The sequence below is a fragment of the Suncus etruscus genome, chromosome X, assembly GCF_024139225.1.
Source record: "Suncus etruscus isolate mSunEtr1 chromosome X, mSunEtr1.pri.cur, whole genome shotgun sequence".
Classification (NCBI taxonomy): Eukaryota; Metazoa; Chordata; class Mammalia; order Eulipotyphla; family Soricidae; genus Suncus; species Suncus etruscus.
This window is the reverse complement of record NC_064868.1, coordinates 121512723-121573670: the sequence shown is the minus strand read 5'-3', so window position 1 is coordinate 121573670 and position 60948 is coordinate 121512723. Positions and strand designations below refer to the sequence as shown.

At 35.2% G+C, this 60948-nt stretch overlaps 1 non-coding gene and 1 pseudogene across 1 annotated transcript; one reads left to right on the top strand and one right to left on the bottom strand.

Annotated features, from left to right (window-relative positions):
* Positions 1-1417: 1417 nt before the first annotated feature.
* LOC125999920 (small nucleolar RNA U13) lies at positions 1418-1520 on the bottom strand. Its single transcript, XR_007492353.1, has one exon. It is a non-coding gene; the product is annotated as a small nucleolar RNA U13 (small nucleolar RNA).
* A 6538-nt stretch (positions 1521-8058) lies between these two features.
* On the top strand, positions 8059-9387 carry LOC125999034 (ubiquitin carboxyl-terminal hydrolase 8-like; annotated as a pseudogene).
* The last annotated feature ends 51561 nt before the right edge of the window (positions 9388-60948 follow it).

Here is a 60948-nt window from a genome sequence, read left to right as displayed (position 1 = left end):
CAACACCGTGAAATCTATCTATCTATCATCTATCTATCTATCTATCTATCTATCTATCTATCTATCTATCTATCTATCATCTATCTATTTATCTATCTATCTATCTATCTATCTATCTATCTCTCCATCCATCCATCCATCCACCCATCCATACATCCATACATCCATCCATCTGTCTGTCTGTCTTTCTGTCTGTCTGTCTGTCTGTCTGTCTGTCTGTCTGTCTGTCTGTCTGTCTGTCTGTCTATCAAGTAACAGACTATATAAATTACTTTGTGCCAGTGCAGTGATCAATCTCGGGTGGGGAAAACTGGGGAAATAGGGGAGGTCACACTGATTGTAGGTTTGAAAATTGGTGTTTGAAAATACCTGAAACAACTTTATTAATAACTTAGTAAATCATGATGTTTAATAAAAATTAAAAAACACAAAAGTAGAAAGCAATCATAAAAATAAAGTGGAAAATGTTAAATATTTGGTAATTAAATAACATACTGCTAAATAAAAATGGTCAAAGAAAAAATTAAATAATGAATCAGAAAATTTTGCAAAACAAACAAGAATGAAGACACCAACTACCAGAACCAATTAAATACACCAAATACAGTGTGAAGGGGAAAGTTCACCATAATTCAAGTACATACTGGGATGAAATAAGGGACTTTATTTAATAATCTAACCTCTACCTAAAGAAACTAGGAAAAAAAAGAACAAATGAATCCCAAAGCAAGTTTAAAAAATAAGAAGGTATAAAAGGCGGGAGCCCCTATATCCAAGCCAAAGTCAACAACAGTGGAATCAAGAGACCCAAACTCAAAATCTAAACTTTAAATGGGCCTGTTATACTGGCAGGCCAGGGGGCAAAGTATGGTGGTATTGGATCACTCTGGGAACATAGGTGGAGGAAGTTCGACATTGGAGGAGGGAGGGATTGCCCTGATTCATTGTATGCCTGAAATCCAACTATGAAGGACTTTATAAATCACAATGGTTTTAAAATATAAAATTTAAAAATATAGAAATGAGGGCCGGAGAGATAGCATGGAGGTAAGGCATTTGCCTTTCATGCAGGAGGTCATCGGTTCGAATCCCAGCGTCCCATATGGTCCACTGTGCCTGCCAGGAGCAATTTCTGAGCCTGGAGCCAGAAATAACCCCTGAGCACTGCCGGGTGTGACCCCAAAAATATATAGAAATGAAAACAGGACCACAAATTAGAGATAATTTCCATCATTTACAGTTAAATAAGCAATGTTTTGATAAGAAATGATTGTGCCATAAAATGTTTATAAGATTTATTTAAAAATTGAACTATGTGTGACTTGTTAATCATATATGTATGTATGTACGTATGTATATAAATGATCTCAAGTCAAATAGCCAAAATCAAATAAATTCCTTTACCCAATTTTTTTTATGACAGAGGGTCATGTGCCGACGTCGTAACAAGGTTGAAGCGAGGCACATATCACACAGATGTGTGAAAACTTGATCATCATGTTTATGAACTGGAAAAGGATCCTTCTACCCATTTTTATAAAAGGAGAAAGGTAATAAAAATTAGGTCAAAATCTATGATATAGAAAGATAATTATATAAAGAGTAAATGAAATTTGGGACTGGTTATGTGAAAGAGTAAATAAGATTGACCAACATTTATCTGAAATAAAAAATAAAATAAAAATTAAAACTAAATAATAAAACTAAGAATGAAAGATTATAGTGAAGTAACTAACATAGACTACTTAGAAACAAAAAATTCGTAAGAGGTTATTATGAAAAATTATGAATAACTTATATCACCTGTCTATAGGAGCTAAATGAATGAATTAATTCTTTTCTTTTCTTTTTTTTTTGTTTTTTGGAACACACCTAGTGACTCTCAGGAGTTACTCCTGGCTATGCACTCAGAAATAGCTCCTGGCTTGTGGGGACCATATGGGACACTGGGAGATTAAACCACGGTTCCTTCTAGGCTAGCGCCAGCAAGGCACCCACTTTACTGCTTGCATCATCGCCCTGGCCCCATGAATTAATTCTTTTAATCAGAAAACCTCCAAATATTGAACCAAGATAAAATGGAAAACCTGAATAGAGCAATCTAGGGTAAAGAAATTTAAAAAAGTGATTAAAAATCACCCTTGGTGACTCTCTAAACCTTTAAGAACCCACTAGTAAAACCACCTGGAACTGCACTTTTTTTTTTGTTTAGTTTTAATTTCCATTCTTGAATATGTCTGTTGGTGTTTTTTGCTATTTGTTCCATCAAGTCTCGAATGGCTGTGAGATTCTAAAACTATGTTTATTTCCTCTGGATGATTCAATTTAGTTATATAAAATTGTACATACTAATCTATTATGGTTATTATATCACTTGTACATTATCCCTTTTCATTTATGATCCAATTTATTAAATATTTCTCAATAATAAAATAAATGAAAAAATAAAACTTGCACTAGAATGAGCTAAAAAAAGTATATATAAAAATCACCCTTGGGATCAAAATTCCAGGTTCACATGGATTTACTAGTGTGTTCTTCTAAAACATAAAAGAAAATTTAGAATTCACACTCTGCAATCTGTTCCAGAATATTGAGAAAACAGAGTTCCATTCTTGTAGCTTCTGTGTAGTCAATATACTGATTAAAAAAAAAGTATAAAACTAGTGGCTGGAGCGGTGGCACAAGTGGTAGGGCATCTATCTTGCATATGCTAACCTATTACTGACCACTGTTTGATCCCCCGGAGACCCATATGGTCCTCTAAGTTAGAAGCCATTCCTGAGTACATAGCCAGGAGTAACCCCTGAGCATTACCAGCTGTGGCCGAAAAACCAAAAAAAAGTAAAAGTAGAAAACTAAAACCTAAAACTATAGACAAATACCAATGCAAATATCATCAACAAAATTCTAATGAACAGACCCTAACAATATACATATATATCCAATGAATTCAGAATCATCTAGGGATGCAAGAATGGCTCAATATAATTAAATCAATTAATGCAATACATAATATCAATACAAATGTAGATAAAATAATATTCTCATTCAATTGTGGCAGATAATTAATTTGGTAACTTTTAATACCTATTTATGTTTCAAGACAATACAAGAAATTTGATATGAATAGCACACATCAAGATCATAATGAACTTATATAGCAAACCTACAGCTATTATCTATTATACCCAGTAGTTAAAAACTGCAAGCCCTGCATCACAAACAAGAATTTCCACTTTCACAACTCTTAGTCTTCATAGTTTGGAAGTCCTCACTACAGTAATGAGACAAGAAAAATAGATCAAAAGGATTCAAACTGGTAACAAAACATATTTCCTGTCACTATTTGCAGATCACATGATACATTGAAAACCCTAAAGATTCCATCAGATGGGGCTGGAGGGATAGCACAGCTGTAGGGCATTTGCTTTGCACACAGCCAACCCGGGACAAACCTGGGTTTGATTCCTGGTAACCCATATGTTTCCCTGAACATGCGAGAAGCGATTTCTGAATGAAGAACCAGAAGTAACAACCCTGAGCACAGCCAGGTGTGCCCCCCAAAAAGATTCTATCAGAAAGTGCACAGAAATACTTAACTAAAACATCAATGTAGATTGCAAAAATGATACACAAAATCCATGTAAACCTTACAAAAAGAAACTAGGACATAAGTAAATACAAAATGGTATTATTTTCAAAATAATAACTCCAGATATCAAATATCTATGAATCAAGTTAACAAAGAGGTGAAAGACATAAACATTAAAAACTATAATTCTCTGATAAGAGGAGTAAAGACTACACCAGTACATTGAAATGCATTCTCTATTTATTGATTGGGAGATTTAATATTGCCAAAATAACTATGCTACACAAAGCACTATGCTAACTCAATATAATATCCTCTAATATTCCAACAATATTTTTAAAACTTGGAGCAAAATAGTAGAATCTTTATTGAATCATAAAACTCTCCAAATATAACAATAGTAATAAACAAAAGTAATAAGAGAGGCACTATTGGGCTTTACATCTTTGAAGTGCACTACAATGATATAATCATCAAAACTGCATGGGACTGGAATAAATATAGACCTGCAAACCAATGGAACAGAATGGCAACTACAGAGTTAAACAACAGGATTTATAGTTAATCTATGATAAAGCAGGTAAGTATATGGAGTGGAGCTAAAACTATCTCTTTAATCTCTAACAAATGGTGTGAACAATCCTGTAGTCACATGAAAAATATAAAAGTAGTACTGATTCCCACACCATTTACAAAAATAAAAGCTTTTGGCTTTTGGATGACCTGGTAGTACTCAGGGCTTATTACTGGCTCCACATCAGTTACTATATATATAGTAGGGCAATTACAGTGCAAGAAAGTAATCAGGGTTTGATTTATCACATGATATATATATATAATCAGGGTTTGATTTATCACATGATATATATATATATCATGTGATAAATCAAACCCTGATTACCTTCTTGCACTGTAATTGCCCTACCTACAATTTTAGCACTACAAAGGTAAATTTTAAGTCTAATAAAGTCCTCAAAACTATCCTAAAATCCAAAACACATTGAAAAAATTTGCAGATCTCTCCAGGAAATTTACTATAGTATGTTATCAGAGAGATGATTACAAAGGCAAAGACAAAAAATCCCCAAAACTAAAACTAACAAATAAGACCCATCAAAAAAATCTCCTTCACAACAAATAAAATTCAATGTATAATGAAATAGGGGTCCGAGCAGTGGCACAAGCGGTAAAGTTTCTGCCTTGTCCTTGCTAGTCTAGGATGGACCATGGTGCAAACCCCCGGAGTCCCATATGGTCTCCCAAGCCAGTAGCTACCCCTGAGCATCACCGGGTGTGGCCCCAAAACACAAATAATTGTATAACAGAATTATATCCTACTGATTGGGAGCAAAATCTGCATAAAGCAATGAAAGTACTAATATTAAAGATCTATAAAGCACTCACAAAAGGGATAAAATTGAATACTCCTTGTTGGATTAATTAGCATTCACCCTAAACTGTTTTGGTGTATCAGATTTCACCCTCAAACATTATGACTTTCTCTTTTACAATAATTGAACAAGAAGAACTTTTTTTTTGTTGTTTTTGTTTTGTTTTTGGGCCACACCCGGTAATACTCAGGGGTTACTCCTGGCTATGCGCTCAGAAGTTGCTCCTGGCTTGGGGGACCATATGGGACGCCGGGGGATCGAACTGTGGTTCGTCCAAAGCTAGCGCAGGCAAGGCAGGCACCTTACCTCTTGCGCCACCGCCTGGCCCCAAGAAGAACTTTTATATAGGTTCTTCACCCTAATCTATTCTCCGCTCATGAAGGTGGTCCTATCGTTCCTAACGAGGTCCTGGCCAATTTTTCCCTCTTGTCCATGTGGTGGAAAGTTCCACGGACCCATGTTTTATCTTTATTCAGCCTGGATTGGGTTGTTTTCTGTGGTAGCCCTCTCTAGACCAGGTTCCCCCTTTCCCTTGAGATTGCCATGTGAGGAGTTATTCACACCTGGCGCTTGAACAGAGCCCAAGAAAATCATAATAATAGTGGGTGAGATGACTTCTTGGTAGAACAGGTGGATGATTCTTTCTTGTATCAAATCTATCATTCCCTTTTGGATCACAGCTATGATAGTGTCCTGGCATTGGAAAATGGAAACTAGGCCTTTTTTCATGCCCATTACCATATCCTTTAAAGCAGTGGTGATTGTATACTAGGCGGTTTGGTGTTACTCTTAGTAGGCTTTATGCTATTCTGGTCCTTTTATTTACATTGTGCATTATGAGATGTACAGGCCAAACTTTCCAAAATGTCTTCCCAATAGGAAAGTAAAAGCACCTTCCCAGTGGTGATGTGTCCTCAAACTTGCAACCATCACAAGGCCAGTAATTCATCGCTTGCCACTGGCATTAATCCAGAAAAAGCACCGTCTTTTGCGACTAATATATTAGATTAAAAATATGCTGAAGATGAGCCTGAACTGCCATTTTGGACTCAGGGTCCCAAAGTGGCTCTGTAGAAAAGCCCCCCAATTCTTCCCACCATAACCTGGCATAGATTGCTCAAGATGCAGGGTAATCAATTCCCATTTTATGTGGGTAGGAATATGGCATCCCTCAGCAATTTTAGAAAAGCTTACATACTTTATGACAAAGCCTTAGTTCTGTATTGAGTTCCTGACTAACTCCAGTGTGGGTGGGCTTTGGACTTTTCAGGATTTTCATACAATTGTAAAACCTGCCTAAGCCTTTTGCAATATATGCAGTGGAGAATATGGCTTAGCAATGAGACTAAGACTAAACTCCACACCCTAATTTGTGCTGGAAAGCTTACTTTAGGGGTTCAATTGATTTATAAACTTTGGATCAGTCAAGAGCCTCTTGCAAATGTTCAGACACAGGCTGCCCTACCTCGTGCTATATTAGAGCACATCCATAAGGTGGCAGTGTGGTCTTGGGAAAAGATTGATGGTAATGCTGAAAGTTATACTAGGATTTTTTTTTCCCAGGGAGTTTTGGAGCCATATGCAGAATTTCTGGGGAAATTGATGGATGTGATCCAGAGACAAGTTGAAGGTAAGGGAAAAAAAGCATCACCTGATAAAAAATTTTTGCTTATCAAAATTTTTTCCTTTCAAAAATTCCAGTGAAGACTGCCAAGCAATCTTGCATCCTATCAGAGAAAAGGAAGATATTATGGAGTTTCTAAGAGCTCGTTGAAATGTTGGTCCCATTCAACATAAGTCTAGTGTCAATACCATACAGGCCCATTGTGTATAGAGACAGATTCTGGAGAATTGGGATCGATCAGGCTATTCTTCAAGAGAATGCAGTCTCTCCAAATATCTTCCTATAAGGGGACCACAAGACCTAGTCCAATACTTGGTAAAGGATACCACTAGGTAAGAGACTGCTGACCATTTAGTAATCCTGTCTCAAAAAATGCAGAATAAGCCAACTCCAGGCTTTACAAGTTATGGTCAGTTGATTTAACTGCGGTGAACTGGGGCATTAGGGTAAACACTGCAAAATTGCTCCTGGACTTGTCTTCTTGAGACTGAGATCTAATCTTCCTGTCTCAGTAAGCTGGCCAAATAGGCCAGCAAAGGGGATTACAGAATGAGGGGTCATTCTTCTCTGCACCCTCACCTGCCTGGGTCAACATAACTGCAATGAATAGATTCACTACAACCTTCTTCTGTAGGAAGTTGTGCCCCTACCCTGAGACAGTGACAATAGCAGCAGCCCAGCGCCCCTGTGAATTAAAATCTGCCAGAAATGGGCCAATACCACAAAGTGCTCTGGGACTGCTCATAGGAAAATCAGTCTTCTCTGTACACAAACACACACAAACTTTATGTGCATATTACATTTTATGGAGGCAATCCAGACAAGTTGTCAGGCATGTCTGGTTTGTGCGCCATTGAATTGTAGTCAGAGCTAAGCCCTAAATTATGAAGACAAATGAATTATGGCAAATGAATGTTATGCATGTTAACCTCTTTGCAAACAAACCCTTTCTTCATGTAGTGGTTGATACTTATTTTAATTTTATATGGGTTGTCTCTATGACTTCTGATAGAGATAAGGGTGTTGTTCCTTCTTAATACAATGTTTTTCATCATGGGCTTTCCCCATACCATCAAAACTGATAATAGTTGAGTCTATACTAGTAAAAGTTTCCAATAATTCTGCAAAGAATGGCAAATCAAACATGTCACTGGCATTACTTACAATCCTCAAAAACTATGCATCATTTAAATGTGCTCACAGAACTCTCAAAACTCACTATTAAAATAAAGGAAAGGAGGGGTACAACCTATTGATTTTTTGTCCTTGAATTTGTTTTCACAAAATTTTAATTTACACCCAAGGAGAACTCCACAAAGCTGAAAAAAAACACTTTGAAGAAGACATACAGGCTCAAAACACAGTTGATTAACTTATTTTGGGTAAAAATTGATAAAAAAAAATAGACAGACAGTAATCTCCTTATTTGAGGAAAAGTAGATGCTTATATGTGTTCAGATGGGAGTCCCACCAAGAAACTCAGGGTCCCACTACACATCGCCAGGTGCAGAACTCTTATAAAGGATGAAACCAAGCCAGATATTCCTGTAGAATGGCACAAGGAACCTTCCAAGCTGAATCATGCCTGCTCTACCCATTTGAACACAAACCATGCAGGAGAAAGAGAAAAGTAAACCAGCAGGATCTCCAACAGGTAATTGGGACAACAAGCCAATATATCACACTAAAGCAGAGATGACAGATATTAGGAATAATCAGATTCAAAATGTCAGTTATAATTTTTGAGAACTGGTCGAACTCTCAATGGACTTGGTAACGTAGGAAACACTTGTTACATTAACTCAATATTATAGTGTCTGTGTAATGATTTCATGTTTGGCTGATTATTTTAACTGAAGCAATTATGAGGATGATATTAAAATGTAAAATTCATAGGGGTATAAAGGTAAAGTGACAGAAGAATTTGGCCTAATTGTGCAAGCCATCTGGCCAGGACAGCACAGGCACATCAATCCAAAAGACTTTAAGGTATCCTAAAGACCAATTTGCAGGGCACAACACACAAGATTTACATGAACAAATTCTATTTGTCATGAATGGTTTCTATGAAGACCTGAATAAAGCTCACAAGCAGAAAACACATAAAGAGGAAACTAATGGTCATCTCTATGACTTGAAAGTTTTGGAACATACTTAGCAGAGATGCAGTCAGCTCAATGAATAGATTATTGTTACACTTGTTCAAGGCCAGTTCAAATCCACGTTGTAGTGCCTTACCTGTCACAAATAGTCTCAATATTTGAGACTATTATATGTATCTATCTTTGCCATTAGCATCAACGAGAAAATGTGCACTACAGGTTTAACTCAAGTTATTTTCCAAAGAAGAAAAATGAACAGACAGAAACAGGTTTCATAACAGTCATTGCAGTGTGTATCTGGATTCTCTAAAAAATATAGAAATTTGGAAATTATCACCTGTGATTTTAATACATTTGAAATGCTTTTTCTATGAGGGCAGGAAAAAACAAAAATTACAGACATTTTTGGGCTTCATTTACAAAAACTTGAGTTGTCATATATTATATTATTCTAAGAACAATGCAAAAATATTACTTGTTTTTTGTTTCAAATCATTATGATGAATTAGACAATGACCATTACACTGCCTACTATAAAAATTCAGTAAGACAGTGCTGGTTTAAATTCAGCGGTTATGAAGTTTTGGATATTTCTACCTCTTCTGTGAACTCTTCAGCGGAAAAATCCTTTTTTATACTTCAGTGGGACCTATGGCAATGAATTCAACTAGATAAATTAAAGGAGGTGATCAGTTAATAGCCTTTAAAAGGTATTTGCAATAATGTTTTAATGCTTTTGTCCACAGAAATCTCTGTAGAAGGAATTTGAATACCATGGGCTCCGATTACAGCGCTCATTATAAGAATGTTTTATTAACTTATTTTCTTTCTATTTTTTAAATATTTTATTTAAACATCTTGATTACAAACATGATTGTGGTTGGGTTTCTGATATATAAAGAACACCCCCAGTCACTAGTGCAGCATTCCCATCACCAATGTCCCAATTCTACCTCCTCTCCACCCCACCCCTGCCTGTAATCTACACAGGCTTTTTATTTCCCTCACATATTCTCATTGTTAGGATAGTTTTCAATGTAATTATTTCTCTAACTAAGCTCATCACTCTTTGTGGTGAGCTTCATGAAAAAAATGCTCTACATCACTAATCATCAGGGAGATGCAAATCAAAACAACTATGAGGTACCATTTCACACCACAGAGTGTGTCACACATCTCAAAAAATGAGAACAAACAGTGTTGACAGGGATGTGGAGAGAAAGGAACCCTTATCCACTGCTAGTGGGAATGCTGTCTAGTCCAACCTTTATAGAAAGCTATATGGAGATTCCTCCAAAAACTGGAAATTGAGCTTCCAAACGACCCAACAATACCACTCCTAGGAATATACCCTAGGAACACAAAAATACAATACCAAAATCCCTTCCTTACACCTATATTCATTGCAGCACTATTTACTATAGCAAGACTCTGGAAACAAGCAAGATGCCCCTCAACAGATGAATGGGTAAAGAAACTGTGGTATATATACACAATGCAATATTACGCAGCCGTCAGAAGAGATGAAGTCATGAATTTTTCTATGCATGGATGTTCATGGAATCTATTATGCTGAGTGAAATAAGTCAGAGAGAGAGAAAGATGCAGAATGGTCTCACTCATTTATGGGTTTTAAAGAAATGAAAGACATTATTAACTTATTTTCAAATTGATATGCCTGCAATAACATTCTCATGTTTTTGTTCACAGAAATCTATGGAAAAAAAAGATGGATGCCCCAAATGCAAATTACACTGCTCTATACTATAAATTCTCATTAGAATTATCATTATATGATTGTTTTGACAACTTATTTTCCATTTCAGCATGTCTGCAAGTATGTCCAAATGTTTTTGTCACAGAATTTTATGGGAAGGAAGCTGGATGCTCTAGGTTCATAATACAGTGCTCAGTTTTGTAGATTCTTGTTACAGTGCTCAGGATAATATTATTTTTTGCAACTTATGAAAAAAGCTTTTGTGATATGCTTAAAACATGCTAGAGAAAAACTGATTGGTTTGAAAATGATGTATCCACAATCTAACCTATGCCATTTTTACAATCAAGTCTACCATTACCAGCAGTGATATTTGGGATTGAGAATAACTGCATGAGAGAATGATATAGTTTAAATGGTGTTTTCCAGAACACTGTTGCCTTCAGAGTATAGTGAGAAGGAAAGAAATAGAGTATAGGAGGAGAATGACATATGTGAAATAAGACGAGAGAAAGTTCAAAGGCAAACATTACATTGGCGGTGTTAAGGAAGGACAGAACTAAACACACAAACTATAATGCAGCAGTACTAAAAAGTGAAACTCAAATTTTAACAACCATACTTATAAAGGTGCCTTATAATGTTATCATACTGATCAAGATGGCATATTTGGAGGGTGGAAGAGGAATGGGATGGATCCTGGGAACATTGGTTAGGGGGTTTGTTGATGAAACATTGTATTTTTAAATATATTTTTATTTAAGTAACATGATCATAGTTGGGTTACAGTCATAACAAGAACACCCCTCTTCACCAGTGTAACATTATCCCCTCCCCCCTTCTCATCCCCTGCCTGTATTCGAGACAGGCATTCTACTACAGTTATTTGTTTTTAAGTTCAGTAAATTGTATTTTTTTTCCTTAAAGGATAAGAGTAAAAAATATAGTAAAGGTGTGATAGTGGCAATCGCCATTGTTTGCATAGGTCCAGAAAAATGGGGAAAATGGAAAAAAATCCTTGACCTGATTACAAAAAGGCTTCACCCCAGAAGTTTATTGGCATAAGACCGACTCTGGGTTCCAGGCATACCAGTCTGTCCAACCCGAGAAACATTGTATTTCTAAAATTTAACTTTGAATAACTGTAAAACACCTTTTAAATAAAAAAATTAAGAAGTGTTTCAAGAGGCTGTAGAAGAATTTTAATTATTTTAAGCTCATATGCATATTACTAAATGATATTTGTTTAATGCAAATACGATGCACTACTTCTTGTACACAGAACTCAGAGAATTATCTCTGAGGACAAATTAATTACAAAGTGAAGTTGTGTTTGACATGATAAATACATGAAAATGTAGTTTTAAATGTAGTTATCATGAACAAATTAAAAATTATTGAGTGATTAAAAAGTGCCTGCTAAAAGCTAGAACTCATACAACTATACTTTCCAAGTCAGAAAACCTTCACTCTAGATGTTTTCTTTAAATGCTTTTAAATTTATAGATTTCACCCACCATTAATGAAATAGAGTATTTGTGAGGCTTTTTAGTATTCATATAGCAGTATATTGGTTTTGCTATATTGTGGATTATTCATATTTTTCATATGTGTTAATTAATTTTGGAAGAATGTCATTTCCCTTAGTTTTAGTATTTCAGATAAAGGAGGTTTATTTATTGCTATAACCTTTGTGATCTCTAGAGTAAAAATGATTTACCTAATGGTTAAACTTATAAAAGAGAAATGTGTGGTTCTGGTCCCAACATTTATCTTTGGCTTTTATTTGCTGGATCACTTAGCTCTGTACTCAGCCATGTGGAAAATCAAGTGATCCATGGCTGTACATACTTGTGGGGGTTAAGAATGTTTATATATGCCTGTGACCATTCTAGGATACAACAATAGGAAGTCAGTTGTTGCTAGAAATTTTAAGACATACTTTTTGTTATGTGATACTTTTTGGTCATCAAAATAGTGATGACCTTTTTTAAAAACTGTTTTATATGATATTATTGTCCAATATTAAAAACACTAAACGGTATATTCTTTGTTCTTATTCTTTGCATCTATCCCCAAATTTATATCCTTTTGTGCTAACTTTTTGAGATTTTGTGATTTTTCAGTACCACTAATGATCATTAAAATCATGAATCATTCTACTATCACACTCAAGACAAGAGTACCCACATACTTCTACCAATGTCCCAAAGACCCACCCACTATTGATAGTTACATTATGAGAGAGGTCATTCTATACTGTCCCTTTGCTTCTGACTGGCTTCACTCAACATAGTATGTTGTAGTTAAATACAGTGTAAGATGGCTCTATATTTGTCCCTTTTTCTCTCTGGATTATTTTACTCAATATGATACCTATCAATTCCACCAGTTGGAATTGATACCTATAAATTAATTGATTCGAATGGTAAGCTTGCATTTTTTTTCTTGCATACAAACACCATTTGTGAAGCGACTTCCCTTGCTCTATTTCACGTATTTAGTTCCTTAAATTTTATGGTTCATCTCAGAATCTCAAGACTCTCAAGTATGTCCCAATTATCTGCAAGTCTATATTTATTCCAGTACCACATAGTTTTATATTATTTTAGATTTGTAATATCTCTCATATTTTTCTTAGAATTTCTTTGATTTTTTAAAGGAGTATTAAGGTACCATATACATGTTAGTACAGTTTATTTTAAATCCTTAAAAACTGTTATTAGAAATTTAATAGGGATTTTATTGAATCCGTACAATGCTTTGGGTATAAAAGTCATAAAATTATATATTTTAATACATTTATTGGTATATTTGTACTCTGATAGTGTCTGTAGTGTCAGCATATATTTGATAAACTATAAAGGTGTATTCCTAAAACATATGAATTGCTATAAACCAATGTTACCACAATTTTACCAATGTTACCTGAGATATGTTCAGGAGACTTATTCTTGCTCTGCAATCCAAGATCATTCCTGGAAGCCAAAGGGAACCATATGTGTGCCAGGGATCACAACTGGTCAGCCAAGTTTATGACAAGCACTCTACTCCCTGTACTATCTTTATGACACAATATAATCTCAATTTTATTATTTTATTTTTAACCTTTATTTAATAATTGATTGATTGATTTTGGGACACACCCAGCAGCGTTCAGGGGTTACTCCTGGATCTGCACTCAGAAATCACCTCCAGTAGGCTGGGAGACCATATGGGATGCCAGGAATTGAACCAGGTCCCTCCTGGGTCAGCTGCATGCAAAGCAAAGGCCCGACAGCTGTGCTATCTCTCTGGCCCCTATAATATCAAATTTAAAAAGAAAAATACTTTGTTAACTATGCTAATCAGGAATGAAGTAAGAGTATGTATTTTTACTTAGCATATATTTCCAGGATAACTATGAAGGGTTATTATATTTGCATGGTAATAGTTCTATCTGACATAAATATTGTCATGGAAAAGCTATTCAAGATACAAATAAAATATTATACACAATTATAAATATTTATCTATCAGATACCATGAATATAATCACCTTAAAACAAGATTAAACATAATACACAAAACCATACATTAACCATGGCACAAGTAATTGACAAAAGACTTGGAAGTTGCCAGTAAGAGACATTTCTCTATAAAATGTGTGTTCACATGTGCAGAGCTGGCACTAACTTTTTATCTTTTACTAAAAATAATACAAAAACAAGAATTGCATTGACGAACAAAAGTGATTACTTATAGATAGATGAATATCTTAGCTTGCCTGACCTCATCTTTCTATGCTATAGATCAGTTGACCTGTAATTAATTTTTCTTATTTTCCTATAGCATAAAAATACATAACATGAATTGTTAATTCTATACACACTTTACACAAAAAGGAAAAATGAGACAGTGGTGTTCTATTTATAATTTACTATTCATATTATTATTTTTTAATTTTTTATTTAAAGAAACTTATTACATACATGATTGTGTTTGGGTTTCAGTCATGTAAAGAAAACCACCCATCACCAGTGCAACATTCCCATTACCAATGTCCCAAATCTCCCTCCTCCCCACCCAACCCCCACCTGTACTCTAGACAGGCTTTCTATTTCCCTCGTACATTCTCATTGTTAGGATAGTTCGGAACTTAGTTATTTCTCTAACTAAACTCATCCCTGTTTGTGGTGAGCTTCCTGAGGTGAGCTGTAACTTCCAGCTCTTTTCTCTTTTGTGTCTGAAAGTTATTATTGCAAGAATGTCTTTCATTTTTCTTAAAACCCATAGATGAGTGAGACCATTCTGCATGTTTCTTTCTCTATCTCTAGTACAGCACCAAAAACAAGATAACCTTTTATAAGCACATAAAATCATAATGTTTTCCTTTTATTAATGCATGATTATTTTACTTATAATATTTCTTAATTATGTATAGTCAAAACAAGAAATTAATTGTCCAAAAGAAGATAAAAACAGCATATTTTGTACACATTTTGAAATGTTTATTTCACATTCTCATGTTCATAATAAATACATATTCCTCTCTCAAAGTCAAGCACAGATATCTCTTTCCCTATGCAAGATTTTTCTTATCATTGAAATAATGTTAGTTTACAAGAGTGGAAATGCTTGTAAGTTTTAGAGGTACAATGTCTAAAACCACACCCCCAGCAAAGTGCTAATATCTCAACACCACTGTCTATAAAACACTTTCTCATCCAAAACTTGAAAGACTGCATCATCAGAGCCCAAGATATTTTTCCCATTATACATTTCCTATACCTTTGATTTTTTTGGCCTCTAACTTATCTTACCTCTTCTATGTTTTTACTATAAATTAGTTGTAGTCCATTACATATATACATATATGTATGTGTATATACACACACATATATAGGCAATACGATATCTAACTTTTGTTGGCCACTTGGATCGTTTTCAAAACTTAGTTATTGTAAATAACTTAGCCTTAATATCATCACTCTCCCCATCAATGAATTATTTTATCTGCCATATTGTCAAATAATACCCCTATATTATTTGTAATTTTATAGTCATATTCCATTAGGTTCTTATCAATTATTTATATGTGTGTTTTCCACACTAGACTGTGAGTTCTTTGATGGTAATTTCTTTTTTGTTGGTTTTATTGTTTTGCTATGTTATTATATTTTGTTTTGGGGTCACATTTGGTAATGAACAGGGGTTACTTAGGGCTCTGTTTGCAAAGTTACTCCTGGAAGGCTCAGGGGACCATACAGAGCGTTGGAGATTAAATCCAGGTCATCATGTGCAAGGCAAACACCTTATCAGCTGTTTTATTGCTCCCAAGGTAATCAGGTAATCATTTATTATTTGTTGAGTGACCCCTATACTTCTCAAGTTGTGAGTTTTATATATGGGAGCAACACATACGTATAATTATTCAAACTTCAAGACTTATATATATTTATTTTATTCACACGTGGGGTGTTTATGGCTCTTTGCACACCTGGCTCTTCACACAGAGGTCACTCTAGGGATGCTCAACTATCAAACCCAGATCAGTCATGTGCAAAGTAAGCACCTTACTTACCTACTATAGTATATCTCCAATTCTAATACCAACATTTTTACTCAAGTAAAAGCAAGACTTTATTTTAGCTTTAATTTAGTGGTTATTTGTTTTGGGGGCCATATATAGATGTTATGTTTGATAAATAAAAACAAAGTTCTTTAAACATGTATGAAGAGAAATCAAAGATTTGACAAATATAAAAACCCATTGTCAGTTCACATTTAACTTACAGATAGTTGTTAGTGCTCAAATCTCACTATTTTGTCTAGTCTCCCTAATAATTGATTGTTTATAGTGCAAGCTGTCATAAATAAATAACTGCAAGGGGAAATATGAATATAGTGTTACAAAGATATCAAATTCATGACCAAGATATGACTATTGCAAAGCTTGCACTCATGGGCTATTTAAGCAAATGATCAATGCTCATTATTACTATCAAATACTTTCTATTCTCATTTTGTAATTTAACCATATTAACCCCAACATTAAAAATCTTGTGAAGATTAAGTACATAAACGTACTTATATCATATGAGTAAAATTATCATTTGGGCCCAAATATAAGGAAATGGAGAGTTGGTCTACATAACTGAGCTCAATTGATTTAGTAGTGGTGAAGGTCCTTCAGGTTCTTTGGACATTGGTTAAAGAAAGTAGGAATTCTGGCATGCTGCTGAAATGATGTATGCATAAAATTATCATTAATGGTAGTACATATCACAGTACCACAGTAAAAATGGAGGAGCGCTAAGTAATATTTCATGCTGCTGGCAATGATACTGTATTCTTTAATAAGATATTTTAGTATTTTCATCACGGAGATAAACTCCAGAAATAGCTCTTACTCATCACCCTCTTCTCAAGGATTGTGTACCCTTAAATTACATTGCAATATAGTTCAGTATTCCACTTTGTAATCTCAATCACTTTAAATGCTGAGTTAGGTTCAGGTGATCTAATAAATCACTCTTCCAAAAATAACCAAACCAATTATTATGTGCTTTGCCTGAAGAAATTTAATGCTCAAAAGTGTCAGTAAAGGAGTCAGGTACACTGAATTGAGTTAAATGAGCTAATTACATTGAAAGAGATAAAACACTGAATTAATTTTATATTGGTTATATACAATTAAAAATTTATTGCGTGCATATCACAATAGAATTGGTAAGTCTTGGATGCATGCCAGTTGTACCTGATAAATGAGAATATGATGCTGTCATTTGAAATTGAAATATGAAATAGACATATCCCAAGATGAAATAACCTTTACCTATTTTAGGGATATAATGGATTTATATTTTAAAATATAAAATTGTAAATATATGTTTGGTGAAGCAAGATATTTTTGAGAGAAATTTACTTATAAAAATGTAAGAGGAAATAAAGTGAAGAACACATGTTCTATAAGATTCAATAGAGTGGAAAATCCTCAGAAAAAAATAGACACATATTCAAGAGAGAACATGGATTTGAAAGAACAAGAAAACCTGAGATTTTTTCTTAAACATAGACCTTTTTTTGTTGTTGTTCTTTTTTGTTGTTGTTTTGTTTTATGTTTGTGTCACACCAGGCGCTGCTCAGGGGTTATTCCTGGCTCTATTCTCAGAAATCCCAATAACTCAGGAGACGATGAGCTCAGGGGACCATATTGAATGCTGGAATTTGAACCACAGGGGACCATGTCTCAGGATGCCGGAATTTGAACCACAGTCATTCTGCATGCAAGGCAAACACCTTACATGCATGCTATCTCTCTGTCCCCACATTGTCCTTTTTTTAATGTCCATTTATTTTTTTTAATTTATTTAAACACCTTAATTACATACATGATTGTGTTTGGGTTTCAGTCATGTAAGGAACACCACCCATCACCAGTGCAACATTCCCATCACCAATGTCCCAAGTCTCCCTTCGCCCCACCCGACCCCCGCCTGTACTCTAGACAGGCTCTCCATTTTCCTCATACATTCTCATTATTAGGACAGTTCAAAATGTAGTTATTTCCCTAACTAAACTCATCACTCTTTGTGGTGAGCTTCCTGAGGTGAGCTGGAACTTCCAGCTATTTTCTCTTTTGTGTCAGAAAAATTTTTTTTTTTTTGGTTTTTGGGCCACACCCTGTGACGCTCAGGGGTTACTCCTGGCTATGCGCTCAGAAGTTGCTCCTGGCTTCTTGGGGGACCATATGGGACGCCGGGGGATCGAACCGCGGTCCGTCCTAGGCTAGCGCAGGCAAGGCAGGCACCTTACCTCCAGCGCCACTGCCCGGCCCCGTGTCTGAAAATTATTATTACAAGGGTGTCTTTCATTTTTCTTAAAACCCATAGATGAGTGAGACCATTCTGCGTTTTTCTCTCTCTCTCTGACTTATTTCACTCAGCATAATAGATTCCGTGTACATCCATGTATAGGAAAATTTCATGACTTCATCTCTCCTGACAGCTGCATAATATTCCATTGTGTATATGTACCACAGTTTCTTTAGCCATTCGTCTGGTGAAGGGCATCTTGTTTGTTTCCAGAGTCTTGCTATGGTAAATAGTGCTGCAATGAATATAGGTGTAAGGAAGGGGTTTTTTGTATTGTATTTTTGTGTTCCTAGGGTATATTCCTAGGAGTGGTATAGCTGGATCGTATGGGAGCTCGATTTCCAGTTTTTGGAGGAATCTCCATATCGCTTTCCATAAAGGTTGAACTAGACGGCATTCCCACCAGCAGTGGATAAGAGTTCCTTTCTCTCCACATCCCTGCCAACACTGTTTATTCTCATTCTTTGTGATGTGTGCCATTCTCTGGGGTGTGAGGTGGTATCTCATCGTTGTTTTGATTTGCATCTCCCTGATGATTAGTGATGTGGAACATTTTTTCATGTGTCTTTTGGCCATGTGTATTTCTTCTTTGTCAAAGTGTCTGTTCATTTCTTCTCCCCATTTTTTGATGGGGTTAGATGTTTTTTTCTTGTAAAGTTCTGTCAGTGCCTTGTATATTTTGGAGATTAGCCCCTTATCTGATGGGTATTGGGTGAATAGTTTCTCCCACTCAGTGGGTGGCTCTTGTATCCTGGGCACTATTTTCTTTGAGGTGCAGAAGCTTCTCAGCTTAATATATTCCCATCTGGTTATCTCTGATTTCACTTGTTTGGAGAGTGCAGTTTCCTCCTTGAAGATGCTTGTAATGTCCTGGAGTGTTTTGCCTATGTGCTGTTCTATATATCTTATGGTTTTGGGGCTGATATCGAGGTCTTTAATCCATTTGGATTTTACCTTCGTACATGATGTTAGCTGGGGGTCTAAGTTCAATTTTTTGCAAGTGGCTATCCAATTGTGCCAACACCACTTGTTGAAGAGGCTTTCCTTGCTCCATTTAGGATTTCTTGCTCCTTTATCGAAAATTAGGTGGTTGTATGTCTGGGGAACATTTTCTGAGTATTCAAGCCTATTCCACTGATCTGAGGACCTATCCTTATTCCAATACCATGCTGTTTTGATAACTGTTGCTTTGTAGTACAGTTTAAAGTTGGGGAAAGTAATTCCTCCCATATTCTTTTTCCCAATGATTGCTTTAGCTATTTGAGGGTGTTTATTTTTCCAAATGAATTTCAAAAGTGTCTGATCCACTTCTTTGAAGAATGTCATGGGTATCTTTAGAGGGATGGCATTAAATCTGTATAATGCCTTGGGGAGTATTGCCATTTTGATGATGTTAATCCTGCCAATCCATGAGCAGGGTATGCATTTCCATTTCCGTGTGTCCTCTCTTATTTCTTGGAGCAGAGTTTTATAGTTTTCTTTGTATAGGTCCTTCACATATTTAGTCAAGTTGATTCCAAGATATTTGAGTTTGTGTGGCACTATTGTGAATGGGGTTGTTTTCTTAATGTCCATTTCATCCTTATTACTATTGGTGTATAGAAAGGCCATTGATTTTTGTGTGTTAATTTTGTAGCCTGCCACCTTGCTATATGAGTCTATTGTTTCTAGAAGCTTTTTGATAGAGTCTTTAGGGTTTTCTAAGTAGAGTATCATGTCATCTGCAAACAGTGAGAGCTTGACTTCTTCCTTTCCTATCTGGATTCCCTTGATATCCTTTTCTTGCCTAATCGCTATAGCAAGTACTTCCAGTGCTATGTTGAATAGGAGTGGTGAGAGAGGACAGCCTTGTCTTGTGCCAGAATTTAGAGGGAAGGCTTTTAGTTTTTCTCCATTGAGGATAATATTTGCCACTGGCTTGGGGTAGATGGCCTTCACTATATTGAGAAAGGTTCCCTCCATTCCCATTTTGCTGAGAGTTTTGATCAAGAATGGGTGTTGGACCTTATCAAATGCTTTCTCTGCATCTATTGATATGATCATGTGGTTTTTATTTTTCTTGTTATTGATGTTGTGTATTATGTTGATAGATTTACGGATGTTAAATCAGCCTTGCCTTCCATTTCTTAAGCATACTTTATAAACCTATCGTTAACCCTAAACTTAAAAAGTCACAAAGTACATTTTAAATAGTAATCAAGTAGACCACAAGAAAAGCAGATGAGTACTCTAACTCAATCTGGTAACGTTAAACATATAGTTCTAAGATAAACAATTATCAAAAATATTTTTGTTATTTTTTTCTATTTTTATTTATTATATAAATTTTATTTATTTAAAATATACATACTAAACAATGCTTTGTTTCCCCAAAAGCCTTGAAAATTTTCCAAATGTACAGTATCAATGTAACATTTGTTTATTGCAGAAGCTCTTTAAAATACTCTTGGCTGTTTGAAATAATATGTTATTTCAAATATATGGAGAGTATGGAAGGAGAGTATGGAAGAGGAACAGTTAGTGTACCGTTTTAACTAGTATTTTTATTAGAATGGCCTAAAATGCTGAACTTATATAGTTTATTTGGTGTTGTTTTGGGTCTATGCACAGCAGTTCTCAGAGTTTACTTCTGGCTCTGTGCTTATTCCTAGAAGGGCTCAGTGGACCATATGAGTTGCTGCATATTGAACCCTTGGTAGGCTGCATCCAAGGCAACCACCATACCCATTGTACACCTGCTTCAGCCTGTGAACTTAAAAAGTTTCATAAAGACTAGCTATCTCAACTCTGCAGTTAACAGTGGGCATATCTGAAAACTAGAGTAGGTGGTTTCTAAAAGTATATAGCACAGAATAAAGCATATTCTAGTGCTGTAAAATAATGGATTGTCTAGGAAATGCAGCAGAGATGACCATGTCTAAAAGTTCAGTGATAACTGATTTTGTAACACCTGATCACTTAATATCTAAAAAAAGGTTTTTCATAAGGCAGAGATGTTAAGACACATGCCTCACATAAAGCCAACCCCAGTTAAATCGCTTGTAACACATGGTTTCCTCTGCACCTTTAGTGCTGTGCTGGAGGTCACTATTACCATATGGAGTCCAGGAGATCATGAAGCACCACAGAGTGTGGCCCATCAGCAAGGGGCCTGGGTCCTCCCCAGAATATTAGGGCCTTATTAGCACTGCTTTCTTGGAGCTGGTCATCGAGTCTCCTTTATAATTACACAGAAAATTGCGGAGAGGGCCCTGGAGTCCGTGAGTACCTGGGAATCATCCACCTATAGAAAAAAATTTACATAAATAGGTGTTTTTCAATAGAGTGACACAATTTTTGGAAATAACTTCATTTAATATTTTTACATTAAGCCAGGGTTATTTGCACTTAGATTTTTGCTCAAGTACAAAATGAAAATATCTAACAGTGTAATGATGTGATCACAATAGGAAACATATTTATATGTGCTGTTTATTGCTTAGCCTTAAGTCACTAAAAATTAAAAATAAAAAGGTGAACACGAGGGTTGGAGCCATGGTGCAGCGGTAGGGCATTTGCCATGCACGCGGCTGACCCAGAAGGAATCACGGTTTAATCTGCCAGCGTCCTATATGGTCCCCTGAACCAGGAGCGATTTCTGAGCTCAGAGCCAGGAGGAACCCATGAGCGCCACTGGGTGTGCTCCCCCTGGGGAAAAAAAAACTTTGAACATGTAAGTAAAAATTGGACACAATCATGGATAGCAGGATCCTAATAGAAATCCTGGAAACTCATGCTTTTCAGGAAATCCATGGCAGTAAGTTATCATATCATCACTTACTGTCAATTTATTCAAAAACTTTTATTGATTATTATATGTTAAATAAATAATGTATTTAAAATACTACAAATGCATATACAAAACTGATGTCTTTTTAAGATATCACAGTCTGTGGGGCCAGAGATATAGCATGGAGGTAAGGCATTTGCCTTGCATGCAGAAGGACTGTGATTCGAATCCCAGCATCCCATATGGTTCAAGAGCTTGCCAGGAGCAATTTCTGAGAGTAGAGCCAGGAGGAATCCGTGAGTGCTGCTGGGTGTGACCCAAAAACCAAAAAAAAAAAAAAGAAAAGAAAAAAAAGAAGATGATTTCACAGTCTGGTTTCTGTTATATAAAACTATTATTAAAGGCCAGAAAAATACTGAAGCAGATTACACATGGGTGGAGCATTTTATCATAAACAGTGCCAGAAGTGAATACTGAAGGACGAACCAGGAGTAGCCCATGAGTATAGCCAGGTGGAGCACAATAATCAAAACAAAATAAAACAAAGACAAAAATACAGATGGCCAAATTCACATAATAAAATGCTCCACATCACTAATTATCAGTGAGATGCACTTCAAAACAATTATGAGGCATCATCTCATACCACAAAGACTGGCACTCACCACAAGTAACAAAAACAACCAGGACTGGCACAGGTGCAGATAGAAAGTGACTCACATTCCCTGCTTGAGGCAATAAGGTCTAGTCCAGCCTTTCTGGAAAACAATATGTATATTCCTCAAGAACTGGAAATTGAGTTCCCATATTATCCAGAAATACCACTTTTTGGGATATACCCTAAGAACACAAAAACACAATACAAAAATGTCCTCTTCGCTTCTATGTTCACAGCAGCACTGTTTACAATAGCCAGACTCTGGAAACCACCCAAAAAATGCCCAACAACAAATGACAGGCTGAAGAAACTGTGGTACATCTACACAGTGGAATACTATGCAGCCATTATGAAAATTGAGTTATGAAATTTGCATACATATTATGTACATGGAGATTATAATGCTAATAAATTAAACATAGGGGGAGGGATAGACATTGAATAGTCTCACTAATCTGTGGAATATAAGAAAAATAAAAGACAGTATGGTAATAAAGTATAGGACAATATGAGGATTAGGAGGACTAGTCTATAGTAGAAAACTTACCACAAAGAGCATTGAACGCAGTTAGAATAGTCAAAGTCCTAATATGACAATGAAAGTTGGTATTGATCACTCTGGGTGCTGAAAGGTAATGGTAAAGTGATATGTGTGGCATATCCTCATTAACAATAGTGCAAACAACTGTGTCAAAAAGGAAGAAGAGATCGGGCTGGAGAGAAATAGCACAGCCATAGGGAGTTTGCCTTGCACTTGGCCGACCCAGGATTCACGGTGGTTTGAATCCCAGCATCCAATATTGTCCCCAACCCCGCAAGGATGGATATCTGAGCCCAGAGCCAGGAGTAACTCTTGAGCGCAGCTGGCTGTGACCCAAAACCAAACAAACATAACAAACAACAAAAACAAAAAAAGGAAAGAGAGTAACAAAATGCCTGCTCCAGAGATAGGCAGGGGTGTGACTGGTAGGGAAATGGGAGACATTTGCTGCAGGAAATTAATTGCAAAGGTGAAAGATGATGTACATTCTATGACTAAAACCCAACTATGAACATTTCTATAATCACGATGCTTAAATTAAGTAATTATATGGGAAAAAAGTAGCTTTCTTCATTTTTTGGATGGTATAATTTGGTTATAATCTACTATGTTGTTTTGCAGATTAAGCATAAATATTATGGAATGAAAAAAATAAAATAAATTAGGCTACTCAGAGAGAAATATTGGTAACTTGCTGGCTGTCATTTGAATGTGAGAACCTGAGGCTCATAGAGTTCGACTTATGTATGGAGTTAATCTAAAAGATCAGAATTGAACCTATGTTGCTTGATTATATATGATGTATTTCCACAGTATCAAGTATTCTTAGGCTCCTATCTGATGTTCACAATATGGAGAAATAAAGTACCAATAATGAAGTTGTAATGTCAAAAACAGAATACAGCTCATTCAAAACTGTGCTATAAAATATCATATAGCTCTGAGTCAACATGGTACCATATTTGAAAAACATTTACATAGAAATATATGTCAATTGTCAAATCCATTTCCAGGAAATGAAAAAAACATTTCAGTAGATTGGAACAATTAACATTATCAAAATGACATTTTACCCAAAGCATTGTACAGTTATTGCAATCCTCATTGAAATTATTGCATTCTATAACTGGAATAGAATTTACACCAAGAACAAACATGGATACATTTTGACTCATGGAATATCACTTCATCAAACAGTGAAAAAGACCAAAACAATAGCTTTTTCCTGATCAAGTTTCAGTATCACAATTTAAATAAGTATACATTCATTTAAAATCCCTTCAATAATTCTGTATCTATAAGTCTGATGAAATTCAGATATGCTGATGGAGTTAAAATATCTTTAATTTTGGGTCATTTAGTAATTCAGTGTAAACCTATTAAATTATAATTGATTTTAGGAGAAAGAGACAAATGTTAGTATAGGAGTAAAGCACATACCTTGCATGTGGCTAATCTGGAACCATGTATGCTTTCTGAGCACTGCTAGGTGTGATCTGTGAGCATAAATTTAGGAGTAATCTCCAAGTGACATTGGATGTGGACCACAACAGAAATAAAAAGAGTCTATTATTTTAAAGCTGAAGCAGTATACAATACTTTCTGAAAAATCTTTAAATATCACACATCAGTATTTATATTTGACACTTATGCATGTAAAAATGTAAAAATTGGCATAATTAATGAATATGTTTTATTTTTAGAGATCGTGTATGTCCTACTCTCAAGTAAAGATTTAAATAAACAGTTAATCAATAAAATACATTTTAAATTCTGAATAAATAAGACAGAATAATCTGGAGTAAACAGAAGTAAATAAATTCATAGAGTTCAATACCACTAGAAAAAAATATAGTATTAAAATTTAAAAACATTATAGAGATAAGGACCATGATACACAGCTTCCCACTAATAGTGGTGGAATACAAGTCAGGCAGAGAAAAAAAATACTATAACAATGGTAGCTGGAAATGATCACTCTATTTTAGAATTGGGTGCTGAAAAGAGATGAAGTGATAGGCATGATACCACATGATACCTGTAACAGTATTGTTAACCACAGTGTCTAAAAGGGAAAAAGATAGAGAGAAAAAAAGGTCTATACCATCCTCAGCAGTTGGAATGGCAAGAGGAAAACTGGCGACATTGGTGGTGAGAAATATTCACTGGTGAAGAGTGTGGTACATTGCATGATTCAAACTTAATCATGAATAACTTTGTGAAAAAAACTATTTTTGGAACAAAAATATCTGTTAAATATTACATAATTATGGGTTATTAAATAATTATTAAGTATACATAAAATGTCACATCATGATAAAAACAATAAAATGCCATGGAAGAACCTGAAAAAAATATGGTATTTGTCTAACTACTCATGATATATTTTTCATAGTACAATTACCTCCAGCTCCACCCATCTTGCCATAAATAGCAAGATTTTATATTATTTTCCAGTCGTATCATTTATAAATATACATATCACATCTTTATTCACTAGTGATCATTTCCATTGAGATTCTTGTGTTGATTTTAGTTTTATCTTTCACATTTGTTTCAATAATTCCTCTAAAGCTCATCTTTTTAATGTATTGTTCATTAATTAAATATAACTCTACAAAGTGAATTAATTTTAACATCATTGATTGTTATAACTACTTAAACATATATATATCTATATATAAATATATATATAGAAGCTATCAGAATGAGTGAGGTACAGTAATTGAAAGGCTGACATTGCTGTGCCTGTGGAGTGTATGATCTTCTGAAATGCATTTCAGAAGGGAAAGACAAACTTTTAAAAAATAAATTAAAAGTAAAATAGTTCTATTTTTGAAAGTATGCAAATATAGATTTTTCCCAACAGATTTTTTTCATATGCTATCAGTGCAGTTTCTTCTGCTTCAGAGCATAATGGACTGAATGAAATTTGTTAAAAATGCATTTTATATTTAAAGTAAGTGCTCTTTGAAGTGAAAAAGAATGTAAAAATTGTAGTCTCTAATTGGTGGGATATAAAATAAATAAAAGGCAGTATAGTAATAACATATAGTTACAATAGAAATGAGGGCTGGGAGGACCAGAATATAATATAATAGAGTCATGAGTGCAATTTGAGAATAGAGAACTAACTACGATGACAATGACAGTGATAGTGATAGAAGCAGAAAGACTGTGCAAAGAGTCAGGCAAGGGGTGTAGGGGAGGAAAATGGGGCACTGGTAATTGGAAAGTTGCACTGGTGAAGGGTGCTGTAAATTCTATCACTGACACCCAATTATGAACACTTCTGTAACCATGGTCCCTAAATAAATTATTTTTAAAAGAGGAGGGAAATCCTTTGCTTTTTCCATTTGACAATTATACCAAGTCTTTGATATAGTATTTTATTATTAGAAAGCAATAACATTAATAAGATTTAAGTTGTTAGAAATTAATTTTTAACATCGATCTTGTACTCTTAATTATATCAGACTTTGGAGGAATGGCTCATATTAAATATGATGCTTGATGTTTAAGAGTATATAATCAGCTTTTCCTGTGCTTCTCTGTCTTTCCTGAATTCTTGAAGCTCTCCTCAGAGGCTTGGGAAGCGAACCAAAAAAAAAAAAAAAAACCTGTCACCTAGAGGCCCCAGAAGAGGCTGTGCACTCTTTCTAAACAATGAACCCCACGACAATATGCAGAAAAAAATCACACACAAGGTTGACAATGGGGAAACCTCGCAAGCAAGCACCATGCACAGAGAATGGAGACAATAGCTCAGATGACCCAAAAAATTCCAATTAACTAATTTACCTCTCGGATAAGGAGTTGAGAATAGAAATATGGAAGGTGTTCATGTTTGTAGAACTCAAAGAAAGCATAGATCTATCTGAACAGAACACAAACACAGAAATCAGAAAACTCCAAACTGAAATAACAGATCTGAAAAACACAGTACCTCAACTGAAAAACTCAATGGATAGCCTCGCCAGCAGGTTAACAGCAGCTGAACAGATTCAGCATGCTGGAAGATGAGATGCAGAAAAACTCAACGCAGCAGAAGAAATTGGAAAAGAACCTGAAGACAAGTGATCAGGCAATGGAAAAACTACACAATAAATGTGAACAGATGAAAAAAGAAATCTTTGATAAACTCAAAAGAAACAACATAAGAATCATTGGACTCCCAGGGACCCAGGTAGTAGATCCCCAGGAAGAATCAACTGTCAAAGACATCATCAAAGAGATACTCCCAGAGTTAAAGACTACATGCAATCAAATCCTGCTTGCCCAAAGAGTACCAGCTAAAAGAGACTCGAAGAAAAACACCCCAAGACACATCCTTGTTATGATGACATCTCACAGCTAGAGATAGAATACTGAAAGCAGCAAGTTCAAAAAGGGAAATTACATTCATAGGAGCATCCCTAAGACTTACAGCAGACATGTCACAAGAAACTCTAAAGGCCAGAAGACATTGGTGGGATATTGTGACAGGACTGAATGAAATGGATGCCTCACCGAGAATACAGCACCCAGCCCAATTCACATTCAGGCTTGAAGGAAGGATATATAGCTTCATGGATAAACAACAGCTCAGAAACTTCACAGATGAAAAACCAGCCTTAAGAAAAAACTGAAAGGTCTACTTTAAGACAAGAGAGACCAACAAACACAGCAAACTTATCTACAAAGATGACATTAAATCTTATGACAATCATCTCCCTCAATCCAGAGTGGCAAAATGGGTCAAAAAGATTAATCCAAACTACTGCTGCCTACAAGAAACACACCTGAATAGTTAATACAAACATAGACTCAAAATCAAAGGCTGAAGGATATTCATCCAAGCGAACAACACCCTCAAAAAAGCTGGGGTGGCCATATTAATATCTGATGACACCAACTTTATACTAAGAAAAGTGGTAAGGGACAAATCAAGGGATATGTGCAACAAGAAGAAATCAGACTATTAAACATATATACACCCAATGAGAGACCAGAAATCTATCTAATACAATTATTGACAAATCTGAAAGAAAACATCAATAATAACACAATAATTGTGGCAGTTTTCAACACTGCCCTGTGAACACTTGATAGATCAACCTTCCTGAAACCCAACAAAAACATACTAGCCCTGAAAAGAGACATGGAAGAAAGAGGACTAGTATATATATATATATATATATATATATATATATATATATATATATATATATATAGGACACTCCATCCCAAAAGACCTGGATACACATTCTTCTCCAATGTACATGGGTCATTCTCCAGGATGGACCACATGCTGACACATAAAACATACCTTCATAAAATCAAGAGGATAGAAATCTTGCAGGATACCTTTGCTGACCACAAGGCTCAGAAATTAGATGTGAACTACAAAGCCACACAGAAGAAAAATTTTAACAATTGGAAATTAAACACTCTGCTACTGAACAAACAGTGGGTCCAAGATAAAATCAAAGAGTAAATCAAAACTTTCCTGGAGACAAATGATCATGAAGTCACAAACTGCCAGAATCTATGGGACACAGCAAAAGCGGTCCTGAGAGGAAAATTTATAGCTTTGCAAGTATACATCAGAAAGGAAGAGGGAGCATACCTGAATAACTTCATGACGCAGCTCATAAAATTAGAAAATGACCAACAAAAGCAACCAAAAACAGGGAGACAGAAGGAAATAACCAACCTGAAAGCAGAAATCAATGAAGTGGAACACCCCCAAAAAATATCCAAAAGATCAATGAAAGCAGAAAAAAATAAACAAGATTGATAGACCATTGGCATAATTCACAAAGAAAGAGAGAGAAGAAACCTGAAAACCCATATTAGAAATGAAAAAGGGGAGATCACTACAGATATTGCAGTGATCCAAAGGGTTATCAGAGACTACTTTGAGAAACTTTATGCTACTAAACATGAGAACCTAGAAGAAATGGATAAATTTATGGACACTTATAACCTTCCACGGTGAAGTAAGGAAGATATAGCATATCTAAACACACCCATCACTATTGAGGAAATTGAAACTGTAATCAAACATCTGCCTAAAAAGAAAAGCCCAGGCCCAGATGGATTTACTAATGAATTCTTTCAAACCTTTCAAGAGGAGCAACTACCAATCCTAGCCAGGCTTTTCCATAAAATTGAAAAAAACGGGAACACTCTCAAACACCTTTTATGAAGCCAACATCACCTTGATACCAAAGCCAGACAGAGGTGCTGCCAAAAAAGAAAATTACAGACCAATATCCCTGATGAATGCAGATGCAAAGATCTTCAACAAAATCCTTGCAAATAGGATCCAATGAATCATCAAGAAGATCATCACAAAATACGACCAAGTAGGTTTCATCCCAGGAATGCAAGGATGGTTTAAAATCCGTAAATCTATCAACATAATACACAACATCAACAACAAGAAAAAGAAAAATCACATGATCATATCAATAGATGCAGAAAAACCATTTGATAAGGTCCAAAACCCATTCTTGATCAATACTCTCAGCAAGACCGGAATGAAAGTAACCTTTCTCAATCTAATTAAAGCCATCTACCAGAAGCCAATGGCAAATATTATCCTAAATGGAGAAAAAGTAAAAGCTTTTTCTCTAAATTCTGGTACAAAACAAGGCTGTCCGCTCTCACCACTCCTCTTCAACATAGTACTGGAAGTACTCGCTATAGCGATCAGGCAAGAAAAAGATATGAAGGGAATCCAGATAGGAAAGGAAGAAGTCAAGCTCTCACTGTTTGCAGATTACATGATACTCTACTTAGAAAACCCTAAAGACTCTACCAAAAATCTTCTATAAACAATAAATTCATATAGAAAGGTGGCAGGGTACAAAATTAACACAGAGAAATGAATGGCCTTTTATACACCAATAATGATAGAGAAGAGATGGACATTAAAAAGGCAATAACATGCACATCAGTGTGACACAAACTCAAATATCTTGGACTCAACTTGACCAAAGATGTGAAGGACCTATACAAAGAAAACTACAAAGCCCTGCTCCAAGAAATAAGAGAAGGCACACATAAATGGAAACACATACCCTGCTCATGGATTGGTAGGATTAACATCATTAAAATGACAACACTCCCCAAAGCATTATACAGATTTAATGTGATCCCTCTAAAGACACCCATGACATTCTTCAAAGAAGTGGATCAAACATTTATGAAGTTCATGGTACAATAAACACCCTCGAATAGCTAAATCACTCCTAAGGAAAAGGAAAATGGGTGGCATTACTTTCCCCAACTTTAAACTGTCCTACAAAGCAATACTTATCAAAACAGCATGGTATTGGAATAAAAACAGACCCTCAGATCAGTGGAATAGGCTTGAGTTCTCAGACAATGTTCCCCAGACATACAACCACCTAATTTTTGACAAAGAAGCAAGAAATCCTAAGTGGAGCAGTGAAAACCTCTTCAACAAATGGTGCTGGCAGAACTGGTTAGCCACTTGCAAAAAAGCAAACATAGACCCCCAGTTAACATCATGTACGAAGGTAAAATACAAGTGGATTAAAGACCTTGATATCAGACCTGATACCATAAGATATATAGAACAACATGTAGGCAAAACACTGCATGACATTGAGACTAAAGGCATCTTCAGGGAGGTAACTTTATTTTCCAAACAAGTGGAAGCAGACATAAACAGGTGGGAATTCATTAAGCTGAGATGCTTCTGCACCTCAAAAGAAAAAGTGTCCAGAATACAAGAGCCACCCACTGTATGGGAGAAACTATTCACCCAATACCCACCAGATAGGGGGATAATATCCAAAATATACAGGGCTCTGAGAGAAATTTACAAGAAAAGCATCTACTCCCATCAAAAAATGGGGCCAAAAATAAATAGACACTTTGATTAAAAAAAGAAATACCAATGGCCAAAAAGCACATGAAAAAAATGCTCCTCATCATTAATCATCAGGGAGATGCAAATCAAAACAATGATGAGATACCATCTCACACCTCAGAGATTCACACACATCACAAAGAATGAGAACAATCAGTGCTGGCTGAGATGTGGAGAGAAAGGAACTCTTATCCACTGCTGGTGGGAATGCCGTATAGTCCAACCTCTATGGAAAGCAATATGGAGATTCCTCCAAAAACTGGAAATTGAGCTCCCATTCGACCCAGCTATTCCACTCCTAGAGATATACCCTAGGAACACAAGAATACAATACAAAATTCCCTTCCTCACACCTATAATTATTGCAACACTATTCACAATAGCCAGGCTCTGGAAACAACCAAGATGTCCTTCAACAGATGAATGGCTAAAGAAACTGTGGTACATATATTCAATGGAGTATTACGCAGCCCTCAGGAGAAATGAGGTCATGAAATTTTCCTATACATGGATGTACATGGAATCTATTATGCTGAGTGAAATAAGTCAGATGGAAAGAGAGATGCAGAATAGTCTCACTCATCTATGGGTTTTAAGAAAAATAAAAGTCATTTTTGCAACAATCCTCAGAGATAAAGAAAGGAGCTCTGGAACTTCCAGCTCACTTCAAGAAGCTCACCACATAGAGTGGTGAGTGCAGTTATAGAAATAACTACACTGAGAACTGCCATAACCGTGTGAATGAATGAGGGACTTGGAAAGCCTGTCTAGAGTACAGGTGGGGGTGGGGTGGAATGGAGGGAGATTTGGGATATTGGTGGTGTCACTGGTGAAGGGGGGTGTTCTTTGCATGATTGAAACCTAATCACAATCATATTTGTAATCAAGATGTTTAAATAAAGATATTTTTAAAAAGAGTATATAATCATAAATAAAGATAACTTAAAAACAAGTAAAATTAAATAAATATGTATTGTGAAGGTACTCTTCGCCAGTCTACTTATTCATTAATACTATGGTACTCTTATTGTGATTGTATTACATTATCTGATACAGCATTTCACTCATTTTTATTTTTTAAATTAATTCAATTTTTCATACTCCATTATTCCTTTATGTACATGTTATATAATTATGGGGTCAATTAAGTAAAACTTCGTTTCATTTTAGTCTATTGAATTTAACACTTATTTTTGTGAATAATTTAGTACTTTATAAATAGAAGCTATTTTTTTCTGAGCACATGAATGTCTATTCATTTATTTTTAAAACAATGTCTTAAAGTGGGGCCAGAGAGATAGCATGGAGGTAAGGAGTTTGCCTTTCATGCAGACAGTCATTGGTTTGAATCCCGGCATCCCATATGGTCCCCCATGCCTGCCAGGAGCAATTTCTGAGTATGAAGCCAGGAATAACCCCTGAGCACTGCTGGCTGTGATCCAAAAAACACAATAAAACAATGTCTTAAAGTATAAATTGAAGAAAATTTTTATATATTTAATATGTGTAACATAATATGCTATATGTAAACATTGTGAAATTACTAACATAATCATGCTAATTAACATTTCTATTAACTCATTTAATAAAACTTTATGTGAATACTTAATATCTATCTACTCTTCAAGCATTATTTTTATCCTGTGCTGCTATGAATTCAACGTTTATGTAAACTACATATATGTGAGATCACTAAGGTATCTGTCTTCCAGTATCTGGCTGATTTCTCTTAAATAATTATCTGCCATATATTCATACATAGTATAACAGTAAGCTAGATTTCCTTCATTATTAAGAATTTGTTATGATATATTGCAGTACATGTATTCAAGATGTGGTATATAAACATACAGAGAAATATATCCATGTACATTCTTTTTCATTATCCATCAAAGATATTTGAGCATTTTCTATATTTTAATGACTATAAGGCTCCAATTTTCATGAGCATGAATATATCTCAAAATACCAATCTCATTAATTTTTAATGGTATGAAATGTTATAAACAATAAACTTCCTATCATTTTTATAGATGTAAATTGATACAATACAAGGGTTCTTTATTTCCTACAGTCTCAGTAACAGTTGTTTTCCTATGTCTTCTTCCCTATCATGCAAAAATGTTTTAAAAATATAATCAATAGAAAAGACCCATTGTCTTAGTTTAGGCTATACAACATAAAAATTTATGTATATACTACAATATGTTTGGAACAATAAGTTTCCTTAACACTCATCTTCTCGAATATTTACCTGTATGTGATAAAAATCTATGAATATCTTTCTTAAAAACTTGATAATAATATATTATGTTAAATTCCAAACATATACTTTATTCCCAGAATTATTTATCATCTAAGTAAAGTCTCTTTTTTATTTTTTAAAAACATTTATTTTTAAATTTTCAAAAACTGATATTTTTAAATTTTTATTTTTACCAAAGTGTATTACAAATTTTTCACAGCAATTTTTTAGGTACATAGAGACATTGAATTAGGGTCATTCCCACCACCAATGTTGTCCTCCCTCCATCCTGTTCCCAGCATGCATCTCATATCCCCTCCTTCCCACCTCTTGGGTTGCTAGTCTAAGTGGTCCCCTCTGTGTCTAGCTTGTTGTAGATTGAGTATTGATTCTGTTGTCATGGGCTTTGATTTTGATGTTTAAGTCTGATCAATTTTTTTATTTCTACTTAATGTTCATATGACTGTCTGGTCTTGGTACCCTCCATTATTTCCCCTCAATTTGTGAGGTGGAATAAGATCGTTCAACTTATGTGGTTCTGTTTGAAGGAAAGAGAAAAAATAAAATAAATGGGGCAAAAATCAAACAAGCAAAAATGGGAAGAATCCTTTTAAAGGTTATAAATATCAATTTACGAGAGGAAAGGGAAAAAGGAAGAAAAACATAACAACTAAATAAATAAATACTAAATACTAAAAATGTTTTTTAAATTAAACAAATAACTTGAAAAGCACCACAGCAATAAAGACATCAACCACACAATAACCATGGTCCTGAAATAAAAAAAAAAAACAAAACAGAGCACGCAAAAAAGAAAACCCACGGGGGGGGGGGAAAGCAACCAACAACAACAGTAATAAAACCAAAAAATTTAATTTGTGCTTCTCTTTTTTTTCCTTGCATAGGCACAGTAAATATTGGGGAAATTAGAAAGGGAATCCCCTTGGCCTAAGAGATACAGGGTTACTCTGCCCTTGAAGTCTTTATTTTTTGAGAACTAAACATTATTATAAAAATATTTAGTCTCTGTGCCAGTTCTGACACGGAATCGTAAACTCTTTCTGGCGGAGGGCTCAAGAAGGGGAATTAACCACTCACAGAACAGCATTCAGTATCTCTTCTTGTATTCAAGACTTACCATATGCTCGGGGAATGGAAAACCGGGGCATACATAGCATCAGGAATTCAAATGATGTTTGATGGGATGCAAGAAAATAACCTTACGCCCTGTACTATCTTTCTGGCTCAGGTCTCAACCTCTTTAATTTTCGGAGTGGTGAGTGTCATTTGTTCTAATAAAGAATGCTGTTTAAGCTACTAAAGGTTTCTAGAAAAAGACTAGTGACTATAAAGACCAAGTCATGATTAGAAGTTTGGGATTGTCAAACTTCGTGAGATAAATAGAAAGCCTGTCTCAAATACAGGCAGGAGTGGGCAAGGAGGGAGATGTGGGGGCATTGGTGGTGGGAATGTTGCACTGCTGAAAGGGGTATTCTTTTTTATAACTAAAATCTAACCACAAATATGTTTGTAATCATGGTGCCTAAATAAAAATATTTAAAAAATAAAAAATAAGAGGGAGAAAAGCTTAAAGTACTGTCAATGATCCATCATTTCCGTGTTACTAAGCCTCAAAAAAAAAAAGCTCCTCAAAAGTACTATAACCAGGTCAGAGATATAGTACAAGGGTAAAGATTCAGGCTCCCAACCTCACTTTAATTCTTACCACAATATGGTCCCCTCAACATCACATTATCATCCTAGAGATACAAAGCACTTCTGAGTTTTACTCTGGTTAGCAGTGAGCACAGCCAGGGTCTCCTAGAGTCCAAACAGTCTCACAAATTTTAGTGGAACCCTAGTACTTCACTTTGCAACCCAGTTGGCAGAGACTTGCCAAGAGTTATCCCCCTGGTCCTGAACACTCTAATCCCCAAAAATGACAAAAGGGAAAAAGGTGTTGGTTTGATGAACTCTGGACTTTTCTGGGAGAACAGCACTCTCAAACAGGCATGAAGTTCACAAGCCCTTCTCACATTCATTGTCCTCTGATGATTTTTTTAATGTAAAATACTTTAGTAAATGGGTAAAAATAAACTTTCCTTTGAGTTCTGTGAACTATTCAGACATGATCATTGGATTGATTATGAAGACTTCTGACATAGCTGGTGGGAAATGTATGAAAATCACCTGACATGGTTTCTGGTGTCTGAAATTTTTGCCTGATTATTCTGAACTTACAGAATTAATCTGCAATCTAGGGATCTGACACTTTAAATTATAGGACACCCATCTGGTATCACAGGAATTGGTGTGATGGAAAAGATCCACACAGTTGATTACCAAAATTGGCAGAAATTAAATGTTCGTGTAAACAAAAGATGGAAGAAAAACAGGAGGGAAAACCTGGACTTTCTCTATACTCTGGTGAAAAACAGCAGCTTTCTCCTATGCAGCTTTTTCCCTCACTGCCCACAATCAGAATCCATTCATTCTATGAGTTTATAAATATTTGGGGTCACATTTGGTCATGGTCTGTGGTTACTCATGGCTATGCATTCAGGAATTACTCCTGGTGCTTAGTGAACCCTCTGCAATTCTGGGGTTTGAACCTGGGTCAGCTAAATGCAAGTCAAATATCCTACCTACTGTATTATCATCCTGGCCCAAATTTATAATTTTTTAGATTCTATATAATAGTGAATCATACAATATTTGTTTTACTCTGACAAAATTATTTCATTTAGCATAGTGCAATAAGGTTTATTCATGTTGTCACACATTACAATTATGTCCATATTTTATGGTTAAGAAATAGTCTTTTCTGCCTATGTGTATGCTTCAGTCTGTATTATTGACTGACTCTTGTTTTTTCATATTTTGGCTATTGTGAATACAATCTTAGTGAATGTATGGCTGTAGATCTATCTTCAAGACAGTAATTTTATTTTCTCTGAATATATATCCAGATGTGGTATTCATAGATAATATAGTAGTTATATTTAAATAATTCCTATTCCCTTTCTATGCTGTTACATTGCCAGGGGTACACATTATAGATATGCCACTTGCACTAAGTTGTAGTGAACCAGAAAATTCACATTTTGTTGTTTTTTTATAAATCACAAACTGCAGTGCTCCTGGAATTTCACTCAGGGTGTGTAGTTGTGTCAAGGAGTTTCCACATATTTGTTATTTCCATTTTCGAAGCATCATGCTCTAAGAAGGTTAAGATGACATTATCTTCTTGATTTTACAGAGACATGTTTGGCAATCCAGCATATTTTCTATCTTGAAAAAATGTCCTTTGTGCACCTGGTAAGAATATGTACTCAACATTTGGAGAATAAAATGCCCTCCATATGTCTGATTGTATCATCTCTTCCAATTCTTTCAAAACCAGTGTTTTCCTTAATGGTTTTTCTTTTTTCTTTTTGCCTAGTTGATCCATCCAACAATGGAGTGGATAGAGGACTGGATAGGAATGTTAAAGTCTCCTTCTACTGTTGTATTGCTGTATCTTCCATCAATGCTTATTAGATGTTGTTTTATTGATTAATTTTTGGGGTTGAACCACACCTGTAAGCACTGATTCTGCTTTTTGGAATCACTACTGGTCAGCTTGGAGGAATATCTGGGATGCGGGGCATCAAACCCAGATCAACTACATGGAAGGCAAGAACCTTGCCAACTGTACCATCACTCCAGCTCCATGTTTTAAATATTTTGAAGATTCATTATTAGGTGTATATATGTACAGGATAGTGAATTGTTCCACCCATGAGAAGTCCTTGATCAACAAGAAGTGATAATACTTGTTTTTATCATCTTTTTAAATGTGAATTCTGTGTTATCTTATATAAATATAGCCACCCAAAACTTTGTCAAGGAGTTTTGGTCCTGTAAGATTGTTATCCAGCCTTTGAATTTGAGTTTATGCTTTAAAAACCCTTTCAAATATATGTTATAGGTAGCAGATAGTTGGGTTCAGTTTTCTGGTCCGTTCCACCATTCTATGTCTCTTGATTGCTTAGTTAGATAATTAATATTGAGTTTATTGAGATGGAAGTGTTTATTCCCATTATTTTATACAAGTCACAGTCAAGTGTTTTTTGTCTTTCAAAGAAAATTCCTTTTATTATTCTGAAAAATTTGGTCTTGATGCCATAAATTTCTTTATCTGTTGTTTGTCCAAGAAGTTTTGTATCATTTATTTATCCTCAGTAGAAGAGTTTTGAGAGGGAGAGGTACTTGGGAGGGAGATGGATACCTTTAGTGATAATGCTAGGGTATTGCTGGAACTATTTTCATAATAAATATTATTTAATAGTACTATAAAACACAGAATCTCAATGCTACTTTTTAAAGTAAATATGAATGATACTCTAGTGTGTTCTTAGTGAGGTATTTATATAACTAATGTTTTTACTATATCCTATAAATCTGTTCTGACTTGTCAAATCTCACTTGATTTATATGCTGTGAATCTTATGGGAATAACTTTGTGTTTAAGTCTCTTCTTTGTTCTCACTGCTTTCAATATTCTGTACCTGACTTTTGACATTTTGAATATATCTTTTTTGAGTACTTTCATTTGTACCTATTTTCTCTGGGACAACTCTGATGTCTAGAATATGAATACTCACACTCCTAAACACTGGGATATTCATATTTATTTGTTTGACTAGTGGTTCTTAATCATATTCAACTTCATATTTCTCAGAAACTACAGTGACTCTGCCAGTGTTCCACTTATATTCACCCTATAGTTCTCTTATGTGTTCTACATGATATTTAATAACTTTGCCACCTTCTGCTATATTCTAGATGTATGCACCTCTTAGAATATTATTGAGTTTTCTTTAGTTCCATTTACTCTTTAACTAAGATTTCTATTAGCTTTTTCTTTAGTTCTGTCATTTCTGGTTGCAGTTTTCTTAATTCCCATACAGAATTTCTTGTTCTTTCTTTACTACCTATGAGTTCTTTACACATTCTCATCATTGTGTCTCTATAGTAATTATTTGAGAAGCTACAGAGCTGTTTAGTACTAGCAGAGACTTCCATTCCACCATCATCACTCATTGAGTTTGGTGGACTTCTCTGTAGCTTCCTCCATTGTGTATACTGTACCTTAAGTGTAAAGCGTTACTAGTCTGCCACCATGGATACTAAGGGATTAGGTTGAGAGTAGATATTTTTCATCCCTGCTGGCCCTGACCCAGCAGAATCACTGTGTTCAGTATGATATGTGATGACTACAACTGTCATGCGGCTGCATATACAACTGTAGCAAGCAGAGTTGTGGGTTCTGGGTATAGATGTGGGCCTGGAAAATGAATGAGAAACTAGAGAATTTAGAGTCTGATTTGTGTATGCAGAGATGGCAGGGCTCAGATGTAGAGCCTGCCAGGACCTGGATGAAAGGGTAAGTTTATGTCTTAAGCATTTGAGTTATTAATCCATTTGAGTTATTTTTAATAGTATGAAAGAGTGGCCCAATTTCATTATTTGGCACCTTTTAATCCAGTTTCCCAGCATGTCTAATTGCAAAAGCAATTCTTTTCACACTGTGTATTCAAGGTTCTCTTGCCCAGTAACACCCAATGAATAATTTTTGTGTCGGTATTCTTTGTTTAATAGCATTGATTATGTGTTTATTCCTCTTTTCCTTTCCTTTTGTTGTTTAAAATAACAGGGCTCCCACACGCATTTGATTTTGATAGAGGAGACTTGAGTTTGATGTTCATTGGTGCTCATTCATTTTAGTTGAGAAAAGTCACTGGTTTTTCTCATTTATGATGCCACTTTTGTATATTTGCATTTTCATGGCTGATAATTTTTCTGCTTTCTGAATATTACCTTTCATACTTATGAATGTTTGAAGCATTTCTAGTTCTAGTCACTTGTTCTGGGTTGCAATTGTTACTTTAAAAATAAGTGTTCATTTTGTGTCTAGCTTTTAAGACTTAGAGAATAGAAACAGTCTGTAGTTGAGGGATAATTTTTTCTTTACAAAGCAAAGCCTATTTCCTTTAGTAAAAGCCGGTTGAATACAAAGAGGTTACATGAACACTCCCTGCCTGATGGAAGCAGATTAGCTTCCATCCTTAGTTTATAAGGGAAATTCTTACCTCTAACCCTCTTGGGATATATCTAAGATAATGTGTAGTTTTCTCATAGGTATTTATTATTACTAAACTGAAAATCTTAGTTTAGTTTTATCTTCCTCATTACTCTACGTCTCTTATTCTGCACAGATACTCAAAATTTTCACTTCAGTTCCATGAATCCACTCTTCTCTGATTTTCTTATCACTGTGGTCTGGAATCATGTTATTTAATTGGTTATTATCCAGTGTCTTGAAAATCAATGTTCTATATATTTATTTAATTAATATTTAATATGGGAGGAAAATTGAATCCCAATGCTCCATTTTCTTAGAAACTAAATCCCCATGCTTAAAATGTTTTAAAGTTTAAAAATAATTCCATACTGATAAATATTTGGTATCTAATAAAGACATAATTTACCCAATAGTTTCCTAATAGTTCCCCAAAAGACACTATTTGATCCTAGAACAAGTCTATATATTTGCTGAGCACTCCTTTTACAACTATATAAATAGATATCATGTTGTCAATATAAATAATCTACCATAAATACTGAATTTAGAGCATTTAACTTCAATAAAGGCCCTCTTTTAAACTTCAGGGATTTTAGAGTAAGAAATGCTTAAGAAAATGTTTGTTCTTCTTTTTCATCTTTTTTTCACACAGTGTCTTCTATTCAGATTGGGAAATACCCAGTTGTTCTCCTGACTTCTGGTCATATAATTTAGTGCTACAGGTGGAAATCAAAATGCAGAATTATGCCTATTATCTAAATTATTCTGCCCTCAGTCTCAGAGTTCTCTGAGGCCTAAATAACTTTTAGAAGAATATGTGAAGTATTTATAAATACAAAACAAATATTTGAGAGTTTTATCAAAATAGTTAATAGTTATACTTTCCTAACATTTATACTAAATTTTTTTTCTCATTGTATTTTACTATCCCTGGTAGTATAAATATATGAAAATGTCTCAGAAGAGGAATGAAATATCTAAGAAAAAAATGACCTGTTTACTGAAGAAATGTTGGTTTAAGAATCTATTGAAGGATGCTTAGAATTCAGTACAACATATGGTCAGTGAAGCAAAATTTCATACTTACTAATAATTATAATTTGATTCTTATCTAAATTGATGAAAATTTATTGGGAAAATGAGAATATATAAGCCATGTAACAGGGTTAATAAAATAAGGAAATGTGGAGAAAAAAGATATATAAATGATTAATTTATTGAAGATAGGGGCATTTTTATGAAGAGTGAAAATTAAATCTATACTATGCTATAAATAGTAAGCTAAATCTATAAATAATTTTACATTTTCAGCAGAAGATTTAGGAATTATACCTTCTGTTTCTAGGAGAATAGTGTGATAAGATGTTTTACCAACACTACATTTCTAAACCTACTAACCTCAAATATCTGATTTAAAGAAAGAAAAAAAATGCCTGCTGTTGGATAAGGTAGTAAAGATTCATTTATCCCAGATGTTCTCTACTAATCATAAGCAGAGACTGGAAATAACAAACTAAAAAGAAATAAAAGTTTCCTGAAATGTGGTAAAAAGAAAATAGACAGCTTCGGGACTCAGGGGAAATAGCATCATGGAATCTTCTAACCACTTCCATAAGGAAATACTGAAGAAGTAGACCCAATGTAGCTGGGATTTGCCAGAAATTTAAATATCATACTAAGCATCTTGACAGAGTGTAGTTGCTCTCTATCACAATCAAAAGAACAGAGTTTAAAAGAAACCAATCTGCCCCATACAAGTCCAGCTACCTCCAGATAGGGCATAGTAGCAACCAATGGTCCAGAAAAGAACATACTAATTCATTAGACTGCACCCAAAAGAAATCTTAAGAAGCTTTATATGTAGCAGGTGATCTGACAGAGTGTTCCATATGTTCCCTCTAGCTTAGTATTCTGTGCCTCCATGTAGGGGTATCAGTGGCTTAGTAAAACCAACTCAATACCACTTACTATACAATATGTAGGGGTATCAGTGGCTTAGTAAAACCAACTCAATACCACTTACTATACAATATATCTTTTTGTGTCTCTGTCTCTTTCTTTCTCTTTGGTTTTTGGGCCACACCCTGCTACCTCCAGGGGTTACTCCTGGCTCTGCACTCAGAAATCGCTCCTGGCAGGCTTAGAGGACCATATGGGTGCAGGGAATCGAATCTGAGTTGGTTATGGGTCAGGAGAAAGCAAGGCAAACGCCCTACTAATGTATTATAGCTCGGGTCCCACTACACAATATCTTTAAAAACAGAGTATTTTATATATTTCCCGACTACTTTTACAAATTCATCATCCCCCTGCTACCCAAATCATACAACAGTAATATAAAAATAACCAAATAAACATTGCCTTTAATCAACTCAAAATACCTTAACAAGGCATTTTAAAACATAGTATGGGTCATGGAGATCATGTAAAGCACTTACCTTGCATGTGTTTAACCTTGGATCAATCTGTAGCATCTCATAGTCCCTTAGGCCTGACCAAGAATGACCGCTGAATGACAAAGATCCAGAAATAAGCCCTAAGTGCTGTTGGAAATAGTCCCAAAACAAAATAGAACAAAAATAAATGATATAAAAGTGGCATTTTTGCCTCTTAAACTGGAAAGATTACACGGTAAAATGGTATTTACCTGGAGATGTCTTTGAAGGAACTTTTTTGTTTGGGAGTCCATACCTGTTACTAATCAGTTGTTCCTCCTGGCTCAGAGTTTAGGGGATGATTTCACCAATATTAAGGGAGACCAGAAAAAAATAGTTCTGGGGATTTAACTCAGCCTTCTTTCATGCAAACACAAGCTTCAACCATAGACAAGCATGAGAACTGACCTGTCTCCCCAATTCCTTTAATAAGATCTCCCTCTCCTATTCAATCCCCATCCCCTCCCCCTCTGGTCCTGAATTTCTGCATTCAAGGATAAAAGGTATGTTTTCATTTCATTGTATCTGTTCCCTTGTCTTATTTCTTTGTATCCTACTTATATGTGAGAACATCAAATATTATTTGTCTTTACCCTCTGACATTTTTCCTTACTATTATCCCTTCAATTTTATTCAAACTGTTATTATTTACTAAAGGCATGACTTCATCTTTGCTCCTAACAGTAGTATTTGCTTCATTTTGTTTATCCACTTACCATTCATCTAATAGTTCGATTTTTTTCCTAGATCTGAATATTGTATCTTTTTGTGGATGGGTGTTTTATTTTCTTAAGATAGATACCTATGAGTTTCTGGGTAATGTGGAAGTTCTACTCTATTTTTGAGAAATTTTCATACTGCTTTCCTTAGAGGTTATGCCCATTTACATTCTCAACAACAGTAAATAAGGGATCCTTTTCCTTCACATCTCTGCCACCACTTATTTCTACTGGCTTTTTAAGAAACAGATCATTATCACTAATATTAGTAACTTTGGTTTTCATTTCTCTTTTAATTATGCCAATAATTTTCCATGTGCCTTTTAACTATATTTCATATTTGAAGGGATTTTCAGCTCCTGACCCCATTGGGGAGTGGAGTTGGGCAGACTTAGTCCAGTACTCAGGACTTACTCCAAGTTTTATGCTCATAGACCATTCCTAGTTGTGCTAGGAGATCAAATGTGGTGGCTGAAATTGAACTCTGGGTTTGCCAGGTGCAAGGAAAGTGTTTTATTGACCGTACTCTCTCTCCTGCTCTCTATTCCTGTTCTTGAGATGAATGATAGATTTTGCTGTTCTTGTTGACTTTTGTGTGTTCTTAATAGATTTTTGTATATTAATCTGCTGTTGGGTATACATGTACTAATAATTCCTTATATTCAATAGGATAATAATGGTTCATTTCAATGTGAATACATTTTTGTGAATGATGTAATATTAATTTTTAAATTTAGTTTTCTTTATCAAATGAATTAAATTACTGAATACATCACTGAAGCTAAGAATTTGATGCATCTTAACTATGTTTTTTCATCATATTATGAAGTTAAATATAACATCTAAGTAATATAGTCTGTGTTGTTTTTGTAGAGTGATCTAATATTTTTCATGTGGCTTTCATTTTTTATCAGACTTACAATTATTCTTATAAGTATATGTGTATGTATATGTGGTGCCAGAAACTGAACCAAGATGTAATGCATACTAAGCATAAAATTTAGTTTCAATATTATGGAGTGTTTTGCCTATGTTTTCCTCTATGTACCTCATTATTACATGTATAATTTCAAGAATTTTTTTTGGTTTGTTTTGGGGCCACACCTCTGACGCTCAGGGGTTACTCCTGGCTATATGCTCAGAAATCGCTTCTGGCTTGGTTCAGCCGCATGCAAGGAAAATGCCCTACCACTTTGCTATTGCTCTGGCCCTGATACCAACGACTTTAATCCACTTGAATTTGACCTTTGTTCAAGGTGTTAAAGAGAGGTCTGAGTTCACTCTTCTGCATTTAGTGGACAGATAACACAATACCCATTGTCGAAGAGGTTTTTCTTGCTCCATGCTGTATTTCTTGCCTCTTATTCAAAAATTAATTGATTGTATACCTGGAGGTCAATCTCAAAACACTCAAATATATTCCATTGATCTGAGGGTCTGCTTTATTCTAATGACATCCTATTTTAATGACTACTGATTTTGTAGTATAGTTTAAGGTTACTTTTAATAAATAATATTCATTTCCAACCTGAGCCTTTGTTTACCCTATGGTGATACATTTCAGAGTATTTATATCATTCAGAATTTTCCTTGTTTATTTCTAACAGATGTTTTATTTATGATTTGCTTCCATTTTCTATAAAGATGTGTTTAGTTAGCCTGATTTAATCATATATTTTTCTTATAAAAATAAAAAGTCATATATTTAGAGATTCATGAACCTATTTTTTAAAGTTGCTAACTTCTCAACTTCAAAGTCTAATTAACTTTTATTTTGGGGTACTTCTGGGAGGCTTCTCCATCAAAACCATACCAGGTGAATATAGTTGCCCTGTCTGTCTTCAACCAGCTCCACTCAATCTACTCTTGAAAGACATATAAACCAAGAAGTAAAAATGATGGCTACATTGGTCATGCCACTAAAAGCTGGAAATCTCAGGTGAAGTGACAGGACAAATCCCCACCTTCCAAAGCCATTCCAGCTGCACCCATTAGCCACAATAGCTATTTTCCAATGGCCCAGACTTGCTACTCATTTAAATCTCTCTTCAGAGACACCATCCTGATGAAAAATTTCAGTAATGCTGATTTTTATGTCTTTTCTTTTTTATTTTTAATAATATCTTTATATAAACACCATGATCACAAACATAATTGTAGTTGGGTTTCAGTCATAAAAAAGAACACCCCCTGTCACCAGTGAAACCTTCCCACCAGCAATGCCCCTATCTCCATTCTCCTCCACCCCCGTCTGTATTCGGGACAGGCTTTCTACATCCCTGACTCAATGACATTGTTATAATAGTTATTTCTCTAAATGCACTCACCACTCTTTGTGGTGAGGTTCATATCTTGAGCTGGTCCTTCCGGCCCTAATCTCTGGGAATTATTTCAATGTCTTTCATTTTTTCTTAAAACCCATAGATGAGTGAGACCATTCTGCTTCCTTCTCTCTCTCTCTCTCTCTCTCTCTCTCTCTCTCTCTCTCTCTCTCTCTCTGACTTATTTCACTCAGCATAAAGATTCCATGTAAATTCATGTATAGGAAAATTTCATGGCTTCATCTCTCCTGACTGCTACATAATATTCCGTTGTATGTATGTGCCACATTTCTTTAGCCATACACCTGTTAAAGGACATCTTGGTTGTTTCCAGAGTCTGGCTATTGTACATAGTACTACAATGAATATAGGTGTGAGGAAGGGATTTTTGTATTGCTTTTCTGAGTTTCTAGGGTATAGGAATGATGATTTTGAGTAGACATCACCAGGACTTTTTTGGAGTGAGTGGGCACATTTTCTTTCCCCAGTTTTTCATACTTCCAGAATGCCTGGCAGATGAAAACATGTCCCACAAGAGCTGCATAATCAGCAATAGTGCTTATAATCCATGGATATCCAGGAATGACAAGCCCAATTTTTGTAATACTGTCATCCCTATAGGAACACAACAATTTAGATGCTAATGTGTATTTGAAACCACATACTGTCCAGAAACAAAATAAGTAACAGAATGATTAATAAGAGCTTTATAAACCTTCTGACAATGAATTTGTTGTGAGGCACAATAAATTTTTACAAATTTTCTTGTTGCTGTACACTTTTTCCTTTCTTCATTTTTTCTTTTTTTATTTAAGTTTATCTCTCACCTTGAAATAAATGTATTATGATCAACAATCTAACTTGTCATCTTTAAATAAATTTATATTTAAATTTTATATTTAAAACAATAAAATAAATTTAATTCTCTTAAATTATTTTGAAACCTGAAAGCTAATTATTGGTATTTTTCTTTGAGTTTCTGATATAACAACTGTATTGTGAAGCAAATACATGTATAATACTTTTTCAATTACCTGAATAGGATGGCATAAGAATAGCCACAATACAGTCAATATTATGTCAAATTTTAGGAACATTGAAATTTTTATCTGGTATCTTTCTAATCATAATATATCTTGATGCGACTTAACTTTAGAAATTATAATCTTTCTGATCAAGCACATCTTAATTAGTTTAGCACATTAAGCTACTCCATAAATGTTCCAGATGTGCCAGTTTATTGCATTCATCAGCCCAGGGTAGCTTCTGTTCATTAGGAACCTGCCACTGTGTTATCATTTTAAAATAATACAAATGTCAGGGAAAAGCATGATAGCAACTTGTTTCTTTTCATATACATTATTCTTTTAAATATAGGCCCTTATCTAGTAGCAAGACTATTCAGAAAGAAGTGGATGGTATATGAAAAGTAGAGTAAATTAATTGATATGCAGATAAACTAAGATTCAAACAAGATGTATCTGTAGGGACAAGTGGAAAAATCAGTTATAGAAATTCTCTCAGATATGGAACTTTAATCTCTAAAACTTTTGGAGATAGCAAAGTACAAGAAGGAAATCTAAGGAACAGTTCATCAGGCTCAGTTAATAGAATTAGAGCAAGACCAGCAGTAAGACCAGAGCTCTCTGGGTGTCCTGAATGATGGATCTAAAACCTGTCAGAGTCTTCAGAATTGAGAAAGAAACAGACCTAGAATCTAGAGAAGAAATGAATATTATCAAAATTTAATATTAGAGGTGAATTAGTATAGGAGATAAGACTCTTGAGTTGCATGAGGCTATGAAGCCCTGAGTACCACCAGAGATAATTCATGAACATAAACCAATGTGGAGTGTCCCCAAAGAAAAGTGAACATCTCATAAACTAGTTAGGGAGGAAGATAAATCATGATATCCCAGAAGAACTAATTTGAAGTGAAATGTATAAATATCAAGAAATTGGTAACTTCTTGTCAGGAACTCATAAATATGCATGAGTTCTAGAACTGAAATTGAATATGAGAGGAACTAGAAATACTATTTTCCTCTTTCTGATGAGATTTCTACTGATGTACTTTTAAATTTCTTTTTTCCCCTTAGAGGTCAACAAAAAATAGACAAGATTAAAAAATAAAATATTCCTTTTATATGTTCATGAAATGAGAAAAGCTTCTGGTAACCAAATTATTCATTCATTCCCATTTTCATAAGTCATGCCCCCAAATAGCGAGGCTCCTAATAATCTTATATTCTGTGATATGATTCTTTGTACATCCTTGTTTGTGACTAATGCAACTATCCTGCTTTCCTATTTTCCTTGGCAAATAGCATTTTCTCCATATCTAGCAAACTATCAGATGGAAACACCTCAAAATACACGTAAGCAATAAATCAATTTTCTTGTATTTACTAACTTCAAACTGTTGAATCCAAATGCTTTTCTATGAGCATTTCCTTATCATAAGATGACACCCTGCTATTAACCCAAAACAAAGGCATTTCCTAACTTCCTCTCTCTCATAAAACTCATCATATGATATGTAAGAGCCCACCTAGATCTTAGTAATACTCTACTTCACCTGTTGAATTTTGTCTAGGGTTTAAGAAAGAAAGAGCAATTCTGGCTTTGGGCTGAGATACCACAAAGCAAAAAACTACAAACTCCACAATTCTTTCCTGACTGGGTTGGTTTAATAATCCTTCATTTAAGCCCTGCTTCTTCAGTCCCATCTGCCTGAAGGTATAAATAGGCATGTGGGGTGATCTCACAACTCTTGGATTTTATTTTACACCCTATAGTACATTAAAGTGAGGGTATTTCCTTTCACACCATGTAAGTGAATTGACGCAGTTGTATTTTTGTTAGTTTGTTTGGGGGTTTTGAGGGTTTTTTTGTTTTGTTTTGTTGTTTTTTGGGCCACACTTGGTGAAACTCAGGGGCTACTCCTGGCTATGCGCTCAGAAATCACTCCTGGTTCGGTGGATCATATGGGATGACAGGGATTGAACCCAGAGGTGTCCTGAGTAAACCACATACAAGGCAAACACCCTACCGCTGTGTTATTGTTCCAACCCCACAATTATGTCTTTTATGTCTTTTTGATCTTCACTACCACTTTCCATCATTGTTCTCTATATTCTTCTTTGAATAAAACAATGAAGACAGCAATAGTAATTTATTATTTTTAATACATGTTATTCTGTTATACAATTCTCTTTCTTTCATAGTCTTTTACAACATCCCTGACACTTCCTTTTTATACAAAAGTAAACCGCTTGACAGAGATTGACAGTTTTATCTGTTTTCTTTTCTGAATCTCCACCTTTATCTAGTAATTTCTCAAACCTACATGGATTAATCACTTAATACCAAAACCTCTCAGGTGTTTAATTAACCCCAGTAACATTGTCCTCTTTTGCATCAGAGCCAGTCACTTCCACAATCCTTATTTGGACTTCACCATCATTCACGATGGTCCCAATAAAAAATAAATCATAGTTTTTCTCTAAATTCACTTATCTATCTTTACAGCTTGTGTCTTCAAATGATTTCCCTAACTTCATACATCAGCCTTCCCTGATTTTTAGCCATTTAATAATATTTTTCTTTATTTGCCTCCTTATCAACATAAACTACATGATTCATCATTTTATTATATCCAGCAATTATTTCCAAAGTTAATTTATATTTACTATCATTATGATCCAACATTATTCAGTATCCTAACCATATTTTCTATTTAGCTATTTCAGTTTCTTTACTATCTTCAGATATGTTTCCACTCCAGTTTTGTACCTGTACAAAAAGTTTGAGAATTGATCATAAAAATTTTCATAAAGAAGTATTCCTTGCTCAATACAAACCCCATTTACTCCATATTACATCAATCTTCTATGATGATTGGTTTCTACCAAATTTTCAGAAGTATTGATTCTTTATCCTATCTCTAAGTCTAATCTTTCTATTATTCATACTCAATATCTGTTTCTTTATCTGCTACACACCCATTTCAATTTTGCCATCTCACCCTTCCACAAAAAGGATTGTGTAAGCAAATTAAATCAAATGTATTGTTTACATTTCATTTAAACTCACACCAATGATATTCACTGTTAAACTACTCACAACTTCTGTTGTGGAAGGGAGGTTCTGGGAATAAAACAAGGACTTACTTATTTGCTCTCTTATGGCCACTCCATCCTTTTTAAACAGTATTTGCCCTTACCACAATGTTTTACTATTAACAGCTTTTTCTTTTTTTTTTCTTTTTTTGTTTGTTTGTTTGTTTTTTGGTTTTTGGGTCACACCCGGCGGTGCTTAGGGGTTACTCCTGGCTGTCTGCTCAGAAATAGCTCCTGGCAGGCATGGGGGACCATATGGGACACCGGGATTCGAACCAACCACCTTTGGTCCTGGATCGGCTGCTTGCAAAGCAAACGCCACTGTGCTATCTCTCCTGGCCCAGCTTTTTCTGGCTTATCCATTCCTTCTCTTTTCTTTTGCAGATCCTTTATATAGATAGTACCTAGTACCTGTCACAGGAGTCCTGTTGTTTTTGGCCATGCCTTTTTCATGTCTTAGTTTCTCAACAGTAGCAAAATGCCCTTTTTTTGTTTTGTTTTGTTTTGTTTTGTTTTGTTTTGTTTTGGCCACACCTGGTGACACTCAGGGGTTATCCCTGGCTCTGCATTCAGAAATAGCGGGGAGATCAAACCACGGTTCTTCCTAGATCAGTGTGTGCCAGGCAAATGCCCTCCTGCTTGCTCCACCATTTCAGCCCCAGAAAAATGTTTTAAACTTAAATGAACACTCATTGGCCTCAAAACCTTTCTCTTAAAATTTGTTTCTAGTTCAAAAATCTTAATTTTTATTATACAATCAGAACCTGACATCTGTTTTCAAAAAAGTATATTCAACTAGTTCTGTGTATATTGTTAGTTGTTTAAAAGTTACCTCAACCAACATATCACAAACTTTCATACAAACCTAGCCCCACTTTATTTCCTTTTCTTAGGATACACTTTTATAATAACAAATCTTTGACTCATAACTACCCCCATTGCTAATATAGTACTAATATCATAGATTTTACTTCCAACTTTGTCATTTCTATGTAGTTCTTTGCATTTACAATTACCTCAATGCAAATACTTCAATGCAAAGCAAATATGATAGCTGAACTAAAATATCTTCCTAAATATCTCTCATAAAATATACTGACAACCACTTCTTATTTGCTTCCAACTGCTAATTTTTGTTTATTTGGTGGGCCACACATGGTGCTGCTCAGGGCTTAATCTTGGCTCTGTGATCATGGATCACTCTCACCAGCTCCAGAACTATATGTGATACTAAGGATCAAACACAGAACAGCTGCATCCAAGACAAGACAACTATCAGTCTATTACCTTTCCAGCACCCCCCAAGTATTTCAATGCTATTTTGTTAGTGATACCTGTCAACTGAAAATCATTTATGCTTTTCCATGTCTCTTATAGTAAGCTTTTTTTTTAATTTAAACAACACTCTATGTGTTCTGACATATTTTTCAAGGCTTTTTAGCAAGAGTCTTTCATACTGCAAGGCCATGATATTTCTCATTTTCAAGTATATTTAATCTAATGTCCTCTTAAATCTTCTAACAGATCCCAAATCAACCATCTCCTATACTATTTCTTTATCCCTGCCATCAAACTTACTTTATAGCCTCTGTAGCTGTAGTTTTTGTCATGTGAATTTTCCCTCTAAAATCAATGCTCTAAGATCTTGAAGATCTGTATTTTTAGTGCAACTAGTTGTCTTGGTTTTCAGTAAACAACTGTTGAATCTATGAATGAATATATGGGTAAGTTTATAGAAAAATAAAATTTTTCAAGTTTAGGGTTTAGAAAATTTTATCATTTCTTTGAATGTCTTGTTTGTGCCATGAGTCACAATGTCCTCAACTACCTTGGACATTCAACGATTTCAAAATTTTTCTCTTACATTTTAATTTTTTTTTAATTTCATATTTTAAAATTTAGTTATAATGAAGTGGTATTATAAATGTTTTGAAATTTGGAAATGACAACCTAGTAAGGATCAATAGTATTATGCTTTTAACATTACATTTATACTATATTAAAACTCAGAAATAGGGGCCGGGGCTATGGCAAAGCTGTAGGACAGTTGCATTGCATGCGCCAGGCCTAGGACAGGCCACAGTTCGATCCCCTGGAGTCCCATATGTTCCCCTGAGACAGGTCCTATTTCTAAGTTCATAGCCAGGAGTAATCCCTGAGTACCACAGGATGTGGCCAATAAATAAATAAATAAATAAATAAATAAATAAATAAACTCAGAAATAAAGCAAACAAAACAATTTTTTTAATTTCCTCTGTTAGTTAAATGCAAAGGGAATCTGAATTGAGATCATAAAATGTCACAACTCCTTGCTTTATTAATGTGAAATCAATTTCTCATCCATAGTATGTTATTTGTTAATGTAGCAAGAAAAAAAGAAATCCACAAGTAACTGAGAATGTCACTAGTATACAGCTGCAGTTAAAATATGGGAATATGTAGTGCTGTTTGCCTATGGTTTCCTCCACTCACCACAGGGTAATAAAACAACATATTTTAATTTCCATTTCTTACGAGAATGTGAAAATATTAGCCTCCAGATACCCATTTAGAATCTTGAAAGCAGATGGTGGAAAATATCCAGCTGAATTGAAGTAAAGGGGAGAACAATCTGAGTTAAGTGGTTTGAAGACATCTTATACATGAAACAGGGCATATAAAGACTATGAGAAAGTAAGGAAAAGAATTCAACAACTAACTTCTATAAAAGTTCCATAAATATTTGAGAAAATAATGGCCAAATTCACCTCTTATTTTGGGAGTGGCTAAAGCCCAGTGGCTGGAACTTCTAGCTTCAGAAATGAAATTACTCCTTTAAGTGAAAGTAATTTTGATACCTAAAATTTCATTGTAGTCTTTCTTTTTTAAAAAGGGACTTTTCAGACATAGGCTTGCAAATACAGGGAGTTGTTTGTTAGCAAAAACTTGAAAAGAAAAGAAAATGAACCAAGCAACAATGCCTTCTTGTTTTTTCTGTTAAACTTCCAAAATTGTACTATATGTTCTCTACCATTTAACCAAGATTAACACAGAATATATAAAATTATATTTATTAATACTTGTTTAGAGGAGATTGTTCCCAGAATCAACTCTTATTTGAGGGGTCCAAATGCAAGTAATTATGTATTAAATAGAATTTATTGATACCCATATTTGGCCAAACAAAATGCCATACTGGATAAGAGAAGAAGTGTGATGTACAAAATTCTTGCCCTAATATATAAAATCCTACTGGTATGGTAGGTAACACATTGAGAGAAACATTTTATCTAATACCCATCAGATAAGGGGTTAATATATAAGGCATACAAGGCACTTATTGAAGTTTACCAAAATATCTAACTTCATAAAAATAAGATGAAATGAACAGATACTTCCTCAAAGAAGAATACAGAGGGCTAAAAGGCACATAAAAATGCTCATCATCATTAATCATCAGGGAGATGCAAATCAAAACAACAATTAGGTATCCTCTCACACATAAGAGACTAGCACACATCGCAAAATACAAGAACATCCAATGGTGGGGTTGATGTGGGCAGAACGGTATTATCATTTACTGCTGCTGGAAAGGCTGACTGTTTCAGCCCTTTTGGAAAACAATGTGTATATCCCTCAATAAACTAGAAATCGAGCTTAACCATACAGAAATAATACTTCTAGGGATATACCCTAGAAACTCAAAAAACACAATGCAGAAATGCCGACTGCATTCCTGTGTTCATTGTGGTACTATTTACAAGAGCCAAAATGTGAAAACAATCCAAGTGTCCAACAACAGATGAGCAACTTAAAGAAACTGTGGTACAACTACACAATGGAATTTAATGAAGTAGTTAGGAAAAATGAAGTCATAAAATTTGATTTTAAATAGAAGGGCATGGAGAGTATTATGCTGTGTGCAATGAGCCAAGAGGAACGAGATAAGCATAGAATAATCTCACTCATCTGTAGAATAGAAGAAACACAAGATATAGTATGGTACTAATACCCAGAGACAATAGAAACAAAGGTCAGGAAGTCCATCCTAGGGTAGAATGTTCACCACAAAGAGTGGTGGGAATAGAGTAGAAAAAGATCTACTAGGACAATTATAGATGGAACTGATGGATCTGTACAAGAAATTGGAGCTGAAGGTGAAGAAACTACCAGGCAAGGCCCCTCTCCATTAACAATAGTGAAAACCGGGCCCGGAGAGATAGCATAGCGGCGTTTGCCTTGCAAGCGGCCAATCCAGGACCAAAGGTGGTTGGTTCGAATCCTGGTGTCCCATATGGTCCCCCGTGCCTGCCAGGAGCTATTTCTGAGCACACAGCCAGGAGTAACCCCTGAGCACCGCCGGGTGTGACCCAAACCCCACCCCCCAAAATAGTGAAAACCACAGTGCCAAAACAGAAAGAGGGAGAAGAGCAAGAATGAGAGAGACACACCCATAGAGCCATAGAGCAAAGAAGGTGGGGTGGACAGCGGTTGGAGGAAAATGGGAGACGCCAGTGATTGCAAAGGTGCACTGGTGAATGATGGTGTACATTGTATGACTGAAAGCCAACAATGAATAGTTTTGTAACCACAGTGCTTAAATAAATTTTAAAAAATAAATTTTTAAAAATAAAATAAACCTAAAACAATTTCAATAGCATGACAACAGAGAAAACATATTACTGCAGTGTAAACTTATTTTTCATCTGCTGTCCCAACATAATTACAGGCATCATTTTTTATCTTCAAAAGTGTAGTTATCGGGCTAAAATTACATAGCAGAGCAGGTAGGGTGGTTATTTTGCATGAAGGAAAACAGTTCCATCCTTGGTCTTCTATACAATGTCCTGAGCCTAACAAAAGTGATTTCAGAGCTCAGAGCCACGATAAACCCCTGAGGATTGCAGTGTATGTCCCCCAAAAGAAAAAAAACTATACTTATTTATATTCAAGACTTTTTATTTGTTCTTTTTTGGGCCACATATGTTGATGCTAGGGGGTTACTCCTGGCTATGCACTCAAAAATCAGCTTGGGGACCATATGAGATACCGTGGATCAAACCTACATCCTGTCTGGGTAGGCGATGTGCAAGGCAAAGGCCCTACTGCTCAGCTATCACTCTGGCCCCTCAAGGCTTAATTTTATTGAATAAAATTTCTTTTCTTTTTTTAAATTTACAATTTACATAGTAGGATTGCAATAATTAGTTTTCTGGTATTATTCATCAAAGAAGATACTAACTGTGCCACCAAAATGTACAGGAACTTTCAATCCATTCATATGTCCACTTTGATCACTTTCATTCCCCTCCTCTGCTGTCAACATTATTTGCTAATGGACAGTTATGGTTCTAGTGCAAACTGTCACCTATTAACACCATCCATGTGCTCTAAACCTTCCATTTATTTGTCTGTTTTACTTCCTTGTGATCTGTTTATTCCCTTCTACCCTTCACAAGAATCCAGCAAGCTCAAGTATGTATGCAATCCATAAAAAATGAAGTCATGAAGTTCACAGTAATTTGGGTGATGTTAAGATTTAAGGTCAACATTCCTATAGAATCTAATAGGAAATACATCTCCTATTAGTCATAGGACACTGTGTCCTAAAAGCCAAAACCAGGTTTTAATGAGCTGAAGTGATAGTACAGTGAGTAGAGTGCTTGTGTTTCACATAGTCACCTGTATTGGATGCTGGAATCTTCACATGATATGCTGATCATTGTCAGAAGTGACCCCTAAGTGCAGATGCTGAACCTGTACTGAATAAGTCCTGCCAACCACTGGGTGTGACCCCAAATCTTTTAAAAATACTACAATCAAATACTGATTTATATTATCTGTTGAAACATAATTGTCAATATATAACAAATAGTGAAGGGTTTTATAAGGCTACATTGGAAGTGATACAGGAATGGATGATCGGGTCATGGGCACTTTGGAAACAAGATAGTATGCTGTTGGTATTGGAATAAAGAGAAGCCCTCAGATCAGTGGAATAGGCTTGAATACTCAGAGAATGTTCCCCAGACATACAATCAACTAATTTTTTATAAAGGAGCAAGAAATCCTAAATGGAGCAAAGAAAGCCTATTCAACAAGTGGTGTTGGCACAACTAGCTAGCCACTTGCAAGAAATTGACCTTAGACCCCCAGCTAACATCATGTATGAAGGTTAAATCCAAATGGATGAAAGACCTCAATATCAGACCTGAAACCATAAGATATATAGAACAACACATAGGTAAAACACTCCAGGACATTGAGATTAAAGGCATCTTCAAAGAGGAAACTTCACTCTCCAAGCAAGTGAAAGCAGAGATTAACAGATGGGAATATATTAAGCTGAGAAGCTTCTGCACCTCAAAGGAAATAGTGCCCAGGATACAAGAGCCACCCACTGAGTGGGAGAAGCTATTCACCCAATACCCATCAGATAAGGGGCTAATCTCCAAAATATACAAGGCACTGACAGAACTTTACAAGAAAAAAACATCTAATCCCATCAAAAATTGGGGAGAAGAAATGAACAGACACTTTGACAAAGAAGAAATACAAATGGCCAAAAGACACATGAAAAAATGCTCCACATCACTAATCATCAGGGAGATGCAAAACAACTATGAGGTACCACCTCACACCTCAGAGATTGGCACACATCACAAAGAATGAGAACAAGGGGTGTTGGCGGGGATGTGGAGAGAAAGGAACTCTTCTCCACTGCTGGTGGGAATGCCATCAAGTTCAACCTTTATGGAAAGCAATATGGAGATTCCTCCAAAAACTGGAAATCGAGCTCCCATACAACCCAGCTATACCACTCCTAGGAATATACCCTAGGAACACAAAAATACAATACAAAAATCCCTTGCTTACACCTATATTCATTGCAGCACTATTTACCATAGCAAGACTCTGGAAACAGCCAAGATACCCTTCAACAGACGAATGGCTAAAGAAACTGTGGTACATATACACAATGGAATATTATGCAGCTGTCAGGAGAGATGAAGTCATGAAATTTTCCTATACATGGATGTACATGGAATCTATTATGCTGAGTGAAATAAGTCAAAGAGCGAGAGAGAAAGACGCAGAATGGTCTCACTCATCTATGGGTTTTAAGAGAAATGAAAGACATTCTTGCAATAATAACTTTTAGACACAAAAGAGAAAAGAGCTGGAAGTTACAGCTCACCTCATGAAGCTCACCACAAACAGGGATGAGTTTAGTTAGAGAAATAACTACGTTTTGAACTATCCTAATAATGAGAATGTACGAGGAAATAGAAATCCTATCTAGAGTACAGGCGGGGGTTGGGTGGGGAGGAGGGAGATTTGGGACATTGGTGATGGGAATGTTGCACTGGTGATGGGTGGTGTTCTTTACATGACTGAAACCCAAACACAATCATGTATGTAATAAAGTCGTTTAAATAAAAAAAATTAAAATTAAAAAAATAGTAAGCTGTTAAATTTTTACACCACTACCAGAAACCCAAACACTACTGCAACCCTTTTAACTAAAGCATAGTAAAACATTTTCAAAGAAAATAATTTTAATAAAAATTTACAAGACAAAAATGAGGATAGGTGATAGAAAAAGTTAGGTATAATAAGTAGTTCATGTAGCAAAGAATGCATATATAAAATAGAGACAATTGCATGCACACTGAACAGTGCAAATACAAACTTCAGTAATTAGAGATCTTAGTGTTTGCACAGATCCTATGTCTAAGTCAGAGTGTCAAGAAACGTCTCCTGATATTTTCTCATCGTTATATGACAAGGCAGAGAAACCCACCTTGAATGCAAAACATTGTTGAATTCCAAGTTTTTGTCAGGGTTGTTTATGAGACCATCCTAAAGCAAATAGGTGCCAGGCAGTTCTAGGTCCTGTCCTGATAAAAGATCAATTACTGGTATTGGACTATAAATTACTAGAAATTAACTGGTGTTTTGCCGGTCCCAGAGATGGGACCCAAGGTTAAGGGGTGACTGGCCAATGTCCAAGAGACTGAATCCTAAGTGAAGTCACTATGACAAATGTTCAGGGTGAAGAACTACCTGTAACAAAAAAATTCGGAGTTCTTATCTCTAACAAATAGTAGTACTTTCCTGTGTTTCTGAAATTTCTCATTTTAAAGTGCAAAAAAGAATTGTGTCACCAGATACTATAGGTGCCTATGGGGAAAATAATAACAAATCAAACAATCCCAATAGCCTAGATCTAAAAAAATAGAAACCTCAAAATATACTATCTTTTTCCCCTTTATTTTTTTAAATTTTTATTGTGATCGAAGTGTATTACAAGTCTTTCACAGAATTATTTATGGTACAGAGTGACAATGAATGAAGGGCATTCTCACCACCAGTATTGCCCTCCTTCTACCCCTGTTCCCAGCAAGTATCCCATATCTCCCTCCTTTACCCCCCAGAATACTACAGCTTGTTGTAGATTGGGTATCTATTCTGTTGTCATTGACTTTGGGTTTGGTGCTCAAGTCTGATCATTTTTTATTTTCACTACATGTTCCTATGACTGGTCCTGGTATCAGCATTTTACCCCTCAATTTATGAGGCTGAATGATTCAAGTTATGTGATTCTGTTGGAGATAAAAGGGATAAGGAAAAGAGAAGAAAAAATTGGTAGGAACTACAAAAAAAAGAAAAAAGAGAGAGAAAAAGTAAAAGGAGTGCTGGAGTGGCAGGGTTTGGTGTTACCCCCACTTTTTTTGTATAGGCATAGTAAGTATTGGGGAATAAAAGGAATTCCCGTGGCCTAAGAGATTCAGGGTTTCTCACCTCTTGAAGTATACTTTCATGGGAACAACCACTGACTCCATATATACTCATTACCATATCCCAAAAGTTTTTTTTTTTTTGTGGTACTAGGAAACTTTCCTCTCAGTTGTGGATGACAAAATCAGGCCACTGTAGCAAGCATTCTTGGTAATTGCGCAGGTCATAAGACAAGGTCTAGAATAGAGTCTTTACAGTTCTAGAGGTTCTGTTCCATCTTTGTTGTGTTCAGTCTTCTGTAAAAAGATTCTAATTTTCAGACACAAAAGAGAAAAGAGCTGGAAGTTACAGCTCACCTCATGAAGCTCACCACAAACAGGAATGAGTTTAGTTAGAGAAATAACTACGTTTTGAACTGTCCTAATAATGAAAATGTACGAGGGAAATAGAAAGCCTGTCTAGAGTACAGGCGGGGGTTGGGTGGGGAGGAGGGAGATTTGGGACATTGGTGATGGGAATGTTGCACTGGTGATGGGTGGTGTTCTTTACATGACTGAAACCCAAACACAGTCATGTAACTAACAAAGTTGGTTAAATAAAAAAATAAATTAAAAAGGTACTATCATTTAGAATTTTCTACTACATAAATTGAAAGAGGAGGTGTGAAACTTCATTTACATAAGGAAATAGGCTATAAAGAATTACATATATTGAGAAAATATACCTAAAGGAATATACAAAGGAAGTATATATACATACATATATATCCTTTAAGTCTTTTGAAATAGTCATAGGGTGGAATAAATTCTGGATGAAGCTTCAACTAGCAACATGGTCTTGTAGAGCTGAGAGTATTTCAAAAGCTGAAATAAGGGGGCAGTGGGTGTGGTGGCAAAACAAAAAGCTGAAATAAATTGTGGGCAACAGTCCATATTTAAGTGAGGGGGAAGAAAAAGGGCCACTGAGATCAAATCAGCAGCAGTTATAGTGGCATCTTCTTCCCAGGGGCAAAGCAAGAGCCTGGCTGGGAATGGAGAGAATGTTTCAGTTGTTGAGTTAAGAACTGAAGGTAAACTGGGTTAACTAGGGAAAAATAACAAATCAGAGGTGCTAGAGTGAAGAAAAACTATAGAAATGGATTTGTAAAGTGGTGAGCAGGGGAGGGTAAAAAGAAAGGGCTATATACAGCTGAAGGAAGAACTATATACAACATAGATGGACATTATGTACAATACAGATGGACATTAAACAAACATAGAGGTAACATGCAAACTCACAAACACATAGACAATTAAGGTTGCATTTGAAAATCAAGCCCATGTCAAGGCACTTTAAAATATGAAGCTGGCATTTGAGGTGGAAAGTTTTCCAAATAGTGGGAGAATTATTGTTGATGAATGAGAACTTTGCTAAAAAGGGCTTTATGGTTTAGAATGTGCATAGAACATTCTTAAGACAATTATAAAATTCAAGTCTAGACTATTAAGAAATATGGTAATGAGCACTATTAAATTGATTTTAGTCTTTTGAGATATTCATATATATGATTTGGTCCAAATGAATAAATTGTTTCTGGTATTGTTATCAAAATAATCAGTGATTATAAACATTTAAATAATTTCCTTTACTGAATTGGTTATACGAATATGAGCTCTGATGCATTTTCTAATGTTTTCTCTGAAAGACACAAGCTCTACTGATTAAAATTGTTAGTTTTCTGGTTAGCATAGAATCCTGTTTTTATATTTGAAACAAGACAAACTAATCACTTAAGCAAGTGTTTCTTCTAAGCTCTGGGGACTAAATCCTTGGAATTTGAGGATTTAAAACCGTGTTGAGGGTCTCCCACAATTATTGTTTTATTATTGATGTCTTCTTTCAGATTTGTCAATAATTGTATTAGATAATTTGCTGGTCTCTCGTTGGGTGCATATATGTTTAATAGCCTGATTTCTTCCTGTTGCACATATCCCTTGATTAGTACATAGTGTCCATCTTTGTCCATTACAACTTTTCTGAATATAAAGTTGTTGTCATCAGATATTAATATGGCCAGCCCAGCTTTTTTAAGTGTGTTGTTCGCTTGGATGATTTTCCTCCAGCTTTTGATTTTGAATCTATGTTTGTTCGGACTATTCAGGTGTGTTTCTTGCAGGCAGCAGAAGGTTGGATTCATCTTTTTGACCCATTTTGCCACGCTGTGTCTTTTATTTGGTGAATTAGTCCATTGACATAGAGGGAGACGATTGTCATAGGATTTAATGTCATCTTTGTAGATAAGTTTGCTGTGTTTGTTGGTCTCTCTTGTCTTAAAGTAGACCTTTCAGTTTTTCCTTTAAGGCTGGTTTTTCATCTGTGAAGTTTCTGAACTGTTGTTTATCCATGAAGCTGTTTATCCTTCCTTCAAACCTGAATGTGAGTTGGGCTGGGTGCTGTATTCTCGGTGAGGCATCCATTTCATTCAGTCTTGTCACAATATCCCACCACTGTCCTCTGGCCTTGAGAGTTTCTTGTGACATGTCTGCTGTAAGTCTTAAGGATGCTCCTTTGAATGTAATTTCCCTTTTTGATCTTGCTGCTTTCAGTATTCTGTCTCTATCTGTGGGATTTGTCATTGTAACGAGGATGTGTTTTTCTTTGGATCTCTTTTAGCTGGTACTTTTCGGGCATGCAGGATTTGATTGCATGTAGTCCTTTAACTCTGGGAGTATCTCTTTGATAATGTCTTTGACAGTTGATTCTTCCTGGAGATATCCTTTCTGGGTCCCTGGGAGTCCAATGATTCTTATGTTGTCTGTTGACTTTAACAAAGACTTCTATTTTCATCTGTTCACATTCCTTGAGTACATTTTCCATTGCCTGATCATTTGTCTTAAGGTTCTTTTCCAATTTCTTCTGCTGTGTTGAGTTTTTCTGCATCTCATCTTCTAGCATGCCGAATCTGTTCAGCTGCTTTTACCCTCCTGGTGAGGCCATTTACTGAGTTTTTCAAGTTCAGCTACCATTTTTTCAGATCTGTTATTTCAGTTTGGAGTTTTCTGATGTCTGTCTTTGTGTTTTGTTGAGATCTATCTATGCTTTCTTGGAGTTCTACAAACATCTTCCATATTGCTATTCTGA